The sequence below is a fragment of the Mya arenaria genome, chromosome 4 (assembly GCF_026914265.1).
Source record: "Mya arenaria isolate MELC-2E11 chromosome 4, ASM2691426v1".
NCBI classification, from domain to species: domain Eukaryota; kingdom Metazoa; phylum Mollusca; class Bivalvia; order Myida; family Myidae; genus Mya; species Mya arenaria.
This window is the reverse complement of record NC_069125.1, coordinates 15,561,354-15,628,343: the sequence shown is the minus strand read 5'-3', so window position 1 is coordinate 15,628,343 and position 66,990 is coordinate 15,561,354. Positions and strand designations below refer to the sequence as shown.

Here is a 66,990-nt window from a genome sequence, read left to right as displayed (position 1 = left end):
TCCATCCCCTGAGTTTATTGTACTGGATGAGTACAGTAGTGAAGAGGAGGAGATGCCACAGGCTGTCGACACACCAGAGCTTCTTGGCACACTGTAAGTAATTAACCTGGTTAGTTTCAAGTGCTAGACTTTGTATCTTAGTCTTCAGTTTTTATTTTGACTGTTATTATTATGATATGTTAAACATTATAGCTGATAGATTATAAGTATCTGACACCAGAATTTAACATTAACATGTTGTTGTTTTTTACAACTTTTCATACATCTTCATTTTTATTCTGTCTTTTGTCTTGTCTTCCCCTTAATAAAGATCTTCAATTAGAATATTCTCTGTAAATTAACTTCTAGCAATGGAGATGACATGAGAAAACAGATAGAAACCTGGAAGGCAGAGAAAGATGAAGACTTTGTTATCCCTAGGAACAAGGGAAACAAAGCCAAAGGTGAAACTCAAACTTCTCCCACCACTCTCTTAGTTTTGACTTTTTTCCTCCTTTAAACTACAAGTACTTCCATTTTTTAATAATATAACCACATGATATAAAGTTCTTAAGCAACACTTTTTTATTTATTTTCAGTGATGACCTTTTGCATCCCAGTCATGACTGTTGCCAAGAAACCTTTCAAGCCAGCCCATGAGGCCCTTCCTGTTTCTAATCCAAAGTCCTCTAAGCCTGAAGAGACTCATGAGCCTGCTGATTTGCCAGAGCTCTGGGGATACCAGTAAGTACATGTATATACAAATGACTGACATGTTTTAAATCCAAATAAACTATTATTGATTAGGGGGCCAGTTCTTTAAAAGACAAGGTCACAGTAAATATAAATATGACACATTCAGTGCTTATAAACATCTCTTGTGTTTTAAGAGTTGCTAAATCTTGTCATCAATTATGTAAAATACTGTCAATCCATTAAACACATTTAAAGTTCAATGCTTTTTTGTGGTTCTACTCTTTTCTGTATAATAGAATGGAATAAATTTATAAACATTAGTTAGAAAGTTAATAAACTTATATTGACAACACAGTATAGAGGTAATTTACATGTACCTTTAACTTATCTTCAAATTAATGGAAATATTCAACCAAATAATTAGTGATTATATATCATATTGAAGGTTGGTTAAAACACAATTTGAACACGCATGTAATTTCTTTTTGTATGTTACTTGTAATGCACATGTAGGAATCACAATAATGGAGTTTTAACTTAAACAAATAGTAATATATTAGTATGTTTCAGGATCAGAGGTTTATAAAAAGAAAATTAATTCAAATGAACACCAAGAGAAAACCAACAAAGCAAACTTTTTGTCTAATTTCAGTATGAGTACTTCCATGGAGCGTGAGATGGCTGAGTGGAAACTAGAGGCCCTGACAGACTTCATTGTCTCCTCAAAGAGGGCAGGAAAAGGAGCAGGTGAGTTAAATTATCAATTATCAATAGGTTCTCTTTTTATGTTAGGGCCTCCATTGAAAATCAGATGATTCGGTGGGATCTGGAGGCTATCGAAGACTGTCTCCCAACAGAAGGCAAGAAAAGGAGTAGGTTGGTGAAAAAGATTAATCGGTTCTCAATTAATAATAAATGCAAGGGCCTCAATTGTGTGTCAGATGGCTCAGTGGAAACATGAGGCTTTGGAAGACTTTATTGTCTCCCCACAGAAGGCAGGAAAAGGAGCAGGTTAGTGAAATAATCAACATTTTCTCAATAAATATTTGATGTAAGAGCCTCCAGTGAGTGTCCGATTACTCATTTGGAACTGGAGGCCCTGGAAGACTTTATGAGTGAAGCCAGATATATTGTAATAGAAGAGCTACTATGGAGCATCAGATTGGAGCTGCTGTTACTGAAGACTTCATTGTCACCTCACAGAGGTGGAGCAAAATGTGTTATAGCTAGTCACAGGCCCTCCATGGAGTGTCATATTGCTTAGTGGGAACTTGAAGCCCTTAGTACATTATTGTATCCTCACAGAACAAAGGGGCAGTTGAATGTTCTATTACTTATAACTTGTCAAGATTATTAGCAGAATAGGCACTAGATTTACAAATTTTCTGAAAATAGCATTAAAATATATATGTCCTTATACTAATTTGTTCCTCATATTATTGAGTATTTAATCAATACATATTCATGCAAATGAAGCATTTTAATGGATAAAGGACAGTACTTAATACATGTGTCCTTATTAACATTCTAAAATGAGGCTGTTTCTTTGTGTAAAATGGAATATTTCATCAATGTTTTAGGTCAATCCAAGGCATCTTTTGTTAGCAAGAAGCCTGTCAGTTGTCCAGTGATGAAACAGTCCCAATTGGAGCCTCAACCAGACGTCTTGGCCTCTGTTGCTAGCAGGAAGCGCCCCCTGAAGGAGAGTGAGGCCCTGACTGGGGGCCCTCCTTCCAAGATCCATATCAACAGGAACCACCCGAGGTTCCAACACATGTTCCATTGGTAGAGAGGCTGGTAACATTGTGGTTTAGTTTAGTTTAAATAGTTCAGGGCAGTGTAGCATCAGTGATGTAAAGTAGTGTAGTGTAGCATCAGTGATGTAAAGTAGTGAAGTGTAGCATCAGTGATGTTAAGTAGTGTATTGTAGCATCAGTGATGTACAGTAGTGAAGTGTAGCATCAGTGATGTTAAGTAGTGTATTGTAGCATCAGTGATGTACAGTAGTGTAGTGTAGCATCAGTGATGTTAAGTAGTGTATTGTAGCATCAGTGATGTACAGTAGTGAAGTGTAGCATCAGTGATTTACAGTAGTGAATTGTAGCATCAGTGATGTAATGTAGTGTAGTGTAGCATCAGTGATGTAAAGTAGTGTAGTGTAGCATCAGTGATGTACAGTAGTGAAGTGTAGCATCAGTGATTTACAGTAGTGAAGTGTAGCATCAGTGATGTAATGTAGTGTAGTGTAGCATCAGTGATGTAAAGTAGTGTAGTGTAGCATCAGTGATGTAAAGTAGTGAAGTGTAGCATCAGTGATGTACAGTAGTGAAGTGTAGCATCAGTGATGTAAAGTAGTGAAATGTAGCATCAGTGATGTACAGTAGTGTAGTGTAGCATCAGTGATGTACAGTAGTGTAGTGTAGCATCAGTGATGTAAAGTAGTGAAGTGTAGCATCAGTGATGTACAGTAGTGTAGTGTAGCATCAGTGATGTACAGTAGTGAAGTGTAGCATCAGTGATGTAAAGTAGTGAAGTGTAGCATCAGTGATGTACAGTAGTGTAGTGTAGCATCAGTGATGTACAGTAGTGAAGTGTAGCATCAGTGATGTACAGTAGTAAAGTGTAGCATCAGTGATGTACAGTAGTGAAATGCAGCATCAGTAATGTAGTGTAGTGTTGCATTGCTGATGTAGTGTAGTGTACTGCAGTAGAATTTAGTGTTGTGTAGAATCAGTGGTGTAATGTAGTGTAGCATTGCTGAAGTAGTGTTGTGTAGTGTAGCATTGCTGAAGTAGTGTAATATAGTGTAGCGTTGCTAGTGTAGTGTAGTTTAGCATTATTGATGTAGTGTAGTGTAGCATCACTGATGTAGTGTAGTGTAGTGTAGTGTAGTGTAGTGTAGTGTAGTGTAGTGTAGTGTAGTGTAGTGTAGTGTAGTGTAGTGTAGCATTATTGAGGTAGTGTAATATTGCATTGCTGTTGTTGTGAGTGTTGTGTAATTTACTGAAGTGGAGTTTAGTGTTGTGTACTTTACTGGTGTAGTGTAATATCTTGTAAATGAGTGTAATGTAATATGATTAAGTAGTGTACTATAGAGAAAAAAAAGAAAAAAGGAGCATTATAAGCTTCACCCAAAAAAATAAAAAAAAGAAAAATACAAAAAAAGTATTGTAGCATGTTCATCTGTCAACAGCCAAAAAAAAAAACAATGCAAATAGCATAATACTAAATTTAACATGTGCAATAAAGGTTTATGCAATATATTTCTTTATTTAATGCATTATTCTTTTGACTTAAATTATCAAAACAAAAAATAGCATATGAATTGTGTACAATTCAATAAATATAAGCCTTAATAAATGTTGTAGTTTTATTAATAGCTACGTGGCCACAAATTCCAAGTTAACAAAGCTCCAAAATATCACTATTATTTAATCATCAGTACATAAATCTTATGGGGTTTTTTTATTTTGATTATTTAAGAAAATTGAGTTAAACATGATAATGCATTAACATTAAAAGAAATAATTTGAATCAACCTATGCTGTGCCCCTTTAAAGCTGCACTCTCACAGATATATACCATTTTTACAACTTTTTTATTTTTTGTTGTGGAAAGAGCACATTTTTGCGTAAATATCTGCAAACCAATGATATAAGATTGCTGAAAAAAGATCAGATTGCAGATTTTCTTATTTCCGTTCGAAAATTAATTTTTTATGTTACTAACGGTTTAAGAAAAATGCATAAAACATAAATTTTTGAACTTTAATATAAAAATCTGCGATCTAATTTTTTGTCAGTAGTCTTTTATAACTGGTGTCCATGGATTTCCGCAAAAATTCGGCTCTTCCAAGACAAAAAATAGAAAAGTTGTCAAAACGTTTAATCTGTGAGAGTGCAGCTTTAAGGGACATACGAGTATAAATTGGTAAAAATTCATGCATATTTTTTTGGATAAGCTTTGAAATTTGCGATGAATTATTTGTATCAGCTTTATTGGCTGATTTATGACATCTTTTTATCAAGGTTTATTAACATTTACACAAACTGTTTACAGATGAACTTTTATTGTTTTATTATGAAATATGTCATGCTATTTTTATTTACCTTCACCATGGACCTTTAAACCATGGTTTATAGGTTCGCACCTTCAGAAAAAGATTGAGAAAATTATTGTCATCAAATACATTTGTACTTGAACAGTATGAACTTTATGATCTGGTGTTCAGTATGATAATGCATATTATAATTGCATGATATTAACTCTTTTGGCTGGGGCTTTACACACAAAAACAACATCCTTATTTTCTATTTTTTTGTTTATTCAAAGAAAGATAAAATACCTTCTAACACTAATTGTTTCCTAACTTTCTATATATCCCTCTCTGTTCTTGTAAAGCCTCTTAATGCTGCCAAGCTTGCAGACAGACAGCTGGACAGACAGGTCTCCTGTGATGAACACAGCTGTAGGTGAGCTTGAAGGTCCCAAGTCCTTGAAAAAGCAGAGGGAGAGGTAACTTGTATAGATGATTTTTAAGGTCCCGAGCCCTTGGTAATGCAGAGGTAACTTGTATAACTCCGCCTGAAGATCCCAAGCCCTGGAACAGCCAGGTAACTTCTATAGGTAAGCTTGAAGGTCCCAAACCCTTAAAAAGCAAAGGGGGAGGTTACTTGTATAGATGAGCTTGAAGGTCCTAACTTGAACAGGCAGAAGGAGTGGTAACTTGTATTAGTGCATTTGGAAAGTTTCAAGCCCTTGAGAAAGGAGAGGGAGAGGTAACTTGTAGGAGTGAGTTTGAAGGCCCCAAGTCCTTGAAATGGCGGAGTGAGTGGTAGCGTGTATGAGTGAGTTTGGAAGGTTCCAAATCATGAGAAAGCAGAGGGAGAGGTAACTTGTATAGATGAGTTTGAAGGGTCCGGGCCCTCAATTGGTAATGCGGAGGGAGAGTTAACTTGTAATACTCCGCCTGAAGATCCCAAGCCCTTGAACAGGCAAAGGTAAATTCTATAGGTAAGCTTGAAGGTCCCAAACCCTTAAAAAGCAAAGGGAGAGGTTACTTGTATAGATGAGCTTGAAGGTCCTAACCCATTGAACAGGCAGAAGGAGGGTAACTTGTATTAGTGAGTTTGGAAGGTTCCAAGCCCTTGAAAAAGCAATGGAAGGGGTAACTTGTATATATGAGATTGAAGGTCCCAAGCCCTTGGAAAAGTAGAGGGAGACTCAGAGGTTACTTGTTAAGATGACCTTGAAGGTCCCAAGCCCTTAAAAAGCAGAGAGAGAGGGGTAACTTGTATAGATGTGGTTGAAGGTCCCAAGCCCTTGAACAGGCAGAGGAAGAGGTTACTTGTATAGAGGATCTTGAAGATCCCAAACCCTTGAACACTCAGAAGGAGTGGTAACTTGTAGGAGTGCGTTTTGAAGGTTCCCAAGACTTTGAACAGGCAGAAGGAGAGGTAACTTGTATGAGTGAATTTGAAGGTCCCAAGCCCTTGAAAAAGCAGAGTGAGAGGTAACTTGTATGAGTGAGCTTGAAGGTCCAAAGCCCTTGAAAAAGCAATGGAAGGGGTAACTTTTATAGATGAGATTGAAGGTCCCAAGCCCTTGGAAAAGTAGAGAGAGACTCAGAGGTTACTTGTTAAGATGACCTTGAAGGTCCCAAACCCTTGAACACGCAGAAGGAGTGGCAACTTGTATGAGTGTGTTTTGAAGGTTCCAAGTGCTTGAAAAGCAGAAGCAGTGGTAACTTGAAGGATCCCAAGACTTTGAACAGGCAGAAGGAGTGGCAACTTGTATGAGTTTGTTTTGAAGGTTCCACGCGCTTGAAAAGCAGAAAGAGAGGTAACTTGAAGGATCCCAAGACTTTGAACAGGCAGAAGGAGTGGTAACTTGTATGAGTGCGTTTTGAAGGTTCCAAGCGCTTGAAAAGCAGAAGGAGAGGTAAGTTGAAGGATCCCAAGACTTTGAACAGGCAGAAGGAGTGGTAACTAATGTATGAGTGCGTTTTGAAGGTTCCAAGCGCTTGAAAAGCAGAAGGAGAGGTAAGTTGAAGGATCCCAAGACTTTGAACAGACAGAAGGAGTGGTAACTTGTATGAGTGCGTTTTGAAGGTTCCAAGCATTTGAAAAGCAGAAGGAGAGGTAAGTTGAAGGATCCCAAGACTTTGAACAGACAGAAGGAGTGGTAACTTGTATGAGTGTTTTTTGAATGTTCCAAGCACTTGAAAAGCAGAAAGAGAGGTAACTTGAAGGATCCCAAGACTTTGAACAGGCAGAAGGAGTGGCAACCTGTATGAGTGTGTTTTGAATGTTCCGAGCATTTGAAAAGCAGAAGGAGAGGTAAGTTGAAGGATCCCAAGACTTTGAACAGACAGAAGGAGTGGTAACTTGTATGAGTGTGTTTTGAATGTTCCAAGCACTTGAAAAGCAGAAAGAGAGGTAACTTGAAGGATCCCAAGACTTTGAACAGACAGAAGGAGTGGTAACTTGTATGAGTGCGTTTTGAATGTTCCAAGCACTTGAAAAGTAGAAGGAGAGGTAAGTTGAAGGATCCCAAGACTTTGAACAGGCAGAAGGAGAGGTAACTTGTATGAGTGAGTTAAAAGGATCCCAAGACTTTCAACAGGCAGAAGGAGTGGCCACAAACTCCCCAGTTAAAAAAGCTCCAAAATATCACTGTTTTTTTTTTCATCTGAACATAAATTATATGCTTTTTTGTTTCCACCATTAGAGTCTTCTGAGTTAAACACAATAATGCATATAAATTTGAAAACCCCCCAAAAACATCAACTTATATTGTGCCCTTTAAAGTGACATGTATAAATTGGTCAAATACAGGGTGTTTTTTTTTCAAAATAAGCTTTGAAATTTTGGACAAAATATTCAGCTTTATTGACTGTTCCATTACATCATTTTATCAAGGTCTTAAAATAACAGTTATATACCATTACAGAAACTGTTTATAGATGGTCTTTTATTGTTTTATTATTAATTATGGCATGCTATTTTAATTTACCTCTGTCACAGACCTATAAACCAGTTTATATAGATTCGTGCCTTCAAAGTCAGATTAAGAAAATTATTATCATCAAATACTTATGTACTTCTATAGTATGAACTTTATCACCTGAGTTTGGTATGATAATGCATATTGTTTTGGCATAAAAAATCATCATATGACTGATTTCGGCTGGGGCTTTACACAAAAACAACATCCCTATTATTTTTTTGTTCATTTGTCTAAAGATCAAATACTTTCTAACATGGATTCATTTCTCTAACTAAATAAATAACTCTCTGTTCTTGTTAAGCCTCTTAATGCTGCCAAGCTTGCAGACAGATATCGGAACAGACAGGTTTCTTGTGCTGAACACAGCTGTAGGTGAGCTTGAAGGTCCCAAGTCCTTGAAAAAGCAGAGGGAGAGGTAACTTGTATAGATGAGCTTGAAAGTCAAAATCCTTGAAAAGGTGGCGGGAGGGGTTACTTGTATGAATGAGCTTCAAGGTCCCAGTCCTTGAAAAGCAGAGGGAGAGGCTACTTGTATAGATGAGCTTGAAAGTCAAAGTCCTTGAAAAGGTGGAGGGAGGGGTTACTTGTATGAATGAGCTTGAAGGTCCTAGTCCTTGAAAATCAGAGGGATAAGTAACTTGTATAGATAAGCTAAAAGGTCCAAGTCATTGAAAATCAGAGGGATAAGTAACTTTTACAGATAAGCTTGAAGGTCCAAGTCCTTGAAAATCAGAGGGAGAGGTTACTTGTATAGATAAGCTTAAAGGTCCAAGTCATTGAAAAGCCAAGGGAAAGCTAACTTATATAGATGAGCTTAAAGGTCCAAGTCCTTGAAAAGCCAAGGGATATCTAACTTGTATAGATATGCTTGATGGCCCCAGTCCTTTAAAAAAAGCTTGTCGGTCCCAAGCCCTTGAAAAGTAGAGGGAGAGGTGACTTGTATATATGAGTTAGAAGGTCTTTGAAAAGCCGAGGGAGAGGTTACTTGTATAGATGAGCTTCAAGGTCCAAGTCCTTGAAAATCAGAAGTAGGGGTAACTTTTAAAGATGAACTTGAAGGTCCCAAGTCCTTCAACATCAGAGGGATAGGTAACTGGTATAGATGATCTTAAAGGTCCAAGTCCCTGAAAAGCCAAAGGAAAGCTAACTTGTATAGATGAGCTTTAAGGTCCAAGTCCTTGAAAAGCCAAGGGAAAGCTAGCTTGTGTAGATGGGCTTAAAGGTCCAAGTCCTTGAAAGGCCAAGGGAAAGCTAACTTGTATAGATGAGCTTAAAGGTCCAAGTCCTTGAAAAGCCAAGGGAAAGCTAACTTGAATAGATGAGCTTGAAGGTCCAAGTCCTTGAAAAGCCAAGGGAAAGCTAACTTGTATAGATGAGCTTAAAGGTCCAAGTCCTTGAAAAGCCAAGGGAAAGCTAACTTGAATAGATGAGCTTGAATGTCCAAGTCCTAAAAAAAGCCAAAGAGCAGCTAACTTGTAAAGGTACAAGTGCTTGAAAAGCAGAGGGAGAGCTTACTTGTATAGTTGAGTTTGAAGGCCCCAGTCTTTTGAAATCAGAGGGAGAGGCTACTTGTACAGATGAGCTTGACGATATCAAGCCCATGAAAGGTAGAGGGAGGGGTTACTTAAATATGAGTTAAATGTCCCAGTCTCTGAAATGCCGAGGGAGAGGTAACTTGTATAGATGAGCTTGAAGGTCCCAGTCTCTGAAAAGCCGAGGGAGAGGTAACTTGTATAGATGAGCTTGAAGGTCCCAGTTTCAGAAAAGCCGAGGGAGAGGTTACTTGTATAGATGAGCTTGAAGGTCCCAGTCTCTGAAAAGCCGAGGGAGAGGTTACTTGTATAGATGAGCTTGAAGGTCCCAGTCTCTGAAAAGACGAGGTAGAGGTAACTTGTATAGCTGAGCTTAAAGGCCCCAAGCCCTTTACAATTCTTTTTAACTTTTTTGTCACTGTATTTAGCAGGTAAAATAGTCAAAGCATCATAATAGCCTTTGTGTCGTCATGGCATTTTTTTTCCTTTGTTAATTTGACGAAATCTTTAAATATATACAGGTGAATAAAGTAAAAAATAAATGATCCTGTTGAATCTTAGGAAATATTTGACGAATTCTTGAAAAAACAATGCCAAAGAAACGAATACTTCAAATAGGTTCGAGGGTTCAAGGTCATATATTGCTGGAAAAAATATTAACAACTGAATAAAGTATAAAAACAACACAGAACCTGATTCTGTTGAAAAATTAGGAAACAATATTTTTTCATGTAATTTGAGAAAATGCCTTTTTTAATTCTATTTACACCTTGACATGATATATAAAAACATTAATTAAGGAATGAATTGCGGGGTTGCTGTCATTATCGGGGTATGAACGCAATCGGGCTGGTCAAAGTGTGTGGAGTCCGAAGGACATATCCCCGATAATGACATCAACCCCGCAATTCATTACTTATATTTACACCAATAGTTCCTTATTTCATTAAAAAATTGTTAAAAAAATATTCCATTTCTTTTAAGAAAGCCATTCACTAATTCTTTCTTACCCATTCTGTAAATAGAACGACCCGACTGTTACCGGAAACATTTTTTCAAAGGACGTCACAATAACGCGGGAAAAGATCAACCACTTTAAATCAATTTTAAACGTAAAATTTAAACATTTATGGCAACAATACATATAAAATATAACAAATTAACACTTTCTAACGGGACCTGCTGACACAATACAAACAATAACAAGATCAATAGTTTTTATGTACATTGTTATGCGATGAATTGCGATCCGAAGATGTTGCGTTCATCGATTGATGAACGCAATAAAAAAAATCGATGAACGCAATTGCTGAAAGGCAGTTCATTTAAGGAATGGAAGTTGAGGTGTAAATACATAATATTGATATGTTAAATGCATTTGTTAAACAAAACAAATATAATGTTTTCAGATCATTTTTTGATCAATGCACAATTTCCTTTCTCGCTAGTATACTTTAGTAAATAGCAATACTACTTGAACTAAATATTTAATGATGTGTGAAGTTCATTGTGAAAAGAAACACGTGAACTGTGTTTAAGACAATTAAACTGTGGTCGTGTTAGAAATGTGTATAGATATATGTAAACATATTATATGTTGATTTAAAATCAATAAAATAGTTTTGATTTAATATTAATACTGCCGAATTTGGGTGGAGTTTAAATATCTGAAATGTGGATGTCTGAAAAAGGTATGTTTCCAACAATTCTTATACTTCCTTCTCCTTTTTAAATAGATATTTTAAAGCTGCACTCTCACACATTGAATCACAATAGAACAGATCAACTGTTGTAAAACTGCCGACCATTTCATTTTTCGTTATTATAATAGTCCTAAAACATATTTTCGAACGTAAATTTTATATTATAAACTGCGATCTGATCTTTTGTCACCAGTCTTATTGGACTGGTTTCCAGACATTTACTCAAACCTTGGCTCATTCAAAAACAAAATATAAAAAAAAAGTTTTAAAAACGATCACACTGTCACTGTCAGCGTGCAGTTTTAACGTAGCCAAACGTGCAAACAGACAACTGAATTTAAATTGAGTACATTAACGACATCAATTTATAACGAAGATGTATTTTTAAGCCTTCAGCTTCCGATCAAATTCTAATGTTTTTGTATTTAATTTATGTTGTCAATTGTACCCCCTCATAAAATAAATATATCTAAACTAAACGATTATACATTCTATAATGATTTATCAGTAATACAATATATTTTGTTCCTTTTATTAACGAGAACAAAATTTCCTTTTAACCAAAATAAGGTGTGCAAGGCAAAATCTTCATATGCTAGTCATTGAAGTATGGTAAATGTTAAGATTCAGTGATCATTTTATTTTAAAATATCTTAACGCAAATGCCTGAGGGCTGGGAGTGCGCATTATTGAAAATGGTTTGTCTGAGTAATTGGGAGAAACTATTTTATTTAATGTACTATTTATCTCCATTCATGGACCATGAAAAATCGTTGATTTTATTTGCTTGTTTAAAATGCAACTCAATGCTGGAAAAATTGCCCAACGTGCAATGGGCTGATTGTTCATTGCATTGTTAAAGACAACAACGTAGTAAACTGGATCATTGTTAACTTTCAAATAGTTAATTCTCTGAACGTTTCAAAGACTTCCATGTGATCTGTGGTACTTTTCACAAATATTGAGACTATAAGTATCTATCATGTTTTTCCGGTACGGATAGAAAAATCCGACCCGAGGACACGCGCGTTAGCTGGTAACGAGGCTACGCAGCGTGTCCGAGGGTCGGATTTTTCGATCGGCACCGGAAAAACATGATTGATATTTTTTTCTTGCAACATAAATAATCAATTTGTGGAAGTATTGACGTAGAAAACGCTTTTTTGCACATTTGACCAAAAAGCGCGTGCGACGTTGTTTACTTACGTCATAGAGCGCAGTAATTTTTAATCACTATTAAAAATAAATGCGTTTTTAGAATTACATTGTATTTTCAATTTTAATAAAAATTTCAATACTTAAATATTTGATTGCGTTTTATTGAAATGACATATTTATACTTATCATAAACCATACGATAAAAGGAATAAGAAGTGGCGCGTTGATGCGCGTGACTCATCTTACATGGGGTAGGGGGAGACGGTTTTCCATCACTAGTCACATGACCGGAAACACGTACGGTATGCAAAAAAACTGATGCAGTTATGCTTATTTTACTTTAATATATCGCCACAACACAAATAATTTCACCAACATTGTCAACTTAAACAAAGTGCTAACATATCGGCCAAATGTATATTAGGTTCAAAACAAAGCCAAAGACACGAATACTGCAAATATGGTCCAGGATTCAAGGTCATATATTGCTGGAAAAAATGGTCACCATAGCCGACATTGCCGAAGCCCAAACTGAACCCTAGTTTTTAAGAGTGAAACTAACACGACTCGGGAAAAGATGTGCATTAACTCAGCAGATTATGCCAGCGTTATGAACAATGTACTTAGCAAATTATGCTAGTCTTCTGAACAATTTACTCAGCAGATTATGCCAGCGTTATGAAAAATTTAATCAGCAGAAAATGCCAGCGTTATCAACACTGTTCTCAGCAGATTATGCCAGCGTTATGAACAATGTACTCAGCAGAAAATGCAAGCGTTATGAACAATTTACTCAGCAGAAAATACCAGCGTTATGAACACTGTTCTCAGCAGATTATGCCAGCGTTATGAACAATGTACTTAGCAAATTATGCTAGTCTTCTGAACAATGTACTCAGCAGATTATGCCAGCGTTATGAAAAATTTAATCAGCAGAAAATGCCATCGTTATCAACACTGTTCTCAGCAGATTATGCCAGCGTTATGAACAATGTACTCAGCAGAAAATGCAAGCGTTATGAACAATTTACTCAGCAGAAAATACCAGCGTTATAAACACTGTTCTCAGCAGATTATGCCAGCGTTATGAACAATGTACATAGCAAATTATGCTAGTCTTCAGAACAATGTAACTCAACAGATTATGCCAGTCTTGTAAACAATGTACTCAGCAGAAAATGCCAGCGTTCTGAACAATGAACTCGGCAGATTATATTCGCGTTCTTAGGCCTATGGTGGCTGATATCTGCTGTTTCGTATTTTCACAGCGAAAATAAGAAAATACTTCCAAGTCATGGTCGTTAAAACGCCATTAAGCGAAGCAAAACATACGAAATTATGTCAACTGGCTAGGCGAAAAAAAGCCAGATTAATATAACAAAATTGAATACGTAATGGCTTAAATCAGCAATCATAAAGGCCACATTTATTTTGGGGAAAAAATCAACACGTTTATAAATTTGTAAACATTGGCTCCTAAGCCACAATCTGTTCAATAACTTTTTTATCTTTAACTACCAAACTAGGATGTCGATCAAAGAATATGTTTTTTGCCACATACTGGACGCATACATTTTTCAAAAATTAAAGAAAAAGTCCACTAACAAGGCAAAAATTGGTACCGGAATCGGTACTTTTCTTTATAAATCCGCAAATTTTTGTTCACCATGAAACATTTTTCTCACTTAATGTTTGCATGAAACGAAATTACATCCACCACCTTGCCTATTGTTGGATACATTGTTCATTTCCAAATGTCACATATTGTTTCTAACGCTTCATATTGACCGATTTTTTTCTTTCATTTCCACATGTCATTGAGTGTTGGAAACATTGTTTATTTCCGAGTGTTTCATGTTGCTGAGAACATTGCTCATTTCCAAATGCCACTTATTGCCGGAATCATTGTTCATTTCCCAATGTCTCTTGTTGGAAATATTGCTCATTTCCCTATGCCACTTATTAGAGGAAAGATGGTTCATTTTCATATGCCACTTATTGTTGGAAACATTGTTCATTTCCCCATATCACTTATTGTCGGTAACACTGTTCATTTCCCAATGCCTCTTATTGTTGGAAACATTGTTCATTTCCCCATATCACTTATTGTCGGTAACATTGTTCATTTCCCAATGCCACTTATTGTTGGAAACATTGTTCATTTCCCCATATCACTTATTGTTGGAAACATTGTTCATTTCCCAATGTCTCTTATTGTTGGAAACATTGTTCATTTCCCCATATCACTTATTGTCGGTAACATTGTTCATTTCCCAATGCCTTTTATTGTTAGAAACATGGTTCATTTCCGAAAACCATTTATTGTTTCGTTTTCGAAAATAACATTTTGTCAAATGGGACGGCATTATTTTTTTTTTCAAATTTGCCGTACAATTGTTCTGATAAATCAGCAGTCAGTCGTTATTGATTGATCAGATAAACTGGTATATTTTAACAAAAGTTGGGTCAGTAGACAAAATATAAGCTCAACCATTAAAGCTGTTAAAGGATGTAAGTATTTAGTTATCAATATGGTGAATACATACTAATAAGTTAATAACCTTTAACTATTACATGTCATTCGTTGTCCGGTTAGCGCAGGCGACCCGGGTTCGACTCCCAGCCTGGGCGCATTTGAGTTTCGTTTGTGGTCACCATGCCGGACAAGTGGGCTCTCCAGATACTCCAGTTCCCCACACAACACAGGACCCCACTTTCGCGCAACATCGTGCCAACTAGAGTGACTTAGTATAAGTCATCATCATTTTTTTCACAATCGTTGTAAAATATATATAATGTTTAAACTATCCATTTCATAAATGCAAAGAAAAGTTACGGTCTATGGACCAATACGTTGTCATGTCATGGATTTTTCAAATTGCTGCATTTTACTCATCACTAAGTGAAATATAACTATGTTTGCCTGATGATCGAGTGGCTAAATTTATAATCAATTTGACCAAGTAAGAGTCGGTCAAGCACTACCTTTAAAGATAAAACTGAATGGAGAGCAAAGACAGTGTGGATCTGTTAAAAATAGAGATCCTGGTATGATGTTTGTACTAAATGTGATACAATTTAACAATTTTATCATTGTGCAATGGCGTAAGTGCATTTATGGTAATTTATCACGGTAAACTATAATGCCTCATTTATGACAAAGGCCGTCGCTGTTATTAAACGAAGAGGAGTTAAGTGGAGTCCTATAAACATGGAGACCGTACATGCTTTAAGGTACGAATAGTATTAGTATTTCACAATTTCACCTTAATTTAAGACTCAGTTGGCCGACCATGGATAGTCTAGGCATCTGTATGATAGTATTGCCACAGGGATGGATAACATTGAATGTGATTTTCTTTATTAATCAGCTCTACGCCGATCTTGAGCAGGTATTTGTTCACATGTCTGTTTAAGGGGATTCAGGTTTCGAAAGGGTCCAACATCGAGGCTTCAGGCTTGGATTTTTTACCAAATTATACTCAAAAGAGTATCTGCCTAGCTGTTGTTGTTTATGTTTGTTGTTGAACGGAAGTAAAAATGACTGATTTAAACAATAGGGAAGAAATTCCACCATTAAATATGTGAATGAGTCCCCTGAGAGCTTGATTTGAATCACAGGCATCTGGATCATTGTTTGTCACTTAAATGTTGTTTAAAACCATTTTGGGTACATACAATGAGATAAACAACACATCTGAAGATATTTAGTGTCTTTGATATACAAAAAAGAAACAAGGTATGTAACTCAAACTTACCCGATTTCACGGTAGAGTCCAGTTTTATGCAAATTTCTCAACCAACATATAAACAATCCATTTTTAAATAAGTGACATGGAAAAAAGAGTCAATTACCTTTAAAATTGTGTGCGATATGTTGGTATATCTATAATGTCTTTAGACAAACAAGCATAATTCAATGTCCAATTCTCGTGTTTTTCTTTAGTCGGAAAGAGTACAGCAAATTCAAATCTTCAATTTTCCCCGTGTAAACAGTACTAATGACAGTCCTATTGAAGTTATTTTATGCTTCAGTGTACAGATAAATTAATTCCATTCCTTAATATCACCATAAGACTAACACCACAGAGATGTTAAATGTACATGTCAATGACATCATCTGGGCGCTTGTCGGTAAAATGGCAGGCTGCCTACGAAATTTAAAGTGGATTTAATTTGAACACTGATACGGTTGTTTCTTAAACTGTGGTGTTAGTCTTATGGTGATATTAAGGAATGGAATTAATTTATCTGTACACTGAAGCATAAAATAACTTCAATAGGACTGTCATTAGTACTGTTTACACGGGGAAAATTGAAGATTTGAATTTGCTGTACTCTTTCCGACTAAAGAAAAACACGAGAATTGGACATTGAATTATGCTTGTTTGTCTAAAGACATTATAGATATACCAACATATCGCACACCATTTTAAAGGTAATTGACTCTTCTTTCCATGTCACTTATTTAAAAATGGATTGTTTATATGTTGGTTGAGAAATTTGCATAAAACTGGACTCTATACCGTGAAATCGGGTAAGTTTGAGTTACATACCTTGTTTCTTTTTTGTATATCAAAGACACTAAATATCTTCAGATGTGTTGTTTATCTCATTGTATGTACCCAAAATGGTTTTAAACAACATTTAAGTGACAAACAATGATACAGATACCTGTGATTTGAATGTGTTGTCATTTTTGTTACGTCATGTGCGGTTGTACGGAGTATTTGAAAGCGACGTGTTTTGGTAGTGAATATCCAAATTGTGGTAGAGGGATAAGCTTTGTTTGAGGGGTACCGTCATCACCACCGATATCGTCATCATCATCATCATCATGATAGTCATCATCATCATCATCACCGACATCATCATCACCATTGTCATCACCACAACCACAGACATCATCAGCATCACCACCACCACCACCACCATCACCACCACCACCATCGTCATCATCAGCATCCTCATCATCACCACCACCACCGACATCATCATCCTCATCGTCGTCGTCGTCATCATCATTATTATTGCCGCAGCCGCCTTCGTCCTTGTAGTCTTAATCATAGTATTTTTATTAAAATTTATTGTCTATAAAATTATATGATTTTTACAATTCGGTCATTGGTAAGTATGATCTTTGAAATTTTAGGTTTAGTTAACGTTATGCACCAGTCAGTTGTAACCACGCCCCCCCCCCCAGGTCCGGGGGTGTAGCGGGGATAGCCGGAGAAAAGGGCCGTGTTTTTACTTTCCAGGTGCCCCCGCAGGGCCGGATGACCGCGGTGGTTTTGTCATAGCGCCAAATTTAGCGGAGATTGGGCCTTATATAGAGCCTGGGGTGCGGGGGCATTTGGCCGGGGTTTAAATATCAGTTCGTCCCCGCCGGGGCGGGGATTTTACCCGGGGTTTGCTGGACCGAAAGTCAAAGTCCCGGCTATTCCCCGGAGCTGGGGGGGGGGGGCGTGGTTACAATTGACTGGTGCATTACTTATAAGATAATGGTGATGATGACGATGATATGATTATGAAGAGGAGGAGGGTGGTGTCGATGATGGTGGTGATAATAGTGGTGGTGGAATTTGCTTCTTTGTAACCATAATGATATTCTTGTTTATATATCGCAAAATAATTCGGTCATTTTTTCAGTCAAATATAATTAAGACTCCACAACATGTTTGGAGGAGAAAGGTAGGTTATTAACCTATATGTGTGCTTACATGCAAAACCTTAACCAGATTTTCTAAGTCGAATAATAAAGGTCCATTCTTTGCATTAAATTCAAATGTGTTATCTAACTTCATTCATTTAGTAGGTTAGAGAGTTGGGAATACATATCTAAAGTTTCAATGCAATGTATGATGTATTGACTGAGCAAATGACTTAAAGGTGCTTGCATGCAAATCCTTAACCAAGGTGTGACGCTTGGGTGAGCAGTATAGCTCTCCTTATTCTTCGAATAGTCGAGCTAAAAACTGATTGTAATGTTGAATAACATGATTGTTTATGAAGTGTTTTCGAATAAGAAATACGACTAGATATTGATTTCAGACCTCAAACCTAACTCTATACAATGTGAATCCCTTGATCTAATGCATACTCAACTGTAACTGATAACGGAAATGCTTCATGTCGTATTCATTTACAGTGGCGTAGCTACATATACTGTCTCCGTGGCCCAGTGGTTAAGGCGTCCGCCTACGGAGCGGAGCGGGAGGTCGTGGGTTTGATCCCTGGCCGCGTCATACCGAAAGACGTTAAAAGTTGGTACAAGTAGCTCGCTTGGCATTTAAAGGGTAGTGCTTGGAAAAGTAGTGTACTCAGTACTGGTTTAACCCAGGAAAGTTGTACCCCGTGTATCAGTGCTTTACACCGAGCACGTAAAAGAACCAAGGGGTCTCTTCGAAAAAGAGCTAGGGTATCGCATACATACATATAGACCTTGTAGGCCTGGGCCTACAACTTTTTAATTTTTTGTCTTGGAACGAGCCAATGTTTGCGAACATGCATGGAAACAAGTTATATAAGACTGCTGACAAAAAATAAGATCTCAGATTTTTGTATATTTAAGTTAAAAAAAATGACGATTTATTCCTTTTTCTTAAACCGTTTAAGCCACAAAACATTATTTTTCTAACGGAATTTAAAAAAATTCTGCGATCTGATCTTTTGTCAGCTATCTTTTATCGTTTGTTTGCAGATATTTACGCAAAATTTTACTCTTTCCAAGACAAAAAATAAAAAGTGGTAAACACGATATATCTGTGAGAGTGCACTTTCAAAGGGACTGTACACCAGATTGGAACCATAAAAAGTTTTTTTTCTGTAACGAATCTCAGGACAATTATTTAATAAAATATTTTACTCTTTGATATCATAATTGTAAAAATACACCCAAAATGTAAAACAAAATCGAGGCGGAGACCGGGTTCGATCCGGTGTCGCCAAAATTGCCGTCAAGTGTTGTATCCACTGTGCTACGAAGGTTTGTTGTTGTTGTTGGGAAGATCTGCCCGCGCCCTATGGCTGCATTATGGCTTGAGCCCGTCACATTCCCTAGTGTGACTGAAACATGCTACGAAGGCTTACCCTTAACTGGAATATTTAAGCTATATACCTAACTTGGTAATATCACGTGATAACATCGACTAGCCAATCACGCATAAGGAATGAATTCTATTAGATAGACATACATAGTAATCTTTGTTTAATGGAAAAATACGAAAAAACTGCGAAAACTAAATTAATTGTAAACTATGTGGTACTTCAGTTAGTAAGTTTCAATGTATTGTACAAGTTTATGTCAGTTTTCGACAATTTTCTTTTCTTTTATTTTCGCTATTTCATCATACGGAGGTACAGCCTCTTTAAGTCTTATTCATATGACACGTCTGTCCGATATCAATTATAAATTGACTTGAGACTCATTCAAATATGTGCATGTATACATGTATACATTAACAGGTAAATATTGATACAGTTGATGTGTAAATAAACAGACTGAATCATTTGGTCAAATTCAATGGCTAACAGCTAGTTTTCAAGGGTAAAGGTCTGAAATATTAATAAGGTTCTCGCGATGTTTAAGGCTAATGATCGAAGACGTATTGATCAATGTTGGCCATCTGCTGCGCAGGTATTAAGGTGACCAGTGAATGTCTGTTGTTGATTCTCAATTCAAGGGGCGCATGTTTTATAAAGGCATGTATTATAAATTGTAGTGAAAATGATCACATCACATGACGGATGATATAAATGTGATTTCTTAGCACCAAGCAGGTACCTATCTCGTTATTACTTTAATTATAGCCTTAAGAGTATTGCTAGCTACCGTTTTGAAGAAATACAAATAAAATCGATGAACTTACGGTGTGGCCGATACAGAATGTATCGATTAAGTTCAAGAAAAGCTGAAGTGATCCGGCTGTTTTAGTTTCTACTTCTGTATTTACTCATAAAATAGTTAAATCAATTCATTTCTTCTACTACTACTACTACTACTACTACTACTGCTACTGCTACTGCTACTGCTACTGCTACTGCTGCTGCTGCTGCTGCTGCTGCTGCTACTGCTACTGCTACTACTACTACTACTATTATTACACTAGTACTACCACTACTACTACCACTACTAGTACCACGACAACCACCACCACCACCACTTCCACCACCACTACTTCAAGAACAACAACAAGTAATTTATTAAAAACATTTGCACTCACAATTACATATATACAAAAATATACACGTAATGTTTATCTGATAGTGATACAAAAAATCATTGCAATCAAACTTGTGGCCTCAAGGCCGTGGGAAATAACAACAGGTATTGGAAAACAGACAATTACGTAAACGTGGCATGCTTAACTAATTAACAACAAGATGGGCAAATATAAAGTGCATACATGCCATATTTCTGAGAGGCTTCCCTGTGGATTCTGGTCTGATTTCCAAGGGATTTTGATATAACATCAGGGTATTTTTACGCAGCGAAATTTTGCACAATATCTACATTTATGAAATAAGAATAAATACAGAAACATTCTCTAATTACAATAATTTTTGGACTTAGTCATCATGGTCCGTCATGGAATTTCTTACTCATAATATTATGGATGCTTCCCACTTATTTTTGATTCCAGGGGATATGGATCCCCCTGCGGGGGACCAGGGAATCGGTCGGAATTCCGGGGGATATGGATCCCCCTGCGGGGGACCAGGGAATGGGTCGGAATTCCGGGGGATATGGCATGTATAAAATATAAACAAATAAAGGTAAACCATCCATCATAGGGATGCAAAGAAATGTCAGTGCATTTAAGACATTAACAGCGGGATTATGTATATGTTTAATTATAGTGATGGATTCATTACCTTAATCAATACTGATCATAAACTGACAGAATGTTTAGGGAATGTGAAAAAAATGTTTACAGCTTAATCAGTTTAGAACAAAATGACATAGAAAGTGCCAATCGTAACAACTCGGCTATCTCCGGCAAGCTTCGAAATAGATTTCGTAAAATGTAGTAAGGCAATCGTAACAACTTGGCTAGCTTCGAGATAGACTTCGTAAAAAGTAGTAAGGCAGTCGTAACAACTCGGCCATCTCCGGCAAGCTCCGAGATAGACTTCGTAAAAAGTAGTTAGGCAGTCGTAACAACTCGGACATCTCCGGCAAGCTTCGAGATAGTCGATTCTGTTGGATAATGGCTTTGGTGTATTAACATTCATCATTATTGTATGTAATTACGTTGACGTTTTGAACTGAATTAAATTTATGTTCTGTTCTGTACTCAATTAACATATATCATTATGCAGTTAATTTGCATAGGAATTTAGCCTGAATAACTCTATAATTACAGTGCACATATAAATTGTTGTTTTACACGGTTGTCTGAAAATCTACGTTTTTTTCCTAACCACAAACAGGGGGAAATGAGTACGTGTCCGTATACCAATATTGACACAAGCTTGTGAACTGAACAGAGATGTATTTATTGAACTATACTATTCGGATACGTCTCAGTAAGATTTTGTTAGCTAAGTGAAACGCTCGTATGTCAAGTGCAAATATCGTATCTTACGTGCAAAGTTCGTATGTCACGTGCAATGCTCGTGTGTCACGTGCAAATATCGTATCTTACGTGCAAAGCTCGTATGTCACGTGCAAATATCGTATGTCACATGCAAAGATCGTATGTCACGTGCAAATATCGTATGTCACGTGCATGTCGTATGTGATGTCGAAATGTCGTGTGTCAAAGCAAAGCCTCGGGTGTCGAGAGTCAGAACATCGTTTGTCAAGTCAATTAAAATCGCACTGTCCATCCGGACGGATGCTTCCGTCCGTCCGTCCGGTTTTCAGTGTCCGGTCTGTAACTATGTCATGCTGGGAGGGATTTTAAATAACTTCGCACCTGTGTTCAGAATATTAAGACGACTTGTCGCGTGCAAGACCCACGTCCCTACCTCAAAGTTCAAGGTCACACTTACAGGTTTATCATTATGGAATCTGCTTATAGGCATACATACGATATAGTTAGTTGGTCATGTCCAGGCTGTATCATTGTCATACACGAAACTCGCGTGTCGAGTCTTAACCTCGTGTGTCTAGTCAAAATATCTTTTTTCCAATCAAAACCTCGTGTTTCAAAACTTAAACCTCGTGTATCTAGTCAAAACCTCGTGTTTCAAAACTTAAACTTCGTATATCTTGTCAAAACCTCGTGTTTCAAAACTTAAACCTCGTGTATCTAGTCATAACATCGTGTTTCAAAACTTAAACTTCGTATATCTTGTCAAAACCTCGTGTTTCAAAACTTAAACCTCGTGTATCTAGTCATAACATCGTGTTTCAAAACTTAAACCTCGTGTATCTAGTCAAAACCTCGTGTTTCAAAACTTAAACTTCGTATATCTTGTCAAAACCTCGTGTTTCAAAACTTAAACATCGTGTATCTAGTCAAAACCTCGTGTTTCAATACTTAAACTTCGTATATCTGGTCAGAACCTCGTGTTTCAAAACTTAAACCTCGTGTATTTAGTCATAACCTCGTTTTTCAAAACTTAAACTTCGTATATCTGGTCAAAACCTCGTGTTTCAAAACTTCTAATTCGTGCATCTTGTCGAAACCTCGTGTTTTAAAACTTAAAATTCGTGGATCTAGTCAAAACATCGTGTTTCAAAACTTAAAACTCGGGTATCTGATCAAAACCTTGTGTTTCAAACTTTAACACCGTAAATCTGGTCAAAACATCGTGTTTCAAAACTTAAAATTCGTGTATCTAGTCATAACCTCGTTTTTCAAAACTTTAACTTCGTATGTCTGGTCAAAACCTCGTGTTTCAAAACTTACAATTCGTGTATCTAGTCGAAACCTCGTGTTTCAAAACTTACAATTCGTGAACCTAGTCGGAACCTCGTGTTTCAAAACTTAAAATTCGTGTATCTAGTCGAAACCTCGTGTTTCAAAACTTAAAATTCCGGTATCTAGTCAAAACCTCGTGTTTCAAAACTTTAACACCGTATATCTAGTTAAAACCTCGTGTTTCAAAACTTAAAATTCTCGTTTCTAGTCGAAACCTCGTGATTCGAAACTCAAGCCTCGTGTGTCTAGTCAAAGCCTGTAGCGACCAGTAAAACCTCTTTGTATAGTCCAAATTGCGTGTGTCCACTTAAATTATCGTGTGTCAAGTCAGTTTCCCGAGTACCAAAACAAAACCTCGTATGGAGTCAAACTATCGTGTGTCATGACAAAACATCGTAAGTCGGAGTACAAAAATCGTTCGTCAGAGCATATTTTTAAGCTATGGCGACGACGATGCTAATAAAACACGAGAAGTCAGACGGAATTGCCCGACGGCACCAGACAATCTTTTACGATTAAATGCGTTTTTTGCGTAAATCCATGAATGCACATCAGAACTGACTAACCCCAAAATGCTGTCGGAATTAAAGTGACTCGCTCATGTTTTGGGACCAAAATTAGTTTTCCCGGTTATGTATCTGAAAACATTTATTTATTTTTACTCTATGATATAAAAAAAAATGCAGAAAAAATACACTGAACGTAAAAATAAAATATTCTAGGTTTAGTGCGGAGCGAGGCCACGCCGATACAGTCAGTGAACAATTACAAAACTGACAACAGAACCAAACGCCCACAAGGAATCATTCACAAACTTTTAAGCCTGTTGTTAAAAAGCGTTACTAACGCTATTCAAAATCGTGGACGTCAAAGACAATATTTGAGCATATATCAACATTTGTTAAAGAGTTCCAGCCGTCAGTATCTTAGTTTTAACTCTCCTGATTTGCCACACTTTAAATCGTCAGACAAATAAAGATGCATTTTACACACACACGCGTACGCACGAACGCACACACGCACGCACGCACGCACGCACACACACGCACAAACACACACAAACATGAGCGACTCCCTTTAAAGAGTGTCTCGCTGTCTCGGGGGCAAAATGTTTTCGATTCCATTGCATAAATATTTGAATTTGCACTCACCAACAGCATTGGTACATTTTAGTTGATGGAAGACAGCAGTTGACATCACGATCGACGGCGGCGTAAAGATGAAGATCTGCCTCACCGGCGGTTACAAGTTGATCGTCGGCGTTACATCCGCAACGACACTGATTCTGCAGTTCGTCATCATATATAGTTAGTGAAAGATATTGAACAAAATTTTGTTTTTTTGAATATTTTTTTTTAAATTTCGTTGCATTATGAAATTAAATTATTTGTTACTTTTAAAAATGTTGTATGTACGGTCATTTATTTTATGCTTTCCGGTGGGCTAAAGAGATTTCTGTCTTTCATGCTTTTCGATGAAATATGGAGTTTTATTAGTGAAATAACAACAGTGAAAATATCACTTGTGAAATGGAGTGAAATTATCAACTTTCAGAACTACTTTCAAAATCCATTGTAGTTACTTCCCCTCGATCGAAACAGTACACTTCACTTTGAACAAGAAAATATTGGCAAAAAAAATAAAATAAATAAAAGGTTACACAAGTTAAAGATATACAGATGGTAATTAACAATTTACTGTTTATTCGATAAATGGTTATCCCGTTTTTCAAACTTTTTCTTGATCTTGAAGCTGAACGTTAGAACATTTGCTTACATACCAATCAAATTACAGACGAAAACAACTGTTCGAACATAAATATAATGTTATATCATCGTTCAAATGTATTTTGAGCTGTTTGTCGTTGTAATACAAACTTCATCGAGAATTCACACAACAATTTACAGATTAACTGATTTTTTTTACCCCCCCCCCCCCCTCCCCCCCACGCCTCAAAATTTGTCAACAAACTAGCGTGGTCCTTATAGACGACTGAATATCCAGGAATCATGAAACACATTCGACCTTTCAAATTTTCATTCAATAAAAGGCGGCGTAGTAAGTTGGTTATGTTTTCATGCCCCGCTTAAAAATATAAGTGTTTTCGTTATTTTTGGGGAACAAAGATGCACTAATAAAACTTCATTGATTACTGTTCATAAAATCTTTACATTAAAAACGATCGAATAATTAACTATAAAAAGGAATATCAGAGAATTTGTTCTCATTAAACAGGAAAGAAAAAATTGACAGTAACGTCATTAGCTATTTTATATATAGAATTTGCGTGAGGGGCGTCCCACGGGTAGCGGCGTAAATTACACTCTTTTCAAAAAAGGGGGTAATTAAGAAAATAAATTAAAATACTATAAAACTCGGAAAATAAGCATAAAAGAAACAGAAAATGTGTTGATTTCAGTGTAAGAAATTATTTTATTTCACTCGTGACCATAGAAAAACTATATTTAAGACACTCATGAAATAAAATACGATCTTACACTGAAATTAACAAATATCCTCTATAAATTTATTAGTGAAATAAATCTGACATTTCATTGTTTGATACAGTGAAAATACCAATTTGATATTTTTCCCTGATTTGAAATTTTAGTTTTAAATCAAACGTCAGCGCGCACTGGGACATAATTTCAACGACATCATTTCCGAAATCACGTTACGTGCGCATACATATTTGCGCGTGTTTTCTCAAATGTGTTATTAAATGACTTTTATCACCATTTTTATGCATATAATGAAAGAGGGAAAACATGATTGTTTCAGTGCGATATATTTCATCCCGTGGAATCTCGTGAAATATGTATTTTCGTTTTTTTCCAATTCAAGAGTTCATGTGTATGATGACACATTGGTCATGTTTTTTGAAATTAGATGAATTTTTATCCGTTTAAATTTTAATTTCATTTTTAATATCAGATTTTGCAAACACGAGGACACACCGCAGCATCGAGTCAAAGCGGTCTAGGGATGACCAAATTGCACGTGCTGTAAGTATCCTTTTAGTTTCGACGCGATTGTTGCGTTTGCTGGGTGACGTCATTTTGACTTCATGACGTAATAACTTTAAAGGGACTCGTTCACAGATTGTGTAAAAAAAAAGTTTAAAACGATTTTTTTAAATAAGTATTAAATTAAATTATTTTACCCACTCTTATGAAAATACAACAAACAGCAACTGACAGATACTAAATTAAAAAAAAACTTTGCAAATCCAAGTAAAAAATATTCAAATTCAATAGCGTTACAGACGCCTTTTCAGCAAACATAAATTTCTTATACATTTTTTAATTTCACACGATTTTTTTTACCTAACCATATAAATCGTGAACGAATTCCTTTAAATATTTTCTGTTAACAAACGCCTTTGATACGAACTGTAAATATGCAACAAAATGTTAACATAACAATTTTGTAACGCTAGGTGTTGAAAAGCAAAAGTTTACCTCAAAAATCTGTGACGGGAACGTGCAACTCGACATTCTGTGACGGGAACGTGCACCTCGACATTCTGTGACGGGAACGTGCACCTCGACATTCTGTGACAGGAACGTGCACCTTGGCAGTCTTTGACGGAAACGTGCACCTCGACAGCCTTTGACGGGAACGTGTACCTCGACATTCTGTGACGGGAACGTGCACCTCGACATTCTGTGTCGGGAACGTGCAACTCGACATTCTGTGACGGGAACGTACAACTCGACAGCCTTTGACGGGAACGTGTACCTCGACATTCTTTGACGGGAACGTGAACCTCAACATTCTGTGTCGGGAACGTGCACCGCAACATTCTGTGACGGGAACGTGCAACTCGACATTCTCTGACGGAAACGTGCACCTCGACATTCTGTGACGGGAACGTGCACCTCGACATTCTGTGACGGGAACGTGCACCTTTGCAGTCTTTGACGGAAACGTGCACCTCCACATTATGTGCCGGAAACGTGCACCTCAACATTCTGTGACGGAAACGTGCATCTCGATAGTCAGTGACGGTCACGTGTAACTCGACATTCGGTGACGGAAACGTTCACCTCCACATTATGTGACGGAAATATTCACCTCCACATTATGTGACTGAAACGTTCACCTCCACATTATGTGACTGAAACGTTCACCTCCACATTATGTGACGGAAACGTGCACCTCGACATTTTGTGACGGAAACGTTCACCTCGACATTTTGTGACCAATATGTGCACCACGACATTATGTGACCAATACGTGCACCTCGACATTTTGTGACGGAAAGGTGCACCTCGACATTTTCTGACTGAAACGTTCACCTCGACATTTTGTGACCAATACGTGCACCACGACATTCTGTGACCAAAATGTGCACCTCGACACTTTGTGACGGAAACGTGCACCTCGACATTTTGCGACCAATAAGTGCACCACGACATTCTTTGACCAATACGTGCACCTCGACATTCTGTGACTGAAACAAATACCTCGAAATTCTGTGATGCCAAAAGCTAAATTGATAGTTGTTAAAAGATAAGTGACCTTTTATGCTGTTGCTTATATTCTCTGACGGAAACGTGCACCTCGACATTCTGTGACGGAACGTGCACCTTTGCAGTCTTTGACGGAAACGTGCACCTCCACATTATGTGCCGGAAACGTGCACCTCAACATTCTGTGACGGAAACGTGCACCTCGATAGTCAGTGACGGTCACGTGTAACTCGACATTCGGTGACGGAAACGTTCACCTCCACATTATGTGACGGAAATATTCACCTCCACATTATGTGACTGAAACGTTCACCTCCACATTATGTGACTGAAACGTTCACCTCCACATTATGTGACGGAAACGTGCACCTCGACATTTTGTGACGGAAACGTTCACCTCGACATTTTGTGACCAATACGTGCACCACGACATTATGTGACCAATACGTGCACCTCGACATTTTGTGACGGAAAGGTGCACCTCGACATTTACTGACTGAAACGTTCACCTCGACATTTTGTGACCAATACGTGCACCACGACATTCTGTGACCAAAATGTGCACCTCGATATTTTGTGACGGAAACGTGCACCTCGACATTTTGCGACCAATAAGTGCACCACGACATTCTGTGACCAATACGTGCACCTCGACATTCTGTGACTGAAACAAATACCTCGTAATTCTGTGATGCCAAAAGCTAAATTGATAGTTGTTAAAAGATAAGTGACATTTTATGCTGTTGCTTATTTATTTTTTGTCAAATATTGATATCGTTTTTTCAGGGTTTACGTGAAACCACTACGATGATAGAACGTGTGGAATCATTCCCGAAAAGTAAGAAATACTATTTGAATATGCACAATACATGTATTACTGGGTTAGTAGCCAATATGCATTTTGAATAAATCTTATGACCATACATCATTGATTCAATTCACTGTAAAGATCCATTGTTTATATCGGGAAACCCGATTAGCTACACCGTTCTTAGACCCAATTAAGACTCGTATTGAATACCACTCCAGAACAGCGGTTTTCTTTATGATTATTGTGTTTACAATATAAAGGGGGAAAACAGAATATAAGTATACATGAATATTCAAATGATATTTATGAAACGTATGAGCAGGTGTTTATGGGAAAGAAAAGACAATGTAATGATGTTTCAATCGAAATAAAAATAAAACCACAACAAGAAATACGGTATATTTTAATTACTTCAAGTCAGTCTGGCAAAGTGTAGTGATGTAAGTATAAACTGAAAACACTACTTGACTGATGACTCACTTTAAATAATGGTAATGTGTTTATTGTTGTGGAAAGAACTACCAGTGACACAATTAAGATATATGTTTTCAAAACGTATAGGATATAATTTGTAACTACGACTGTCCGGAGTCGTTTGTTGGGAACGGAGTCCTACATTTACAGCTACACATTTACAACTACACATTTACAACTACACATTTTCAACTACAAATTTACAGCTACACATTTACAAATACACATTTACAGCTACACATTTACAAATACACATTTACAGCTACACATTTACAAATACACATTTACAGCTACACATTTACAACCACTAATTTGATACTACACAATAACAAATACACATTTACAGCTACACATTTACATATGCACATTTACAGCTACACATTTACATATACACATTTACAGCTACACATTTACAAATACACATTTACAGCTACACATTTACATATGCACATTTACAGCTACACATTTACAATAATATATTTGAAACTACACGTTTACAGCTACACGTTTACAAATACACATTAACAAATACACATTTACAGCTACACATTAACAACCACACATTTGAAACCACACATATTTACAACAACACAATTACAGCCACAAATTTACAGCTACCCATTTACAGCTACACATTCAAAGCTATACATTTTTCATCTACACTTTTGAAACTACACATTTACAACTACACACAAAGCTGTCATTATATCCTCTTCAACGCACTGAAGCATGCCATTCACATTTAATGTTGTTGTTTTCTTCCATCTCCCAGAAAGAACCACCTTTGGTATCCCGACCGTCAAGCGTCCGTCGGAAAACTACTTCCAGAAGATGTTCCGGGGTATGGTCAACAAAACGACAGAAGAACAGAGAAAGGAAATAATTTTCGTAGTGTTTCTGGCTGATCTAAACAACAGCGAATGGAAAAACTCCATGAAGAATGATCTTCTTGCCAACTATTCCTATCTTGTAAAGACCGATTCTTTGCTCGTAATTCAGGCACCGGAATCGTTCTATGCCGATTTGACTAATACCAATGACTCTTACCTATACTGGCGGACGAAACAAAATTATGATTATGCGTATTTAATGACATATTGTCGCCACTTATCCGAATTTTACGTTCAAATGGAGGACGACGTCATTCCTAGTGATAATTATTACAGTGCAATAATGGGCTACGTCGAAAACCAGTCAGATGACAATTGGGTTTGTTTAGAGTTTTCAAAACTTGGATTTATAGGAAAGATGTATCATTCTCGGGATCTCATGGGTCTGTCAGCTATGTTCTTAATTTTTAATAGCTCTCAACCAGTAGACTACATTTATGTGTATTTTAACATTCTTTCTGGTCGTAGATCAGCCTTACGTAAGCCGACTCTTTTCCAACATCTTGGGTACCATTCTAGTCTGGACAAGAAGATCCAACCTCTTCAGGATGACTTTTTCAATATGCCTCCCAAAAAATGGAAAGGCGATAATCCACCGAGCAAAATTTACACCAGTCTAGAGCAAAGTACCGATTTCCCAGCAAATATGGCTTACAGCCTTGACGTTGGCTTTTTTTGGAGCATCGGACCCGCGAAAATTAATGACACCTTTACCATCGTGTTTGAAACTCCGCAGCGAATGTCACGTGTTGTCATAGAGACGGGTAACAAGGATCATGCACGTGACAATTTACAAAATGGCTGTCTAGAATTCAGTAGTCATTACTCTGATACCGGTGAAAATCTAAACTGTGATAATTTTAAGAAACTTGACGACTTTGAAGGCGGACATTTGTTTATTGATAGTGACAAAATGAATTCTGTTGTCCATAATGCATCAGTGAATTGTTTACGGATTCGGGTTCTTGAATCACAAAATGAGTGGTTAATTATTAGTGAAATCGCTGTGTTCATAAATAAAGAAACTTAATACATGTTGTAGTAATTAGCGAGGTTTGTTTTTATGTATGACTGATGTTTGTTTGTTTTAGAGGACATAAGAAAGTATCCTTGGTGTGGATGGAACCAACACCGAGTTATGTGAGGGGCGGACACCCATAACACCAGAGCAGCCTCACCCTGATGGGAATAGCAGCCTGGAGCCATAGCTTCTTGGGTGAAAAATGGACGCCTAACTCAGCCTGGTGGGAACCGTACTAACATCATCTTGTGGGATAGGCGGACGACCATTATATTAGACCAGTCTCGCCCTGGTGGGGATCATACCCAAAACCCTCTTGATTGAGAGGTCGACAGTATCAGTCCAGTATCACCTAGTGGGGACCATACTCACAACCTCTTGGGTGAAAGGCGGACACCAATTACACTAGATCAGCCCCCACCCCTTGGTTGGGATCGAACCCAGAACCCGTTAGGTGAGAGATGGACGCCTATTATACTACATCAGTCTCTACCTGGTTGGGACCGTACCCACAACGTAATGGGTGAGAGGCGGACACCCATAATACTAGATCAGTCTAGCGGGCAACCGTACCAAAAATCCCTAAACTCGGCTCGAATTCCTCTTTAGCTCGAACTGGATGTTAAAGACCTTTCCATTTACTGAAGGTTAAACTTTCTGATTGACTCGAACTATCCGAGGCTCGAGGTATTTTCGACGGTCCCTGTGAGTTCGAGCCAACGGGTTCGACTGTACCTCATATCAAGTTTAGAACAACTAGTAAAAGCGGCAGGGCATATATATACTATCAACCCGCACTATTACCTCTGCCGCACTGTTACCCTGTGACGTCATGAAATTGACATTACGCTACTAATACACTAACTCAAGTCCAAATTTCAGTTTTGACCTATGAATTTGTTTATATCACGCCTCCAAAATGATTTACGCAACGCCATTGGTCAAGGATTGGTCACGCGGTGACCCCATATTGGGTCACTTATCTATATATTGTAACAAAATGTCTTCGCTATCACAGTCCGCCCGGTTAGCTCAATCGGTAGAGCGTTGGACTCTGAATCGGACAACCCGGGTTCGATTACCGGGCGGGCCAGGTCACTTCTGTTGTGATTGGTTATGAAATCCTTTCTACGACCATTCGCACTGTACCACTGCCCATGGCATGTACAGAAGTTGTCAGTTCCTTGCAGAGGTGAAGGCACCTAGTACTGGTTCTGCCCAGGATAGGTGTGCGGTGGTCGAACTGTCACTCTGGGACCCTTCAATGTGCTCACGCCGGGACCCGGAGTATAAACTACTAACACCACCACCGCTATCACACTCCGCCCGGTTATCCCAATCGGTAGAGCGTTGGACTCTGAATCGGACAACCACGGTTCGATTCCCGGGCGGACCAGGTCACTTCTGTTGTGATTGGTTAAGAAATCCTTTCTACGACCATTTGCACTGTTACAGTACCACTAGACTGGCATGTAAAGAAGATTCCTTGCAGAGGTGAAGACACCTTGTACTGGTTCTGCCCAGGATAGGTTTGCGATGGCTGAACTGTCACTCTGGGACCCTTCAATGTGCCAAGAATGTTCACGCCGGAACCCGGAGTATAAACTACTAACACCACCACTCCCACCCGATATCGTTTCCTTTACCCCGTAGATCCAATGTCTGATTACATACTAACACCGTAACTTATAATATTAACGAATGAAGAAATACATTCCTCATACATTTACTATCGAAGAGGTCTCATTTTTTATTTCACAAATAATGACTGCCGTTGAAAATAGATAAAAAAAAGTCAGGAAAGCAGGGTGATACTATTATGGAAAACATTTGTTTTATGATGCATATTCGGCCGGAGGTCTTTATTTTCGTCCCGGAATATCTCTGTATTTTCGCCCTTTTACTGCGCAAATGCGAAAACACGAAATGGCAGAAATCAGCTACCAAAGGTTGCATAAACAACTGTTGTAGGTATTAGCAGGGCTCATTCGACGAGTGCTCCGATAAGATTGTTTGTCATTTCAGTTTTTTTGGAGCATAATGCATAGACAGAATTTAACCCTGGTTAGAGCTACCCTGGTTCTTTAACGTGCACCAGCGTATAGCATTGCCAAACGGGACCTCCATTTAACGTCCATCCCAGAAGAAGATTAGCAGTTTTTAGTGGTGAGGCGGAGAGTCGAACCGGCGGCTCCTGGATTGACAGTCAAGTGTGTTACCATCAAAACTAAGCTAATGGGCCATTAAATATACAATCAGAATACCTCTGTCATTTTCCATCGAAAATCATCGAAAACAACATCGGATGTATGCCGGTGCATTAGTGAAAGTAGTTCGTAAAATAAATAACACAATTTAATTATCTGTAGTTGTTTAACGTATAATTTGCACAACTTAGTTCAAAATTATTTCCATTGAAATGTATTGTGAGATAAATAATTAAGATTTCTTAGAGCCAAGTCCTTAGACTTAACAGCTTAATTGAAAATACTACGCGATTTACATCCAACGTTGTTCAAGGGCAAATAACACCAATTCAGAAGTGATTACCCAGCGTTTATAGTTTATACATAGCCTTTTATCTTTTTGTTAACACATGTCAGTGATTATACCATATCAGTCCATTGCCTACTTTCCATATTTATAGGTTTTTAAAGCTGAGTGGTTCGTGGTTTAAAAAGCAGGCTGAACATGCTGGATCTAATTGATCTACTTTTTGTCTTTGCATTTTCACCGCCATTCGGAGCTCCTCGGCCATTTTTTTCAAAAACAACCTCGGATGTATGCCGGTACATCAGTTGAAGTGGTTCGTAAATTTTTGAATAATATCATTAATTAAATGTAGTGTTTAAGAGTTGTATTTAATGATCTCAGTTTAAATTGATTGTCATTAAAGTGTTTTATTGCAAAAATAATTAAGATTCCCAAGAGTAAGGTCATAAAGTTTAACTGCTAAATAAGATTACTACGCGATCTACTTGCAGCGGACTTAAATGTACCTCTGTTTCAGTATGTAAACCGTCCAAATACATCCGAGGTTGTTTTAGAAAAAAATGGCCGAGGAGTTCCGAACGCATTGTTTGTACTCGTACGACGGAAATGGTTAAATTACCGAAAACACAGTGGTTACGTTTAACCAATTTTATTTTTTTTATGATAAACAGAACTTTTGACTTACGTCGTTTAATGTTTAGTAAAAGGTGGAACGTCCCCACATATGGCGTTGGGGTCGTGCAGCACTAGAAATCGGAGTTATCTCGCGTGCAATTTGGTCATTTGACTATGAAATATATAGGAAATTTATTTAGTAGTGTCTGACCTTTAATAAAAAAGACTTATGACATTGTAAACTCGAAGTTGTTTTTATTTTCGTTAAAGAATGGCCGAGATGTTCCGATTGATTACTGCTTGTCAAATAATTCGGAGCTCCTCGGCAATTATTCATCGAAAACAACCTGAAATCTTTACATTTAACTACGCTGCATGTAGATCGCGTAGTAATTGCAATTTATCAGTTAATCTTTATAACTTTACTCTTGGGAATATTAGTTATTTATGCAATAATACACTTCACTGGCAATCAATTTAAACTTAGTAAAAAAATACGTGAAAACACTATATTAAAAATACTATTCTTTAAATACAAAACTACCTCTACGGATGTACCGGCATACATCTGAGGTTGTTTTCGATGGAAAATGGCCGAGGAGTTCGAAATACTTGTAAAATCTGGCAAGGAAGAACCTTTTGACCCAGTGACCGGGTATCATCCAAATGTTGACAAAACTTATACCACACCGAGACAGGCACTTGTGAATAAATATATGAGTAACTACCTTCAAACCGCGTATCTTTCATCAAAAACAGAAGTCAAGAGGTTAAATATGGATGTTTGTGGAGATACAAACACTCTTAAAGGATAATTGTCAATCACAGGAGCCTTGTTTTTCAGTTTTATGGTATCAAATCACGGTTTATGACTCTGGGCGTGTGCCAAAGGCTCTTAACAGAAGAGGACTTTCGATTGAAGAGTTTCTCTGAGTAGAAGATGCTTGAAAAAAATCCCATAGAGATCTTACATAAATGTCACTCGGTTAAGATTCTTACACTTGGTTCAAAAGGTATTAAAGCGATTGCACCGAATGTAAAACAAGTATATGCATTTTGGCGCATTTTTTTATTCTTGCATATGCTAATTTCCACGCTTCTTTTGAGAAAAAGTCCTTTTCAATAGCCAATCAGAAAGCAAAAGAAAAAAAAAACACCATTTAATAAAAGGTCGCAAATGCATTGTGAAAGCACTCTTGACACATGGGCTTGTGAAAGCAAACTTGGTATATAGACCTGTGAAAGCAAACTTGGTATATAGACCTGAGAAAGCAAACTTGGTATATAGACCTGTGAAAGCAAACTTGGTATATAGACCTGTGAAAGCAAACTTGGTATATAGACCTGAGAAAGCATACTTGGTATATAGACCTGTGAAAGCATACTTGGTATATAGACCTGTGAAAGCATACTTGGTATATAGACCTGTGAAAGCATACTTGGTATATAGACCTGAGAAAGCATACTTGGTATATAGACCTGTAAAAGCATACTTGGTATATAGACCTGTGAAAGCATACTTGGTATATAGGCCTGTGAAAGCATACTTGGTATATAGGCCTGTGAAAGCATACTTGGTATATAGGCCTGTAAAAGCATACTTGGTATATAGGCCTGTGAAAGCATACTTGGTATATAGACCTGTGAAAGCATACTTGGTATATAGACCTGTGAAAGCATACTTGGTATATAGGCCTGTGAAAGCATACTTGGTATATAGACCTGTGAAAGCATACTTGGTATATAGACCTGAGAAAGCATACTTGGTATATAGACCTGTGAAAGCATACTTGGTATATAGGCCTGTGAAAGCATACTTGGTATATAGGCCTGTGAAAGCATACTTGGTATATAGACCTGTGAAAGCATACTTGGTATATAGACCTGAGAAAGCATACTTGGTATATAGACCTGTGAAAGCATACTTGGTATATAGACCTGAGAAAGCATACTTGGTATATAGACCTGTGAAAGCATACTTGGTATATAGACCTGAGAAAGCATACTTGGTATATAGACCTGTGAAAGCATACTTGGTATATAGACCTGAGAAAGCATACTTGGTATATAGGCCTGTGAAAGCATACTTGGTATATAGACCTGTGAAAGCATACTTGGCATATAGACATGTGAAAGCATACTTGGTATGTAGAACTGTGAAAGCATACTTGGTATATAGATCTGTGAAAGCACACTTTGTAAATATACCTTGGTATATAGACCTGTGAAAGCATACTTTGTATATAAATCTGTGAAAGCGTACTTGGTGCATGGTCCTGAGAAAGTACATTTGGTACATGGTCTTGTGAAAGTATATTAAGCGTATGGTCTTGTGACCTCATACCTGGTACAGAGTCTAGTGAAAGGATGCATGTTACATGGTCTTGCAAAGGTTTTGGCGTATGGTCTTGCGAAAGGATACCTGGCGTATCATCTTGTGAAAGGATACTCTGTACATAGTCTTGTGAAAGGAAACTTGGTACATGGTATTGTGAGAGGGTATACTTGGAACATGGTCTTGTGGATACTTGGTGCGTGGTCTTGTGAAAGGATACTGGGTCTTTTGAATGGACACTTTATAGAATTTATATAATATCAAATAGTTGAAGTAGCTTATGTAATAGAGTGTGTTTACCTAAAAAGGGGCATATATACAAAAGAGTTATTTGAAACTATTGTTAATTGCGAATAACCTTGAAAATTGTTTCACATTTTTTGAACCCGTTTTGTCGTTATCAGCAGATCAAAACTCTAATCTAGAACTTGAAAAGAAAACCTTTTTGCCTCAGGTAGTTCTTTGCAAAGTAAAATTAAACGTAATTGAAGACGAAAATATTTGACACCTGGTGCAGGATAGCTTTATAATGTTTAGGAGGAAGAAAATAACAGAAATGCCGCATTGTTGAGGTGTATTAGTGGAAAAAAAAATTCACATTGCGAATTGGGTGTGTAAAGTTGGCGACATTCGACCATTTGATTTCTATGCCCAGAGCAACATTCGCGGCCTTTATAGTTTCATTCTCGAATGACTGGTGTGAATGTCTCGAATATTAATCATTTTTGATGCCGTGGATTTTGCGAATATTTTGAATGATGCTTTCTTTAAAATACTCACAAGGAAAGTTGTCCACAATTAATTCATTAATTGTTTCAATATACCAAAAGTTTGAATAAATATCTACAACAATGGTTCTTATAAAGGATACCAGGTGAAGAAAGGTGTAGAAAATATAGCATTTCCACCTTCTGAGACGATAATGGGTCACAGTAAATCTTTTAGCACTCATCAATCATTTAATATTACTGCGTTTTCAGCTATTGAAACACGGTTACAATATTGTTATCAAGCGTTGCGAATGCCGATTAAAGCTATATTTAAATGTCGTATGTTTTCTGTTTAGTCTCTGGTAGGGTATATCATTTATCATATCACCTGCCAAAGCATTGGAGCTCGAAAACGAAACTTTAAAAAAAATGATACAAAACTTGAACCAACCCTATAAATACTTTCACTTTTTATGTTCATATTTCTGAAATGATTAATATACTTATCTTATGTGGAAAGCGAATCAAATTAAAAAGTGTTCTTTGACATTGGGCTTGCTTTTATTCAATTATGTAAATTATGAAATGTCAGTCGTGTGTCACCACGGGACAGCACTGGAGATGTTTTGAATATATTTTAATATAAAAACAGACCTACTTTGTGGACGCGCTTTATTTTTATCACCCCAGCGGAGAAACATAAGGGGTAAATTGTTTCATAAAGCCAGCAGGATGCTCGTTCAGAAGCGAAGCGTTAAATATATATCCGGAAAACATATTGACGATATTTCAACTTGTCATTCATAAGATTTATTCAATAAAGACAACGCGGTTTTATTATCTGGCGTAATTCTATATGAAGTGGTGCTTATTTAGCATTTATAGTCTCATAAGCCTCTTTAAACATTGATGAATTCATCAGCATGTTGACATCGGTTACAGGTAGATATTTGATAACGTGCTAGGGCCGAGCCATTTTGATTCTTTGTTTAGGCCTAAAAAAACAATTGTGTGGTTCGGGTAACATGGTCCCCAAGAATAGGTAGGGTAGGTCGGGAATTATTATTTTTTTTTTAGTTTGGTACTGGTTTTTTGCTTTGTTTTAGTCCCTTTTCAACAGAATTTCAGTTATATAAGGACATTGCTAAGCATCGCTGCAGTTAGGTGGTGTGTCACTGCCAGTTTTGTTGTCATTCGTCACACACCTTCCGAAAGCAAAACATATTGATAAATAAATGTGACAATACTGACCTGCTTCAGCATCTCTAACACATTTCTCTGCCATTCTCCAAGAAGTAAAGTTAGGAATAGTTTATAAACTGTACAAATGGCAACAGAACCATGTTTCAGTCCCAAGTTTAAAAGAAAGTCACATTTTGTCAGGCACCAGCCTATGCCAGACCTCCCAGTATTTTATATTTCCTTTCAATACTAGTAGTATGTTTGCCCTGCCGCTATTTTATTTAAACTTTTTTTTATGATTGCATCTGACAACATGACAAGTGAGATGGGTCATGCCTTGTCCTGCAGTGGTGGGTGGGGTATATTAAAATTAGACCGGCATTCAATCTTATGTGTGGGAAAACTTATACTATTATCCAGAGACATTTTGTTCCATTGTATATACCTTACTCTGAAGAACGAAAAGTCGGAGAATTTCCCGATAAATTGTACGACAGGAATATCGTACAGCTGTTCTTCATACAAACGGGTCCATGGCCCCTTGTCGGATGTTGACATGTCAATCTCGGATACAGATACCGGCTCGAACAAAAACATTATTACATCTTCTAAACTCATCTTGGGTGTTATGAGCTTAAACTCCCGACGTTCTGGAGTGTTGTTTTTCGCAAGTCGCACCAAAAAAACCGTAGGGTCGGCGATATTTTCCAGATAGGGTCGGGTGACCCGAACCACACAATTTATTTTTTAGGCCTTATTGGTATCTTGTAAGGGAGAACTCGAGTGTAAGGGCCTACAAATAAACCGTTTTTTTAATAAGAACAAAAATATTGTTGCAGAATATCATTAATTATTTATAAACAATAAGATTTTGAATTATAATTGTCTATCAACCTGCAAAAATATATTTTGTGAACATAATTGTAGTCATTTCAATGAAATACTGTCTACTCAATCGCTTGTGATGTTGAATAGTGATAAAAATGTTGAAACAAAGAAAATCTTTCATTTCTGTTTGCCCGCAGTATATTTTTTCTCGAACTTGCATTAGCTTGTCCCCCGCCAGTACGTTTTTCTCTCGAAATAAAACTTGCCTTTTCCTCTCAGGTCCTCTCTCGGCAGTAGTAGTTACAAATTACTGTTTAAATGTTTTGAACACTTATAGAAAATGTAATACCTGTAGTTTTCCACTACAATAAACACATTTCAATCATTTAAAGTGAGTCACCATTGAAGTAGCCTAAAAGTGTTGTCAGTTCATGTTTACGATGTAGAATCGATCAAGGATGGTGACTTTGGTATCCATCCACGACCGATATCGCCCCCTATGAATAAAACAAGCGTGGCCTAAAGTCGATCCTACTTTTTCTTATTGGGTGGTTTGTGTTATCGTATGAGCCAATGCTGTGCATGCGGTTAAAAGGTTCCGTCAGAGAAATGAAAATATTTGATTTAATTTAAAACTATTTGCGTAAGTTAAGTTTATAAAGTTAGTATAAGTAATAATGATATGACTCACTGGAGAAGTAAAAATGACATAAACAACAAAACAAGTGCGTATTTGTAACTTCTTATGCTTCTATATGATGGGTAGTTTTGAGAATTCATTTAGGTTTCCATATAAAAATATAAAGCAATCGTACACATTCTTTGACATATGTACGTGAAGTAAGCGGCCTAGCGGCCTAATAAAATATGTTTTCCGATAATATATCTAAAGCCTCGTTTCTGAACGAGCATCCTGGTGGCTTTTTGAAACAATTTCGGTCTGTTTTTTAATTAAAATATATTCAAAACATCTCCATTGGTGTCGTGTTGTGACACAAGACTGACATTTTATGATTTACATAATTGAATAAAAGCAAACTGAACGTCAAAGAACAATTTGATTCTCTTACAAACTTCACGCCGCTAGGCCGCCAGACCGCTAGGCCGTTAAATTCACGCCGCTAGGCCGCTAACATCACACCGCTAGGCCGATAGGCCGCTAGGCCGCTTAATTCACGTACATCTTTGACATCTGCATCATTCTAATACAGGAACTTCATACGTTTGCACAATTTGTCTTTTATTTCCCTAATGATATTCAAGCGGTGTTTCACTGAACATCATCTTTTAAGACGTTGACGATGACGAAAACGATGATGAAAAGAAGGTGTCACGTAGCTCCACGTAGGCATCATAGGTTCGAGCCTGCGTATGATTTTCAACAATGTGCTTTTTTTGTTTTAAAAAGTAAGAATAAATGTAGTGGTATGGGTTTATGCTTTTAATATGTAAAAATAAATGCATTTAAAAACTGATTTAGTAGGGGCATATGCTTCAGGTAAAAATAGTAGCCAAGTTATTCTTTTAATCGTTCTTTTTAACTTGTATTATATATGTGTTACCAGTGGAAAACGCACCAAAGCGCATCCTGCCGTGATTAATGATATTAGCGTGTGAGCATGTCGCCGAACCCATATATTAAAGCCGGTCTGCACCGTCATCTATATCTATTCTGGTTAGCTACGTCCCTCAGTGTGTGTATACCACGTGATAAATTGCGTCATAACTGCTACGTCGGAAGGCAACATTTTGCTTCAAATGAAGACTTTAAACAAAGATAACTTTCCTATATCTTTACCATTTTAAATGAAACATGGCGCAGTCTACGCCGCTTACGGAGCCCCGACTTCGGTCTTTTACCAGAGTTTGATTGAGAGTTTAGTTTCTTAGAACCTTTCGACAAACCTTTTTACAATACGGCCGTCTGACGGAGCACTGTCAAAACATTATTTTGGAAACAAGTTTGTCGAAGTGTTTGATGAAACTAATCACCTTATCAACCTCAAGTAATAAAACGAAGGCGGGAATATTTAAGCGGTATAGACTGTCCTTAGTTGCATTTAAAATGGTGTAGTAAAAGAAAAGTAATCTTTGATTTAAGGCTTCATTTTAAGCAAAATGTTGCCTTCCGACGTCGACGTAGCATATACTATATATGACTTAATTTATAACGTGGTATACACACACTGCCCCTGGGTGCTACATAATATCTCAGACTAGCATTACTTACTTCACGACCTTTATTAACTGTAAAGAATATTTCATTCATAAAGTTGTAGTTAAATTTCAATAAATGACAACTTTGGTAATAAAAGCCGAAAACCAGCTCTGCGTTGTACGTGAAGTTCAGCGAACTCAATTAATCAAGACATAAAATGTCGAAACCCCAATTAACATCCATTTAAGTTTCAAATATACGAGTACTCACCTATTATTGCTCGGCTACTATCAATTAAAACTACAACAGAAAATTGAAACCGTCAATTATTTCTTTTGCCATTCATTGAAATTTGTATCACAGTAGGTTTACGTGATAGAACCTTTACAAAATGGGTAATATTTCATGCTTTCGTCGATAGATTTGTGTAAATGATAAACCGTCCGTCAGTTATATGGGTAGTTAAAATGATTACATGAAGGGAACATGTTTACCAGGTATTTTTGGAAAATTGGTATTAATGTATTGTCCAAGGTCAAGGTACTAAGTCACTGGCCGGGTCGAACTCGTATGGACAAAGGGAAAGCGTAACACAAGCTTTGAATGAAAATTTCATTCATATCATTCAGCACGCCAAGTCAAACGGACTTCCGTTCGGAGGGTTTTCGAATGTCGAAGTACCTCGATGGAAATGGCTGAGGTGATCCGATTGCACACAAAGTACCTGGTAATTACATACGTATCGAGAGAAGCTTATGTTCTTGAGGATGAGGGCCTAAAAACACATTTGGTTCGGGTCATCAGCTCCTACCTACGAAAAAGGCGTATAGTCATTTGTTAAAAAAATGAAACAAAGATATTGGTGTTTTGATATGTTGCTTAAGACTTTTAAAGCTGCACTCTCACAGATTTACCGTGTTTACAACTTTTTTATTTTTGTTTTTGAAAGATGAATTTGTTTACGTAAATATCTGCAAACCAATGACAAAAGATTGCTGACAAAATATCAGATCGCAGATTTGCATATTTCCGTTCTAAAATCAATGTTTTATGGACTAACGGTTTAAAAAAAATGCATAAAACATTAATTTTTGAACTTAAATATAAACATCTGCGATCTAATTTTTGTCAGCAGTCTTGTATCACTGGTTTCCATGGATTTTCGCAAAAATTGGCTCGTTCCAAGAAAAAAAATAAAAAAAGTTGTCAAAACGTTCAATCTGTGAGAGTGCAGCTTTAAAGCTTTATACAGAATATAACTTTGACACCATTATCCGATGATGACTATAACGATCTTCCATTAAGCCCAATCAAAATAATAAAAAACCTACCTACCCTACCTGTTTTTGAAAAGGATGTAACCCTAACCAAACCTATCTTTTGGATAAGGGTTAAATGCAGGAACGGAACTAATATTTGGCGTTATATATGTGTTTGCAATGTGTTAAGGAGCACCCCCACCCCATCCATCCCACCTCGAATGTTTTGACAAGGTCTAGTCTAATATGATGCATTATGGTGTTGTTTTTTTCTCCGGCTCAACGGGTATGTGGGTAGTTCACAGTGTTATGCACCAGTCAGTTGTAACCACGCCCCCCACAGGTCCGGGGGTATACCGGGGATAGCCGGGGAAATGGGCCGTGTTTTTACCTATCAGGTGGCCCCGGAGTGCCGGGTGAATGCGGTGGTTTTGTCTTCGCGCAAAATATAGCGGGGAATATGCCTTACCTAGGGTCCCTGGGGTGCGGGAGCATTTGGCGGGGATTTGACCATCAGTTCGTCCTCGTAGGACGGAAATTTTATCCGGGGTTCCCGCTATTACCCGGACCTGGGGGGCGTGGTTACAATTGACTGGTGCATTACCTCAAAGGGGTTCGTCAAAGGAAAAGTATACCTATTAAATACAATACTTATAATTTTATTGCAATAGTATGATAATAATTTTCGTTTCCAGCTTCTATAGTTTGATCTTCCTTTGATTGGTACTTTAATCAGTAGTATTTAGGGACACAACCCGGGGTTTTCGTTAGACGGTGCGCTGTAAGACCGCGTAAGCTACGTGTGAGCTATAAATGCGTTTCGTGAGAGCTATTGCATTGCGTTTAAGTTATATACATATATGCATAAGTTTACCCAATATATAATAAATATTGAACCAAAAGGTACGATACATTATAATATAGGTGAAAAGTCCGCCCGTTTGTCTAGTTGAAATAGTGTTAAATCTAAACAACTACAAACTATTGCGCAATATTTGAACTATTTAGCACGATTTATGTTGGGTGGTCAGTCGGTCATCTGAAGTAGCATGACTGCGGTCAAACAATATTTTGATGTCCGCCGCCACCGACAGTCGAGGCGGCGAAATTATTGCAGTTTGATGGAGGGCCGAAACCTCCTGTAGATGATACTATGGTTACATAGCTATTCGGTTGTGGTAATTTGAGATTTTGTGGTCAGTAATGTCATATGTCCAGATATTAAACTGACTCTGTAATTACAAGTATCACAATTTTAAAAGGAATATAATTGAAAGGAATCTTTCATTAGTATTCAAGTATTTATCTATATATTTGTATTTGATCTTACCATTATCCCCTATACAGAATCTATGGAAATTAATAGTTTTATGAACAGTAAAAATATTCTTTCAGGCTTGCATGTATTTGATATGGTTCAAAAATAGTCTTCAATCTCTTTAGAAGTTGAAATCCCATATCTTAAAGTGCAAATATTCAGCAAAGAAAGAGTATTGGTGAAGATATAAAACAGCTATCAAGAGAGATACGGTACCTGCTGACGCACTTCACAATTGCCCGGCAAATATGGCCATTTGGAATTTTCATGGTCTCAAAGCAAACATTCTTGTCACATTTTTAGACAGTAAATCGTATACGTTTATCAGTTATTTTGGGGAAATTGGTATTCATTTACTCATAAATTCAGAAACTGGTCTTTAATTCAGAATTCAGTTCACCGAGAGACTAGGTACACGTGCACATATAGCGGGTCATCTTTCATTCGGAACTCCTAGGCCATTTTCCATCGAAAACAACCACGGATGTATGCAATACATAAGTAGAAGAAGCTCGTAAAGATTAGAAATTTTAGTGTTTTTACGTGTTTTTGTATATCTAAGTTTAAATTAATTGCCAGTGAAGTGTTTTATTGCATAAGTAATTAAGATTTCAAAGAGCAAAGTCATGAAGCTTTAATGCTAATTACTTCGCGATCTACTAGCAGCGTAGTTATATGTTAACATTTCTGACATTGTAAACCGTCCATATACATCCGATGTTGTTTTCATTGGAAAATGGCCGAGGTGTTCCGAATGACTAAGTGTGTGTTTACAGCAGCCGTCCACTACAGCCCTGATCACAGTGGCTTGATGACAAGAGTTAATATAAGTCCATCTAGCCGTAATAAATCAGCTCAACCAGCCAAATAATTTGTCAAATCTCATCTTATGTTTACATAGAATGTTGAAACGTTGCCGATTTGAGAGACTTGCAAAGCCTCGCAGAAGGCTTTGATCCCGAAGATGGCGAGTTAATGGCGATGGGTTCCCGAAACATTCCGAATGGTTGCAGATTGTTTGCCGAAGATCACGAAGCCGTCTCGAATAACACATTCGGCGTATAAATTTAAAAATTGGAATTATTGATGCTGAAGTTTTTGTTTTGATAATCCCGATTAGGCCCCGTATTGCCGAGAATGTTACGGAAGGGTTCCAGGAAATCGCGAAGACATGGCCGAGATATCCCGATATTGCTAATTCCGATTTCGGGAAACCGTCAGGGCTTGGTGGACGGCAGGTCTTGGAGTTAGGGTTCAGGTGCGGGTCTAGCATTTGGCGTTATATTTGTTGTTTAAATAAGAGGTGTTTACGGGGGAGATACCTCTTCCCCTCCTAGCTCTTGTTACGTAATTTAAGTCGGAAATGGTGCATCTTGTCGTATTTTATCTATTTGTCCCCGATATTATTTACAATTTTACGGGTAGTGCGTGTCGGGTGCATCTCTCTTCCCGTTAAACCTGCTATAGTGAAATGTTCTATTTTAATTGAGCATTTAATATTCTCCATAAAATTATCAGATTCATACATCTAAATAATATTAACAATGAACGTACACAAATAAAATACACCCACTACAGCCCGACACTTAGACAAACATGTACGAACACGTGTTCTGGTATGTTTGCAAATGTTATCCGTGTAGTTCTGGTAAAAAAACACGGCCTTTTAGTGGGTTACAAGTTACAACAACAAAACCAAACAAAACAACAAAGTTGAGAAGGTGAGCGAGAGAGTTACCAGGGGCGGCTCCAGGTTTTGACGTTAGAGGGTGCGTAACTAATGGGCGTAACCTTTTGACTTGCACCCCTCCCTCAGACAAAATTTATTTGGTTTAAAGATGCACTCTTACTCCCACATACGAATTACCACAATTAATACTATTGCTTTATTATTCTAAAAAGGATGAATAAATGTCGAAAACAATGCTTCTAATGAAGGATACCTATTTTAATGTGAAAGAAATGTGCATAAAACACGGTATTTCTAGTTTCCAACCGTTTGAGATTATAGTAGATCACAGTAAATCTTTTAGTATTCACCAATCATTTTATATGTTTGCGTTTTCAGCTATTAAATACACGGTTACAATCTTGTTAATATTTCCCATAAATGCATTATTAAGTAAGTATTTAAAAGTTTATCAGTCAAAATATATGTTTGTTATACATGTGTATGCATTGATATTGAATAAGAGTGTCACTTAAAGTTTTGCAGGTGGTGGGAGTCTGGGAGTACTCCCCCGAAAAAAATAACAATTTCTAGCCGGGTAATGGTGCATTTTAAGCGTATTATATTAATTATTTTCTCCTATATTAAAAGTAAAAGTAAACTTCAGCGTTTTTAGTGTGTGTGGGGGGGGTGCGCCCCTACCCCTGGACCCGCTTCTACCTCTGGACCCGCTTATGGATACAACACCAAAACTAAACAAAACAACAAAGTTGAAAAGGTCATCGAGACAAATTTGACCAGGCCATCACCATTCACAATAGTAAATCTAATCACTATTGTTACAGTAAAGAGATGTTCGATAGAGGCCCAACAATTAAACTGCAATTAAACCTTTGTGACCTGTATTTTCCAATGCGATAAATCAAGCAGTGGTGTTTAGTTCCAGCAACGGGCATCACTTATTCGAAGATGAAACCAAATTATCGGCAACATCTATTCAAAATAGCTCCACTCTACCGAAGATAATTGTTGCATATAAATTATCGGCAAAATCTTAACAAAATAGCTCTACTCAACTAATCTCAATTCAAAATTCTTTTATTCATACTCACATTTTACAATTCAGTAATAAAGTGCATGAGATGTTTGCTTGAACAAAAGGTCTTTGATCATTGAAAAAAATCTTCGTGCATGGAGAAATGATTTCGTCATTATCATCATTATTGCACTAATCTGACTTATTTGATGGGTGCTTTTTCGTCATAAATGGCAACACACTGATTTTTTTATCTTTCGTCAATGTTGCGCTCACTTTTAAAACTTGCTTAGTAATAGTTAGATGACATGAATTAAAATCTTAATGATTTAGAATGGGCGGAGTGAGCGTAGCGAAATTTTAACAATTTCTAGTCCGGAATGAAGCATATGGAGCGGATTTCATTACCTTTTTCTCCGATATTGACACCATGGTTCGACTGTACAATTAAAGTCAAAACGCAATCGTTCAATACGTGTTTTTGTTAAGATGGTCCCGGAACGTTAATTAAGTGAAAAATAATCTTAGGCATGTAATTAATTAATTTTAAAGCAGATTTTGTCCAAGCTTTATAAACTGCTGCTCATTTTAATTCTTAACTCACAAACGGTTTGATATTGTTTCATATCGTATATTGCACGCCTCAATCGTAAATGACGCAACGGCATTGGTCCAGGACTGGTCACGCGGTGACCCCATATTTTTCCATAGTGGGTCACCAAATTTATATCGTACCGTCTATTTTCCGATTTCGATAAATAAATGAAACTTAATGGGGTTAGTAGGTGTCCCGATATGGGATATACGGGGCACAGGTGGGATCGAAGCTCGAACCCGAATATGGAGTCCTGTGCCCCGTATATCCCATATCGGATCACCTACTAACCCCGTAACTTAATATAATATTGTTCCTGGCCAAAAGCTTCTGTATTGCCGATATTGCTAATACAATTTGAAAACTTGAAACTATATCAGACATACTATTATCAGGGGCGTAGCCAGGCTTTACTGAATGTTACGCACGAAATGGGGAGGGTGTGAGAGGGGGAATATCCCTGCAGCCGTATAGGGGTTTGGGGGACGGGCTCCCCAGGGGATAAAAAGAAAATGGAACTAACATGTTGAGCACTGATGTGTATTTGGAGGGATTTATAGGTTCGAGGCCGCCGACTTTGTAGATACCTAGATACTTTAGCTGATCTTCCCTTTATCCTTATATCAATGTTTAGCTTGGCCCTCGACTTTTAGGCCATTTTTGGCCATATTTATTGAATCATTTTTCAAATTGATGTTACGCACACGCGTAAGTGCGAAACGCTGGCTACGCCCCTGATTATGTCTTCTTATTGAATAAATGACACCGCCTAGAATTCGTTAATCATACTCAGTATGTACAAACCATTTTTTTATGTAAATTAAATTGACAGACGTATTCAGAAACGTTGCTAAACGTTGCTAATCTTTTCATGTTGAAAACTTTAATGAGAATTTAATGAGTATCTAATGACTGCGTTTTCTTTGATTCAAATGCAAGTTATGTTATATGGTTTTTTTTATTATCATTCATGTAATTAGTGTTTACAAGGTGTTAAATATATAGGCCTTCTGAATGAAAGAAAAAACACACATAATTTTACCATAATCAAAATTTAGCAAAAATAAAAATGACCTACTAATGCTCAATTGTCAAAAACTTACCAGTCAAGAAACAAATCCCGTTTAGATATATTTTGAATTACTAGTTGTTACGATTATGGTTATTAATTCTTTATAAAATTTATTACAATCATCTGGGGCCGTATTAATATAGCTTCTCGGGGGCGCAGCTAGGCATAAAAACGTGTAGACCCGATTGTTCTATAAGATTTTTTTATATGCAAATTACACAAAATAAACCAAAAAATAATAGAGCTGCAAAAGGCTGACCTTTCTCATACGATGGTCGGAGCAAAGAGGCCTGTATAACCATGTGCTTGTAGAGGGCGCGCATTGCGGCCAATCAGATCAGTATGATAAGTTACGTCATGCAATTGCACGCAATATGGTTATAGAGCACCATTAATTAAATGCATTAGAAAGATACCAATAACGAAAGTTATCCTTAAAGGAATAACTTGAAATATTTCCAATAATTAAAATAAAATCAAGCAATACAGCCTGCACGTAGTATAACTGAGATATTTAAGCATTTCGAGATTTTCTGACATTGTTAAAATACGGTCTAGAGTTAATCATAATAATGTTATGCTAGTGACCCCTTTGATAAATGCGATAAATATTTTTGGTTAAATGTCAGTAAATTTTGTACAGGTCATATGACAGTAAAACATGAGTCAAACCCCATCAAACACTGAGATTGTAATCATGGTTTCAGAACGTTTTTAAAGCTGCAAACCCACATATTGAACTTTTTTATACTATTTTCTTGTCTTGGAATGAGCCAATTTATGCGAAATTGCATGGAAACCTTTCATATAAGACTGCTTACAAAGATGAGATCGCAGAATTTTTATTTAAGTTAAAAAAATGATGTCTTTTTATATATATTTTTTTGGCTTAAACCGTAAAGAACGGTTTAAGCCACACAACATTAATTTTCGAACGGAAATATGAAAATCTGCGATCTGGCCTTTTGTGAGCAATCTAATATCATGAATTTGCTGATATTTACGCAAAAATTTGGTCTTTCCAAGACAAACAATAAAAAAGTTGTAAATAAGGTAAAGCTGTGAGACGGTTCAGCTTTAATAGTTGACATGGACCCAGTTAATATAAATAGTTGCAGCTGTGTTTTTATTATTGACTCCATAGTCTTAGTGGGACTATATTTCAAGTGCATTTATATTAAACTGTAATTTATTGTGTATCAATACGCTCTGTTAGTTTAATGATGAGAGCGTTTGAAGTATTTTTATGAACGAAGGTAGGACGGACTAATTCAAATGATGATTCTCCGAGCTTTGTAGTTTATATTATACTCTCTGTCAACGAGGTCTGATGAATGGAAAGTTATTGAGTTGTAAAGACCATTTATATTACTTAGGGTGAGCAGGTTTAACCACCAGATTCAGTAACCAATACATAGGAGTCCTTCTTTAAGGCGAATTACTTTTTATCTATATGTTTGTTTCAGGTTTTCCGACTGACCCTACTTGAGAAATATATTTTTTTATCATTTGTTTGGATTTTTTTTCTTTTGAAATGAGTTGTTTTATTATTATTATATTATTATTTACTTTTTATTTTATTTATTTATTATTTTTTTTTGGGGGGGGGGTGTGGGGGTGGGGGGGTGACTTTTAACAATACCAGTGATGCTTTTTCAAATTGTTAAGATGCTCTTAAGCATATACAGTCGAACTCTGTTATCACGGTGTTCCGGCTATGTCGATCTATGTCAACTTTTTTGGATTTCTTAAGATATGTTTGTTTTTCGGTTATATCTAATGTTCGTTATCTCGAAGCATTTTCCGAGGTACCAACAACTTCGAAATAGCGAGTTTTACTGCAGTTTATAGTTTAGGTAACAGAAAAATCTCAAGAAACAAATATTTTTCAACATACCGATCATATTTTTGGCGCATGAAATCCGAAACAAACATACTATTTTTTACGCCTTACGAAAATAAAATGGTGCAAATAGTTTTGGTTTTGTAGGAATGCGGTCAACACTTGTGTACATGAAGTATTTTGACAATCCTGAGGTCGGTTACAACTGTAGCATGTAATATCAGCCTTTGAACATGCCTTTTTATTTGCAACATGAAAGAAGATACGATGTATATAACATGTAACTCTCTGTGCCCTTGTTACAAAATACCATGAAATACGCGAACTTCCCGTGACTTTCTGAACCGCTCACTTCCTTTTTCACACAAACACGGGCTTTCTGTTGTCGAATGTTGCGTTTAAATGACGAGATTCAGGGGTGGGTCCAGGATACGATATTAGAGGGGCGTAACTTAGGGGCTAGCGCCCCTCCCTTAGAACCGAAACTAATTTTGTTTAATGTGTTTGGAGGGGAAGTTAGGGGTATTCCCGCAAGTCATTTTTAACAATTTCTAGTCCGAAATGGTGCGTTTTGGGGCGTAATTAATTACTTTTTTCTCCTTTATTTCAATAAAAAGTAAACTTAGACGATTTAAAGGGGGGTGGGGGCACGCCCGTTGCGCGCCCTTGAATCCGCTAGTGAGATTTGCCTATGTGGTAAATTATTAAGTTGCATTTACCACAGGAAAAAAACAGGTGAGCATATAAATGCCGCATACTTTCAATGACAGAAAACATTGGTAATGGCCAAATCCAAATATACTAACATTTGACAGCATTTTTCTGTATTTTGCTTCATCGGAACACCTCGGCCATATTTCATCGAATGTATGCCGGTTAATAAGTAAAAATAGTTCGTATATTTATTCAAAACATGTTTAATCAATCGTAGTGTCCAAACGTGTTACAAGTATAACTAAGTCCAAATTCATTTCCAGTGAAGTGTTTCATTGCAAGGATAATTAATAGTATACCTAAAGTAAAATCCTTCATTTTAACAGCTAAATTGAAATTACTACGGGATCTTCTTTTTGCGTAGTTAAATGTAATTAATTCAGTCATTGTCAGAAACCGTCCGTATATATCCGAGGTTGTTTTCGACCGAAAATGGCCGAGGTGTTCCGAATGTATGTATTTGATATGTCTAATATAAAGAATAATTAATGCATACATACATAAAATTATTTTCTGACTAGGGTATCCGATTACAAACATGTCCGTTTTTGAGGCCTAGTGACCTCATATTATTTTAGTATCATTTGAAAGAGTTTACGAGTATAGTAGAAATACGTAACAATATGTATTTACAATGATGTTACCAGCAAGCTTTTGGCCTTTGTCAATTGAATATTGCAAAACAGGCCTTATCACGTCGGAGTTCAGTAGAGTTTTAGGTAATTTATATTACAAATTCAGTCGAACCTCGTTGGCTCGATTTTCTCGTTGGCTCGAACTGGATCAAAGGGACCGATTTCATTAAACTGATTGTAAGCATTCCCGCTTGGCTCGAACTCCCCGGGTCTCGAGGTATTTTTGACGTTCCCTCGGAGTTCGAGCCAATGGGGTTCGACTGTAATGCTATTGGTATAGTTTCATTTTAATGCTGCAAAATTTTAAGTTTGTAAGTCTTCATCGAGAGCTTTTTTGTATGTTGACATCATCTTATTTAAGAAACGAGTTTATAAAATGCTATTTAATCACCATTGAGTTTTTTCTAAACTAGCTTTATGCCTTTATAAACGAGTGCTTTCGGGTGAAACTATTCCAGTAGCATTAGCAATATATTGTATAATGATGGATGCCATTCCTTAATGTTTACCTCGGATACCTTATAGAATATGGTCATTTTCATCGATGATTGAAAAGGGTCATGTTTTCTTTTATCACACACAAATTTAAACATACCCCCCAAGGTGTGAAGAGTATAGAAATTCGACAAATTCGTGCAATATCAAACTGTATTGAATGATTTAAGAGCTGATAAGCATTCCAATATTGTGAAGATGTTCAAATGAATTCAAAGACTCACTCTTTATACCTGCAAATAAAATATGCAGTTTAATTGACAGTTTAATCTAGTCCCAAATGTGACAATTTACAAACATTAACATGAATTACAAGTCAGTTATTAAAGGAAGCGAATGAAACACAATTTCATTGTAAATAATCGAATACTCACATGACACGCTCATGTCCATAACAAGTTACATGTACATTTTGTACATGTATATGTTGTACATGTTTTCCGAGAAACATCAATTTAGTCATTTTTAAAAAATCGAAGTGTCTACGTGACATGTATTAATTATTGTCCAGGTGTATAATACATGTATTTTGTATTTATTGAAAGTCATATACGTGTATAACTGCAGTATAGTAAAGTTAGGCTTATCAAAATATAATTCGTTTAAGGTTACGCACCGTCCCCCCTCCCCCAATAAACAACAACAGCAACAACAATAACAACAACAACAAACATAATAATAACAAAAACAAAAACAACAACAACAACAACAACAACAAATGAAAACACAACAACAACAACAACATCAAATGAGAAGTTTCCGTGTCAATATGATATAATTTTGGTTGAGGACCACCAAACCCCTTCACACTTTTGGAACTTACGTTTGTTTCAATTCCTGAAAAAAGGGGCCGATGTCCTTAAATGCGTCACCAAGTGTCCAGTCTAACGTCAAATCCAGGGGCCGTGATTACGAACGGTCTTAGACTGAGTTCAGACTCTGACTTAAAAAGCACTTTTATTAAATGACAAAGAATCATGTTTATTCTATTCGGTACACAAAAAATAAAATGACATCTTCAAATAGTAATATTTAACATACAGCATTTTCATCATCAATACCATGGGCGGTACGAGGATTTCACGTTAGAGAGGGCGCAACTTAGGGGACGTAACCTTTTGACCTGCACCCGTCCCTCAGAACCGCTCTTGCCATGGAGGGGGGGAGGGGTATAATCCCCTACGAACGATTAAACAAGTTCTTGTCCGAAATGGTGCATTTTGTATGTATTTTGTTCCCTTTCTCCTATATTGATATTGTTGGTATTTTTTTTTTTTTGGGGGGGGGAGGGGCGCCGGGTGCCCCTTCCCTGGCGCCGCTAGTGAGTACTCAACTAGTCTAAGACTTTAGACTGTTCGTAATCGTCGCCACTGGATGCGTCTCTGGATATAGTTAATACACGAAAAAACATATGTGAAGTTTCAATAAAAAGGAAAGGAAAAAAAAAACACCCTTAACGAACATATTTTAGTCTAGGCCTTTTAATACTTAAAAATATGTAAAGACTCACCATGAATAGCACGAGGACTTTTTCCACCTGTTCACCGCCCGATTCGGTTCACTGATTCGCAAAACCATTTTAGCCCATTGACAGTCTAGCGACCGGTCTGAGGTGACAATTGGAAGACTTGTGTGAATTAAAGAAGTAATTGTAGAAAATAGTTTATTTACGGAGTTATTTTTTGTGCAAAGGCCACTAGAATTGCAATGTGTCAAGTTTGGGGTGTACTTTATTCGGAAATGAAATTTTAAACGTGCGTTTTGGTTCAAGACAAGATTTATTGGATTTCGTGCACCAGGTGTTCAGCGGATTGTCAAAGGTATGGTACATGATCATTCAAACTAATATTGTAGACATTTTACTTGATCAAAACGCCGTATTACTTCTTAAGATATTGATTTTGGTTTTAACTAAGTTTTAATACTCTGAAATATTTGAAATGCTTTAAAGTTTCTGGTCTACATTTAATCATCTGTAATTTGTGTTTCATCCGTGCTCGTATTAATAATTTCAAATGTTTGCATGCATCAAATAATAAAACGATTATTGCTGATAAAAAATAATAATCAAAACACAGAGGTTATATTTGCTCTGAATAATTTATACAGAAATAAAATAGAAATACTACTGCACCTAAATTACATATTATCATCATCCAATACTACTACTCCTCCAACAACTACATGTAGGTTTTGATTTCTAATTTAAATATACTACTACTACTACTACTACTACTACTACTACTACTACTATAACTACTACTACTACTACTACTACTACTACTACTACTACTACTACTACTACTACTACCTACTACTACTACTACTACTACTGCTACTGCTACTGCTACTGCTACTGCTACTACCACTGTCACTGCTGCTGCTGCTACTGCTGCTGCTGCTGCTTCTGTAGCAATTACTTCTTCTACTGTTATACTATTACTGATACAATACTACTTCAACTACACATACCTTTTCTACTTCTACTACTGCTGAACACTTGTTGCAGCAACAGAACAACTGTCATCACAATCATCATCATCATCATTATCATCATCATCATCATCATCATCATCATCATCATCATCATCATCATCAGTACCATCACCATTATGATCACCAGCAGTACCATCTTCATTATGATCACCAGCAGTACCATCACCATTATGATCACCAGCAGTTCCATCACCATTATGATCACCAGCAGTACCATCATCATTATGATCACCAGCAGTACCTTCACCATTATGATCACCAGCAGTACCATCATTATTATGATCACCAGCAGTACCATCAACATTATGATCATTACCATCATCACTATTATCACTAGCAGTATCATCATCATTATTATCACCATCAGTATCACCATCACTTATAATGAACACCAGCAGTACCATCACCATTATGATCACCAGCAGTACCATCAGCATTATGATCACCAGCAGTACCATCAGCATTATGATCACCAGCAGTTCCATCACCATTATGATCACCAGCAGTTCCATCACCATTATGATCATCAGCAGTACCATCATCATTATGATCACCAGCAGTACCATCACCATTATGATCACCAGCAGTACCATCATTATTATGATCACCAGCAGTACCATCATTATTATGATCATCAGCATTACCATCATCATAATGATCACCAGCAGTACCATCATTATTATGATCACCAGCAGTACCATCATCATTATGATCATCAGCAGTACCATCATCATAATGATCACCATCAATAGCATCATCATTATGATCACTAGCATTACCATCATCACTATAATCACTAGCAGTACCATCATCATTATTATCACCAGCAATATCATCATCACTTATAATGATCACCAGCAGTACCATCACCATTATGATCACCAGCAGTACAGTCATCATTATGATCACCAGCAGTATTCATCATCACTTTGATCATCAGCAATACCATCGATCATCATTATGATCACCAGCAGCATTCATCATCACTTTGATCATCAGCAATACCATCGATCATCATTATGATCACCAGCAGCATTCATCATCACTTTGATCATCAGCAATACCATTGATCATCATTATGATCACCAGCAGCATTCATCATCACTTTGATCATCAGCAATACCATCGATCATCATTATGATCACCAGCAGCATTCATTATCACTTTGATCATCAGCAATACCATCGATCATCATTATGATCACCAGCAGCATTCATCATCATTTAAAGTTATTGCTGTGAAAACTGAAACTTAAGGGAAGTTTGAATGCTTTAATTTTTATAATATTGTAGGAAGTTTGAATGCTTTAATTATATTTGCTTTGTGAATTTTGCATTTCCTACAGTCATCATTTTCTATAAAATTGACATAAATTTCTAAAGACAATTGAGAGCTCTCAGATGAAGAAGAAGGCATATAATATCATGAAAAAAATCAATCAAAATCATCTAGGTTTCAAACAGACTGTGATTTTAAAATTCAATTTTTATGAACATGGACAATTTTACTGCATTTGCAATTTTAAAATTATTTCTATACATTTCATGTAAAATGATATTTTTCTATACAAATAAGCCTCATGTTTAAGGTACTAGCTTTTTACTCTAAGCATTATGTTACATATTTTAAAATAAACGGATTTGGGCGATGAATTATGGTTGTGCATTTCTGTCTTACAAATGTGAAGGTGGATGCTCGTCACGCAATGAGCCATTTTTCTCATCAATTGTCTGTTCAATATGCATTATACATTAAGGAGACAAAGCAGCAACTGGCCGTGTTAATTTTATTAAAACAATAGATGTTGATTTCTGATTGTGTGGTGTTTGATCAGATAATCCTTGTTAGTCATTTAAGTACCTCCGATAACATCTCACTTATCTGATGTCCATCTTTAGCCGTGACCCAATAGGGGCGGTCATTTGAAAAACATCAACGATCTGTTTCACAGGTTTTCACTTGAATCACTGGACCAAATATTGAGAAATAGCCGAGCCTTCAACATTCATGTACCATTTCATTGATAAATATCGTCTCTATCAGTTTAAAATCTGTCGAAATCTATTTATTTTTAACAATAACATTTTGCAGATGGTTGGAAGTAAGGTTTAATCATTGCCCCGGGGGCGTATTTGTTAGGAATTTTCGACTACTCGGGTATTAAATGTAAATATGGAAAAATTCAATGTTTGTATATCTGAAATTAAATCTGAGGAATGTTTCAATATATGCTTAAAAATGTCGAAAAGCAAATAGTGTGTGTTCAATATAATAAATTCAATATTCTAAATGAACTGAAATTGAAAAAAAAGTATATCGCACAAAACAAATTAATCATTATTTTTGAATGACATTTTGACTGCTATGTAGTTTTTGTAATGCCTATAAAATGGACATTTTGAGAAATTTAATAATAATTTAAGTGCAAAAATTGGTCATTAACTTAACATTAATCATTGTAAGAACTACTTTAATAAAAATGACAATTCAATCTTGTAAGTAATTGCTTATATATAATCTGCTACTTAAATAATTATTTTTATATTCCTGACCCAATGGAGTATTCGAGACCCATTTTAGTCAGTTAAAATTCCATTAATATAATTATAGCATATTGTATGAAAAGTCATTTTATTTATTGAAAAAGCAGAATACATGTAAATTTGTAAATACTGCTTCGATAAATTTTGTTGTATGTCATCAAAAAATAAATACTGGTGCAACAGCTAAGGATTTCCTTGATATTATGGTAATGTTGATTTATGTCATTATGATGATGGAGACTTTAGTACTTAATTAAAACAATCACTTGCTGGGATTGAACCTGAACCCACATTTTCAAAGTGCATGAGTACTAAAATTTGCTACTTGCTAAACACTGCATTCATTTGGTTTGCATAACTTAGAGAGGGCGACACCTCGGAGCACAACTTCGTAGCACAGTTTTGTTTAACTGTGTTGTTTCCTTATAACCAATTTTTGTTTGTTTGAACTGGCACTTTATTTCTGTTCTTTTTCTTCATCAATCATTTTTGTTTCATGTTCGTTGTTATTTTGGGCTTGCCTTAAAATTGGTACACACACAGTCCATATTAATTTGAATGCTGGACATTTGTTATTGTTGTGGTCATTGCTAATTGGGGTTTTATTGTATGAAATGTCAACTATGACAAGTGTACTCATGTACTGGGCGTAAAAACTGGTAACAGACTTGTGCGACATGTCTGAATGCAGATAATTAATTTTCCGTATTGCGTGATGTATTTCTTGGGTTATTGGGTAATACTTAAAATGGTTGTGTGTCCTTTGTCCTTGGGCTGTAAGGTCACGCAACTTTTGAAACGTTGACATATACTGTGTCGGTGTTTTTTCAGCCCATTCCTCTCAAGAAAAAGTATATATTATTCCCCTACCAGGGTAAAAACCTCTATACATTTTTTCTATTTTTTTTAGGAAAATTGACCTCTGAACATTAAGAAATTGTAGCTATGAAGTGTGTTTCATGAATAATTTTTGGTCTGTTAAATAAAACATTTGAAAACAAGTTTGATCATGTGAATCATGTTGATGTAAATTTATGATTCTCCTTTTCGAAGGCCAGGTGCAGTCCTGCGCTAACTAAATTGTTAAAATAAAAAAACAAAAAGAAATTTTAATAAAAAATAATTATCTAAGTGTAATGCACAAAAGGTCAGAAAATCAAAATATGACTAAATCAAAATCTATCCAGCAATCATTTATTGGAGAGACATTTGAGTGAACACTAAGATATTAAAGTACTCGGGTATCTGTAAAACTATTTAGGGAAAGGTTAAATTATTTTCAGCCTTGAATCAAATTATTAACTTAAATTTCTAAATGAAAAGTTTTTCAGATTTGGTTTAAATTTATTGATACTTTTAAGTAAAGAAGTCTCTTTGTTAATTATGTCTCCCCCTCTCTGGGGGAGACATATTGTTTTTGCCCTGTCCGTCAGTCCGGTAGTCCGGTAGTCCGGTAGTCCGTCAGTCCGTCCGTACGTCACACTTCGTTTCCGATCGATAACTGGAAAACCGCATGACCTAGGATCACCAAACTTGGTAGGGAGGTTGGTCATGAGGTGTAGAAGATCCCTATTGTTTTTGGGGTCACTAGGTCAAAGGTCAAGGTCGCGGCGACCCCCAATGTAAAAAACATTTCCGCTCAATATCTTGACAATGGTTTGACCTAGGTTCACCAAACTTGGTAGGGAGGTTGGTCATGAGGTGTAGAAGATCCCTATTGTTTTTGGGGTCACTAGGTCAAAGGTCAAGGTCGCGGCGACCCCCAATGTAAAAAACATTTCCGCTCAATATCTTGACAATGGTTTGACCTAGGTTCACCAAACTTGGTAGGGAGGTTGGTCATGAGGTGTAGAAGATCCCTATTGTTTTTGGGGTCACTAGGTCAAAGGTCAAGGTCGCGGCGACCCCCAATGTAAAAAACATTTCCGCTCAATATCTTGAGAATGGTTTGACCTAGGTTCACCAAACTTGGTAGGGAGGTTGGTCGTGAGGTGTAGAGGATCCCTATTGTTTTTGGGGTCACTAGGTCAAAGGTCAAGGTCGCGGCGACCCCCAATGTAAAAAAACATTTCCGCTCAATATCTTGAGAATGGTTTGACCTAGGTTCACCAAACTTGGTAGGGAGGTTGGTCGTGAGGTGTAGAGGATCCCTATTGTTTTTGGGGTCACTAGGTCAAAGGTCAAGGTCGCGGCGACCCCCAATGTAAAAAACATTTCCGCTCAATATCTTGAGAATGGTTTGACCTAGGTTCACCAAACTTGGTAGGGAGGTTGGTCGTGAGGTGTAGAGGATCCCTATTGTTTTTGGGGTCACTAGGTCAAAGGTCAAGGTCGCGGCGACCCCCAATATAAAAAACATTTCTGCTCAAAATCTTGAGAACGGTTTGACCTAGGTTCACCAAACTTGGTAGGGAGGTTGGTCATGAGGTGTAGAAGATCCCTATTGTTTTTGGGGTCACTAGGTCAAAGGTCAAGGTCGCGGCGACCCCCAATGTAAAAAACATTTCCGCTCAATATCTTGAGAATGGTTTGACCTAGGTTCACCAAACTTGGTAGGGAGGTTGATCATGAGGTTTAGAAAACTCCTATATTTTGTGGGGTCACAAGGTCAAAGGTCAACGTCGCTGTGACCTCTAATGTAAAAAAATATTTCCGTGCAATATCAGGAGAATGCTTTGATCTAGGTTCACCAAACTTTGAAGTGAGGTTGGTCATGATGTCTAGTTGATTTTGCAATCAGTTGGTCAAAGGTCAAGGTCACTGACCTTGAGGTGAAGAACCGGTTTCTGCTCAATAACTCAAGAACGTTTACACCCAGGAACTTCATACTTGGTATGCCAGTTAGTCATGACTAGTTGATGGCCCCTATTGATTTTGGGATCCATCATTGATTATTTCTCACCTACGACCACACAATGGGGGAGACATGCGCTTTTTCAAAAAAGCAATCTCTAGTTGTACTTAAATATATATAAAAGAATCCAATTTGGCGTAACCTTCGTGCTGTGAAATATTATAAATGTGCACCTACTGAATGGCAAGGTATAGTTGTGGTCTGAAAAAATAGGGTTTGGAATTCATTTGAAATTTAATAGTGTGTACTGGTTTCACGAAGATTGCTTCATTGTTCTTTCGATTGTTGAAAATGAGGACAGATTACCAGTGTAGACAAATGCATGTCGATAAAAGGCTGTGCTGAAAACTGACACCCGTAGAGATTATAGTCAATTATGTGTAGTCGTTGATTTGTAGACAAATGTTACCTATACGCATGGGGATTTCAGATGATTCATTCTATACTAGGTTGTGTTTCAAGTTTAAATGGTTCGTATTTCTAAAAAGCTAAGATGAAAAACCTATAGAATGGTAGTCGACCAAATAATGCATTTTTCAAAACTAGTGATTTATAAAGGAGTAGACTGGTATGTCAAAAAACGATGATAGACCTTGTGATTTATTATAAGGAGGCTTTAAAACACAATAATGTGCGGGTGTATACATAATGTATTCAGCCATATCAGATTTAATGCGGAAATATTTTGAAAAAATATAAGTGAGGAATATACTGGATTTTATTATTTTGATCAAATAAGAAAGCGAGTTTTGTTGACAACGTCACAAGTGTGATAACTTTTCTAGTTCTTTTTTTGTGTGTGTGTAATTTGGACAAACTTAACTCTTTCAGAAGTGGTTGGATGTGAATTGTTACCCTGCCTGGAAGGCTGCAAATTGCTGTGTGTATAGACAATCCGGCAAAAACATTGGTAATTAAGCTAAAATTTTGAAGTTAAAACAATTTCTCTTTTTTTTTATGGTCATATTTTATTTTTTAAAAACAACAAAATCACAGACAATAATCCATATAAACACCATGAAAGAATTGTTGGTATAAATTTTCAAATTCTTAATATAAATACAAAAAGAATTTAGTGCTGAACATACAATATTATCAGCAACTTCTTCGCTCGGGATAACAAATTCTGTCTTTTATGTAAGTATTTCGTTGATATCTTATTAGAAAATCCTTTTATTAGACAGAATATCTATTTATAGCATTGATGTATGTGTTCATAATCGCAATCAATGACAATATACGCAGAATCATTCAAAGTGATTTGTTTAGATCGAATGACAAAAAAACAAATTAAATGCACTTTTTCTTAATGGCTATTATCTTCATAAAAGGGCTGAAAACCATCAATAAGAAATTATGCTTACCGTAATCACTTAATTGGTCTTAAATTTTAAAGTACATGTGATATTTAATTATTATAAAACGTTCGTTAACTGGGTTAGTATGTAATAGTCAGAATAATGGTGATCAAATATTTCTAAAGATAAAATCTATTTCTATTCTTTAGATTAAGATTTAGTTATGATCAGGTTAATGAAGTATATGTAATAGTTAGATGACATGAAGTAAATTCTTAATGATTAAGAATGGGTGGGGTGAGCGTAACGAATGAGTCCATTCTTATTTATTATCAAGATTTTAATGACTTCAGGTCATCTAACTGACTTAAAGTACAACCTCATTGTCTGATACATTGTCCACACAAAATCTGACACAGGGAAGCAGACTTATAATGGATCTCAAAGACAATATTTGAGCATATATCAACATTTGTTGAAGGGTTCAAACTGTCAGTATCTTCAAGTTTTAACTCTCTTGATGATTCTACACCCTTTATTTCGTATTCAAAAACAAAATCAGTAAAAAGTACATTTTTAAAACCATAAGCAATTAAATTAGTCCCTTTAATTGACAATGCATGTTCAGAATTTTCTTTAAAAAGGAAGTGTTGACTTATTAACAAAACAAGGTCTCGACATGTTTACGAAATTAAAATATATGTTTTTGTTTTGTTGAATATTAGTTATGACTCGAGTGTAAAGACTCAAAATTTCCTTTTCACCAAATTTTATATTCTTGTTTATTTCGATGTCTTTATGGACTTAGCTTTAAATTTATATAAAGCTATCTGTTTAAAAAAAAATCATTCATTATTTTGTTGAAATTTCAATTTAACGAAGAAGATGATCTTGTCAGATCTTGTGTAAGTCCACATTATATAACAATGAAATAAATTTGTTTGAAAAGTTTACTATCTTATCATGGTCGTAGAGTATTTTAAAAACCCTTTGTAGTAAATTTAATACTTAAGACAGATCAATACCGATTTCTGTTCTTCTTTTGAAAGAATTCAATATTTTAAGGTGTTTTACATTGGCGGGACATCCATTAAGAAGCTTATTTACTGTTTGGGGTATTTAAACCGCCTTTTGTGTAAATTTGTCTAACGAAAAGTTTCTATGGGCTATAAGATTGATTGAAATTTTCTCACAGTGTAATTTCTGAATGACTGAATCAGTGGAACTCCAATACCAAAATTAGTTGAAAGAGGTCAAGAAACATGTTTGTATTATAAAGTCTGATTTTAAAAATCTTATTGATTAAAGATCAATAACTTCAGTATCAATAAGTGTATGGTATTAATTTTTATGCCCCCTTTTGAAAAAAGTGGGGTATATTGTTTTGCACATGTCGGTCGGTCGGTCTGTCTGTCTGTCGGTCGGTCGGTCGGAATACCAAATGGTTTCCGATCAATAACTTGAGAACGCTTTGACCGAGGGACCTCATACTTGGTATGTGTATTGGTCATCACCAGCAGATGAACCCTATTGATTTTGAGGTCAGTGGGTCAAAGGTCAAGGTCAGTGTGACCTTTACATGAAAAACGGTTTCCGATCAATAACTTGAGAACGCTTTGACCCAGGAACCTCATACTTGGTAGGTGTATTGGTCATGACCAGCAGATGAACCCTATTGATTTTGAGGTCAGTGGGTCAAAGGTCAAGGTCAGTGTGACCTTAACATGAAAAACGGTTTCCGATCAATAACTTGAGAACGCTTTGACCCAGGGACCTCATACTAGGTAGGCTTATTGGTCATGACCAGCAGATGAACCCTATTGATTTTGAGGTCAGTGGGTCAAAGGTCAAGGTCAGTGTGACCTTTACATGAAAAACGGTTTCCGATCAATAACTTGAGAACGCTTTGACCCAGGAACCTCATACTTGGTAGGTGTATTGGTCATGACCAGCAGATGAACCCTATTGATTTTGAGGTCAAAGGTCAAGGTCAGTGTGACCTTAACATGAAAAACGGTTTCCGATCAATAACTTGAGAACGCTTTGACCCAGGGACCTCATACTAGGTAGGCTTATTGGTCATGACCAGCAGATGAACCCTATTGATTTTGAGGTCAGTGGGTCAAAGGTCAAGGTCAGTGTGACTGTAAGCTGAATAAAGGTTTTCTGATTGTCCATATTTTATTTTCTTATATAGTAGACAGTAGAAATTTATATGTCACTAAATGCATGAGTTGAAGTATCAGTTTTCAGTGAACATCTAGTTTAATTATGCCCCCCTTCGAAGCAGAGGGGTTATATAATTGCTTTGCACATGTCGGTCGGTCTGTTGGAAGACCAAAGCTTGTCCGAGTGATAACTCAACAATTCCCGGACCTATGGTCATCAAACTTGACATGAAGATTAGGTATGACCAGTAGATGACCTGCCTCATATGCATCCAATGACAAATCAGCTGTCATTTCAGTCCATGCATATTTCATTCAATTGTCCAAATATTTCTGGCAACTTGGCGCTCAGGGGGCATAATGTTTGACAAACATCTCTTGTCCCCTTTGGTGTGGTGCTAAATTTCAGCTGAAATAAAATTGGAAAAGGATATGAAGAAAATTGCTAAGTAAGGTAATATTTTATAATTATTTTGTCAACAGTTGAAGTCTTTAAATTATGTGATGGATTTATAGTTATAAGTACAGTACAGTACAAATACGATAATTGGAGGACGCTGCAAACTTCTCCTTAACACACATGCAGTTCTCAAGCAATGCATCTGTTTGATATATCACCATTTTACTGTATTAAATAATCTAAAAATGTTGAAAAAATAAATAAGTAGAAATTATTTCATAAAAGGATGAATATAAAAAAAATCGTCAAAAGACTCTTTGATAGTAGCTTTTTTTAGATGTAGACTTTAATAGCCACTTGTCCGGTTCATTTATGTTAATAGATCTTAAATGACTGCTATATTATGCACCAGTCAATTGTAACCACGGTCCCCCCAGGTCCGGGGAATAGCGGGTACTTTGACTTTCAGTCCAGCCAACCCCGGGTAAAATCTTGTCCTGCGGGGAGGAACTGCTGGTGAAATCTTTGCCAAATGCCCCTGCACCCCAGGGAGCCTAGGTAAGGCCCATTCCCTGCTATATTATTCGCGAAGACAAAACCACCGCATTCACCCAGCACTCCGGGGCCACCTGAAAGGTAAAAACATGGCCCATTTCCCCGGCTATCACTGGACCTGGGGGGGCTGTGGCTACAATTAACTGGTGGATTACTCAATCATATTTGCTTTTTAAAACTTTCATAGAACAGGACATATTAAAGTATCATCTTGGACATACAGGCAGGTGTACATAGGGTGGGCAGCATAGTCTCGTCTGAACAATAACTAATAAAAAGCCTTTGTCCAATCAAAATTATGGTAATGTACAACCAGGTATTACCAATCTTGGTGTCCTAAAATAAGACGGGCATAATTTGCAACAGTTGGCACTCTTGTTTTCACTTTTTGATTTGGTTCTAAATTGGACACATATTTACACTCATACGCACATATTCTACCTGAATCTCTGTTTTTTGTCCCCTAATGAATTTTCCAAGCTATAAGTATTGTAGATGATATATACCAGTATTATATAGAAACAATCAAAGTAAAAAATTATGAATTGTAATAATAAATAATGTATAAAATACTGGTTGGATATAAAGTGTCATTCAAGACTGTTTAATACTGTCAGAGTGCCAAGTTTACTGTGATTTTTATCTAAAAAACAAGGTTTTAAACTTCCCATTTCTTCTCGTTATATTTATCATTGCTTAATTAAATTTAGTAATTCTAATGAAATTCTTGCATATTCCATCATAACAAACCATAAACAATATTTATGCTTATTTCGCCATTAATTTTAAATTCAATGATTCAATACAATGTTTTATGACAACTAATGTAGGTTTTATTTCGCATGGTCTGACTAATTTTCTTAACGTTTAATGTTACAACAGTTTCTTAAGTAAATATTTAGGCTTAATAAGATCGAGTCGTCATTATAGTATATTTATTTCTCACCGTCTGTGAACATGGTTATGTTTATAGCAACTGTGATCTGTAACATGTAACTGAAAAAATTATATATTGAATCAACATTAATTAGGCCTTACCAAAAAATATTTGTTTCAGGAAACCCTGGTGCCCTGTAACCTAGTAAAAACAACTCCCGACACAAGATTTTTTTTACCCCTAAAAACCAATAAATAACAACTATAAAAACAACTGGATTGGATGTTTGTACAGGTCGTCTGTCCTCAATATCAAAATTATAAACGTAAATTAACTTTAAGTAAAATTTATTTTACAACATCCCAAGATTTTTTTCAAATATATATTATATATATTTCCTAAGACAAGACCAATTTCACATTAATTAATTTAAACATTACTAAACTTTAAAACAACAACAAAAATCTTCATTTCTACCCTACTTAAAGTCTTTGAGACAGTAAATGCCCTATTTTTTATTACACAGACATTTTTTAAGCCTTGCATTAATATTTATGAGTTCATTTCCTATAGCCATGCATTTCAAAGGTTTAACACTAGATGAAATTCTGAATCAACCTGTTGTTAGGAATAATATCTGGTGTGAAAATATTCAAATTGAACCTTTATTATTCTGACTTACTTCTTATGGTCTGTGGTTTTTGTTATGGTTGAAAAAGATTTCAGAAATTATGGTTATAGATGGATAAATCTGTTTTGACACATTATTTTATGAAGGTCAAGGTCAGCTTTTAACTGGGATCATACATAATGTGTATGGTATATAGAGTACTATTATACTACTTAATAATGTGTATGGTATATAGAGTACTATTATACTACTTAATAATGTGTATGGTATATAGAGTACTATTATACTACTTAATAATAATGTGTATGGTATATAGAGTACTATTATACTACTAAATAGAGCATAATTTGTTATTAAATTAATAACTTGTTATTGCTGAAAATGATAGAGCTTATAGAATTAACTTTCCTTTATCAAAAACTGATCCAAAGTACATGTAGATTTCTGACAAATAAGTTACTACTATAATTATTTAAATAATTGGGCCTAAAATTATTTTTTATAAAATACGCCATGTATAAAATTAAACAATGCAATTTAAAATTCCAGCCATGCAGTGACTAGTCAGTTTTTTTAAGAGAAAAAAAGTTATAGACTGTCAGTGATATTAAGTACCTTCAGGAGTCAAACCAGGAATTAATGTTAGAAGGGGGTGAAACTAAGGGGCACAACCTTTTCACAATCGCCTCTGCCTCCGAACTAAAATTTAAATAGTTTAAATTGTTGTCATGGGGTTTTTGAGATACTCCCCCCCCATGGAATTTTTTCAATTTCTATTCCGATATGGTGTATCAATTTAAGAATGAGCATAATATTTCATATCTCTTTTTTCTCCGATAACCATACAAAAGTAAATATGGACAATGTAAGAGAGAAAGGGCCCCCGCCAGCTGCCCCCTCCCACCACCCCCGCTAAACCCGCTTAAGATCTTTTGTAGTTGTTGTTCAGGTGTCCTTGTCATTGTGGTGAACTTGGTAGGGTATATTGACAGTCATGTATTCAATACGCACATGTATAGAACATAACTTCGGCTCAGGTTGTACGGTTAGCTCAGTGGTTAAGGGCACTTGCTTCTCACCTAGGCGACCCAGGTTTGATTCCCGGTCGGGGGGGCATATGAGTTTTGTTTATGGACCACACTCTCACGTAAAATCGTGCCACTGAGAGTGATTAAAATATATAATGTTGTCATATCTTGTTTCACAATCGTTGTAAAATAAATAAGTTTAAACTATCTGGCTTTATTATTGTTAAGTTAGGCCCCTTGTGAGACAATGGTATGGGTTATATAATGGCATTCAAAAATTTACCAGACATATATTGTTTGTCTTAAATACTATCAATTTGCGACTTTAATATGACAATTATATATGACAGACGAGGCATTTTAAATCTATAAATTTTGAAAACTTGGAATCAATTTAATACGCTGTATACGGAATAAATTGGTATTCAAATAAAACAACTCCTTGTTCAAACGGAAAATTCTGCTTATGAATATACAAATATTTGAACAAGTCTTAAAGTTTTTAACAGAAGTGGGAAGTTTGTGTAAATGTCCGTTATTATACAGACATTTAAATATAAAATAG

At 36.5% G+C, this 66,990-nt stretch overlaps 3 protein-coding genes across 10 annotated transcripts in view; 2 read left to right on the top strand and 1 right to left on the bottom strand.

Annotated features, from left to right (window-relative positions):
* Positions 1 to 10,617: 10,617 nt before the first annotated feature.
* Positions 10,618 to 30,627, top strand: LOC128232520 (alpha-1,3-mannosyl-glycoprotein 4-beta-N-acetylglucosaminyltransferase C-like). Of its 4 annotated transcripts, none has more exons than XM_052946108.1 (5): positions 10,618 to 10,906; positions 24,121 to 24,254; positions 25,882 to 25,952; positions 28,209 to 28,260; positions 29,480 to 30,627. In XM_052946108.1, exons 2-5 carry the CDS (start codon positions 24,167 to 24,169, stop codon positions 30,625 to 30,627), a joined length of 1,359 nt encoding a protein of 452 aa, XP_052802068.1. In that variant the 5' UTR covers positions 10,618 to 10,906; positions 24,121 to 24,166. The 4 variants fall into 4 exon arrangements, with proteins under 4 accessions (XP_052802068.1, XP_052802067.1, XP_052802070.1 ...); XM_052946107.1 differs by lacking the exon at positions 10,618 to 10,906 and adding an exon at positions 15,177 to 15,310; XM_052946110.1 differs by lacking the exon at positions 10,618 to 10,906 and adding an exon at positions 15,458 to 15,468.
* A 22,567-nt stretch (positions 30,628 to 53,194) lies between these two features.
* The window catches only part of LOC128231960 (uncharacterized), a 35,183-nt gene continuing 21,387 nt past the window's right edge, over positions 53,195 to 66,990 (top strand). The window contains exons 1-2 of one of the 5 annotated variants that reach the window (XM_052945254.1): positions 53,195 to 53,395; positions 60,300 to 60,378. The gene's annotated coding sequence lies outside the window, so the exon portion shown is untranslated. Of the gene's footprint in view, positions 53,396 to 59,929; positions 60,037 to 60,127; positions 60,379 to 60,408; positions 60,606 to 66,990 lie in introns of those variants that run through there. The other 4 variants (XM_052945252.1, XM_052945255.1, XM_052945253.1 and 1 more) reach the window with 4 other exon arrangements.
* LOC128230653 (putative carbonic anhydrase 2) lies at positions 54,447 to 54,944 on the bottom strand. The gene has a single exon (XM_052943096.1). The coding sequence runs from the start codon at positions 54,942 to 54,944 to the stop codon at positions 54,447 to 54,449; it is 498 nt and encodes a 165-aa protein (XP_052799056.1).

Excerpts from the sequence above, each read along its gene's own strand:
- LOC128232520 (XM_052946108.1), top strand. The coding sequence starts at position 24,167 with ATGAAGATCTGCCTCACCGGCGGTTACAAGTTGATCGTCGGCGTTACA. Across the intron at positions 24,255-25,881 it reads GCAGTTCGTCATCATATATA|ATTTTGCAAACACGAGGACA; the intron begins GTTAGTGAAAGA and ends TTTTAATATCAG. Across the intron at positions 25,953-28,208 it reads ATGACCAAATTGCACGTGCT|GGTTTACGTGAAACCACTAC; the intron begins GTAAGTATCCTT and ends TCGTTTTTTCAG.
- LOC128230653 (XM_052943096.1), bottom strand. The coding sequence starts at position 54,944 with ATGGTGATGGTACTGCTGGTGATCATTATAAGTGATGATGATATTGCT.